Raw genomic sequence first — 70,109 nt, forward strand, 5'->3', positions numbered from 1 at the left:
CTGTCGCTCAGACTGGAGTGCAGTGGCCGCTCCTGGCCACCGCAGCCTCCACCTGCTGGGCTCTGGCGATCCTTCCACCTCAGCCTTCTGAGTACCAGAATTACAGGCGCGTGCTACCACGCCCGTCTAATTTTTTGATTTATTGTAGAGATGAGGTCTTACCAAGTTGCCTAGGCGGGTCTCGAACCTGCGGGCTCAGGCAATTCACTCACCTCAGCCTCCCAAAGCACGGGATTACAGGTTGAGCCGCTGAGCCTGGCTGAGAACCACTGCTTTAAATGCTAGTGTTTTCCAGGGTTCCTCTTACTCATGTGCTACTGTGACATCAACTTCATCGATGGCCTGATGCCTCCCTGTTGCCCAGAGCTGCTTCTCAGCTGCGGATCAGCACACCCAACTGCCCACTACAGTTCTCCACATGGGCATTCTGCTTTGGTTTGTATAAAAGCCCTTCAAATCCAGGTGTCGTCAACGTAAGGGTGCCAAAAAGTGGGGACTTTAAGAGGTAAGGAGGCCATGAGGGCTCCTCTCTATCATTAACAGAATTAACTCTTATAAAGAAGATTTCTGGCAGTGTTTGGCTGGTTTGCCCTTCCTCCTTCCTTCATGCAGGGACACAGTGTTCTTCTCCCCTCTGGACGATGTGGCCCTTTGCATGCAACTGACACACCAGCACCTTGATCTTGGACTTCCCAGTCTCTAGAATTGGATGATATAAATGTCTGTTAATTGTAAATTACCCAACCTGTGGTATTTGGTTAGAGCAGCCCAGGACTGAGACAATTGTAAACTCAGCATGTCTAACACTCAGCTGGTACACTCTCCCCATCCACAGATTGTCCTTTTCTGTGGCAGTCTGTGGCTCCACCATCCAGTGCTGTTGGCAGACCCAAGAACACTTCTTGGCCTCTTCCTCGTTAACAGCTCTGCTCAGCTGGTGACCACATCCTTCGGATTCTGCATTTTTATTTTCTTAAATCCCTCACCTGTCTTCATCACTCCTTCAGTCACCTTAGTTTAGGCATTCCTCCTCTCTTCCTTGGAAATTATTAAACAGCCTTAATCAATACAGCTGGTCTCCTTGCTGTTAATATAAAATCACCTATACAGCTGACAGTTATTTTTCTAAAATTCAAATCTGGTCTTCTTTTTTTTTTTTTTTTTTTTTGAGTTTGGGGCCTTACTCTGTTGCCCAGGCTGGCGTGCAGTGGCACAGTCATAACTCACTGTAGTCTCAACCTCCTAGCCTCAGGCAACCCTCCTGCCTCAGCCTCCCAAGTAGCTAGGAGTATAGGTGCATGCCACCACGTCCTGCTAACTTTTTTTATTTTTTGTGAAGACAAAATCTCACTATGCCTAGGCTTGTCTAGAACTCCTGGGCTTAAGCAATCCTCCTGCTTGAGCCAAAATGCTGGGATTACAGGTGTGAACCACCACACTCGACCTCAAATCTGATCTTATTTCATCCATCTGTGGCGCCCCCATTGCCTTCAAAATAGGATGTAAAATCCTCATTACACCATATGAGGACCTTCATGACATGGCCTCTGTCTACCTTCCCAGCTCTGATCACTGTCTCTTTACCACTTCAGTTTCCAGCTGGTGCAAACAGCATTATTTTTAGGATGCCCAAAGAACCCACCCCACCTCCCCCCTGCTGGTGCAGGTGCTGCCTGGAATGCACATTTCCCTGGCTAACTCAAAGTCACCTCTTCCAGGAAGCCTGCCCTACTGTTTCCCTAATGACTTGGGCTCCCGTTAATCACAGTATTAACTATTGCATTATAACATATTGCACACTTAAGTTATTAAGCATATGGGTTCCAAAGTCATACTGCATATATTTGAACCCTGGTATCACTGGTCACTAGCTGTGCGACAATAAGTGTGCTTCTTAATTTCTGTGCTTTGGTCCCCTTGTTTATAAAAATATTGTTTTAATAGTATCCACTTCTTATTTTGAAGATAAATGAAATAATACATGTAAGAGTCTTAGAACCACTGTGCACTGCCTTGCACAGAGTAAGTGCCTGGCAAATATTAGATATAATTATTATCTTTGCCCAAGGGCTGCATTTTTTTAGGAGCAGAATTTGTCAGCTTTATAGAAACTGTTTGTGTGCTTGGTTTTGTTTTTGCCTTGTTTTGCTTTTTAACCATTGTGTTCCTTTTTTGAGATGTGGTCTCACTATATTTCCCAGGCTGGCCTCAAGCTTCTTAGGCTCAAGGGATCCCTCTACCTCAGCCTCCCAAGTTAGCAGGGACTACAGGCCCATGCCACTGTGCCTGGATAACTTCATGCCTCTTATCCAGCCCTTGGCATATCATATATCCTCTTTAATGACTATAATTCATTTATTTATTTAGCCTTTTAACAAATGTTAGCTGAGCAGTGTTCTAGGCACCTGGGATACATCAGTGAAAAATTAAAATCCTGCCCTTATGCGTGCTCACCTGAGATGGAAGAGGAATAAGAAAATAGTAGGTTGTATGATAGTAAGTGCCATGGAAGGGAAAAAGGCAGGACTAGGAGGGAGTAGGAAGCACCTGGCAGGGTAGGGGATAGGACAGAAAGAAGACAGAAGCTGCTATTGTTAAATAGGTTGATCAAGAAGGGCTCACTGGGGTTGGGCGTGGTGGCTCACATCTGTGATCCCAGCACTTTTGGGGGGCAGAAGTGGGAGGACTGCTTGAGTCCAGGAGTTCTAGACCAGCTTGGGCAACATAGCAAGATCTCATCTCTAAAAAAAAAAAAAAATCACAAAAATTAGCCAGGTGTGGAGGTGCACACTTGTTGGCTCAGCTACTCAGGAGTCTGAGGTGGGAGGACTGCCTGAGTCCAGGAGATCAAGCCTGTGGTGAACCATGATCATGCCATTGCACTCCAGCCTGGTGACAGAGTGAGACCGTGACACAAACAGCAGCAAAAGAGTCAACTGAAGCAAGACTTGGAGGTGAGTTAGGGGACTTCAGCAGGAGTTTAGGCAGGAGATCACGATGGCAGGCGCAGGGCTGGTGGTGAGGGTCTGACAGGAGGGATCAGATCGCGGACATGCTGTGAAGACAGAGCCAGGCGGATCTTCCCAGAGAGATCATGCAGCGTGTGCGAGAGAGGAAAGTCAGGGCAGCCTCCACAGATTTTAACCCAATCATCTGGAAAGAGGAATCACCCTTAAACACAAGGAAGACTGAAGAGAGGTGCAGGGAGGCAGGCAGGTATCATGACAAGATTCTGTGGCTTCCAACAGTATCTGTTAATGGACTTTCAGGAAATATCACAACAAGCCAGGCATGGTGCATTTTGGGAAGCTGAGGCAAGAGGACTGCTTGAGCCCAGGAGCTCGAAACCAGCCTGGACAATATAGTGAGACCGCGTCTCTACAAAAAAAAAAAAAAAAAAAATCAAAAGATTAGCCAGGTGTGGTGGCACATGCTTGTTGTCCCAGTTGCTCAGAGGCAGAGGTGAGAGGATTGCCTGAAACCAAGAGACGGAGGCAGCAGTGAACCGTGATCGTGCCACTGTACTCCAGCCTGGAAGGCAGAGTGAGACCCTTACTCAAATAAATAAATAAATTAAGTTAAATTAATAAAAAAGAAAAATGGCAACACTTTCTCTATTACGTATGTGACTTTTCATTTAATTAAACATTTAAAAAAGAGCCTGGGGCTGGGCACAGTGGTTCACATGCCTGTAATCCCAGCACTTTCAGAGGCAGAGGCAAAAGGATTGCCTAAGCCCGTAGGTTTGAGACCAGCCTGGGCAACATGGCGAGACCTTGTCTCTACAATAAATCAAAAAATTAGCTAATGCCTGTAATCCCAGCACTTTGGAAGGCAGAGATGAGAGGATTGCCTGAACCCAGGGGTACAAGACCAGCCTGAGCAATTTGGCTAGAAGTCATCTCTAAAATAAATTAAAAAATTAGCCGGGCATGGTGGCGCACACCTGTGGTTCCAGCTACTTGGAAGCCTAAGGTGGGAGAATTGCTTGAGCCCAGCAGGTTGAGGCTGCGGTGGCCATGAGTGTGCCACTGCCCTCCAACCTGGGCGATGGAGTGAGACTCCAACTCAAAAAAATAAAATAAAATAAAATAAAAAAGAGTCTGATATGCATGATACTGTTGATATAAACATGGGGAGAAAAACCTGTATTATGGGAAAAATAGACAAACAAATAATTGTTACCTGAAAAGTTTTATAAAGGCATTTGAGAATGCTTAGGATCTAATCCTGAGAAAAACCGAATTTTCAGAGTGCATAAGCATGCTGCCAGCACTAATTTCCTATGGCTTCATATTCCGGATCTGTCCACTTTATAAATTCTATGATATAGCTTCATAAGAATGTGAAAATCCTCTTTTCCCTCAAAGACAACTAAAGAATGTACTTGTTTTTTAGTCAATTTGAGGCTGATGTTGAGAAACTGGTCTGAAGCTGTGGATATGTATTTGTGGCCTGCAGACTTTTTTTTTGTTTTTGAGTAGTAGTCTCACTTTGTCACCCAGGCTGGAGTGTAGTGGCACGCCCACGGCCACCACAGCCTCAACTTGCTGGGCTCAGACGATTATTCCACTTCAGCCTTCCAAGTAGCAGGAGCTAAAGGCATGCACTACTATGCCTGGCTAATTATTTGATTTATTGTAGAGACGAGGTCTTGCCATATTGCCCAAGCTGATCTCAAACCCCTGGGCTCAGGTAATACTTTTGCCTTGGCCTCCCAAGTGCTGGAATTATAGACATGAGCCACCATGGCTATGGCCTGCAGACTTCTAGCATCTCCATAACAGACACCAACTGGCTTCCATAGTAGAGAGAATTTGGCTCCAAAGAGTCAAAGTTAAAAAAATTATTTTTCAGCCAGGCTCAGTGTCTCAGCCTGTAATCCTGCGCTTTTGGGAGGCTGAGGTGAGTGGATTGCCTGAGCCTGCGGGTTCGAGACCCGCCTGGGCAACTTGGCGAGACCTCATCTCTATAATAAATCAAAAGTTAGCTGGGCGTGGTAGCGCGCGCCTGTAGTTCCAGCTACTTGGAAGGCTGAGGTGGCAGGATCGCCAGAGCCCAGCAGGTCGAGGCTGCGGTGGCCAGGAGCAGCCACTGCACTCCAGTCTGGGTGACAGAGTGAGACTCCAACTCAAAAAAATATATATATTATTTTTCAGCCGGACTCAGTGGCTCAGCCTGTAATCCCACGCCTTGGGAGACTGAGGTGAGTGGATTGTCTGAGCCCGCGGGTTCGAGACCCACCTAGTCAACTTGGTGAGACCCCCCCATCTCTACAATAAATCAAAAAATTAACCGGGCGTGGTAGCGCGTGCCTATAATTCCAGCTACTAGAAAGGCTGAGGCGGAAGGCTCCCGCAGGTCAAGGCTGCAGTGGCCAGGAGCGGCTACTGCACTCCAGTCTGGGCAACAAAGTGAGACTCCAACTCAAAAAAAAAAAAAAATTATTTTTTATGTAATGCTTTTTCTTAAGAGGAACTCATGAATAACTACATAAATATTTATATTTGGCTTAAATTTTAAGCATTTTTGGGGAGTTGTATAATCTAAATGTATATTTTAAAATTTCAGAAAATCATATGTTAAGACCCACACTCTTAGAAGTTATTGTTGTAAAGTGAATTATCCACTTTGGGGCTCTTATCTCATAAAGCACCATTTCAAGACTGAGATGGATGTGTGGGACCCAGCTGCAAAAATTCCAAGTCAGTGCCATGTAGTGGCATATTGTGTCCCCTAATTCATCCACCAACTCTTCACTGGTCCTATGAGCGACGCTAAAAAAGCCACAGCACATGTGCAGGATGGCTCTGAAGTGAGAGTGGGACAGATGGCCTCGGGTTGATTGACAGCATGAGGAGCCCGCACCAAGGGCCACCGCGGCTTCTGCCTGAAAATGAAACTGTCATACAGGACAGAAAGGCCAGGGCTGGCTGTCTAGAAGGCCTTTCTTCTTAAATATTCATAGCAGTGAAATGATTCTCTATGGTCGGTCGTCACTCAGGTGTGGAAAGAGAGTCTCCTCTTCTCCCTTTGGCTGAGAGTTGGCTTTCTGCGATATTTGTAACAAAATAGGCAGATCTGTGTGTGAACACAATACTCAGGGGACTCAAGATACAGCCAACATTAAGGGAAGAACAAAAAAGTAAAATAATCTATGAAACAGCTAGAACTAAAAGGTTTATCACCAGAAGCCCTACATTGCCCTGAAAAGTAAACTTCTTGCTTTAAATTTTAATTAGGAAGTTGGTCAAACTTTGTGATAGTTCACAAGAAGTAGTTCTAAATTAATAGTCTAGACCACACATCACTTGTACTATTCTCTCTCTCTCCCTCCCTCCCTCTCTCTCTCTTCTTTCTCCCTCCCTCTCTCCTCTCTCCCTCTCCCTCCCTCCCTCTTTCTCTCTCCTCTCCCTCTCTCTCCCTCTCTCCTTCTCTCTCTTTCCCCTCCCTCTCTCTCTCCTTTCTCTCCTCCCTCTCCCTCCCTCTCTTTCTCTGTCCCCTCCTCTCTCTCTCCTTTCTCTCTCCCCTCTCTCTCCCTCCCTCCCTCCCTCTCTCTCTCACCTTCAAATTCCTTTTCAGTACTTTAAGTCTTAAAGAAAAATAAAGCCCAGGTGCCATGGCTCAAGCCTGTAATCCCAGCACTTTGGGGGACCAAGGCCAGAGGATTGCCTGAGCCCAGGGGTTCGAGACCAACCTGGGCGACTTGGCGAGACCTTGTCTCTACAATATATCAAAAAACTAGCTGGGCATAGTCGTGCGTGCCCGTAGTTCCATTTACTTGAAAGGTTGAGGCAGAAGGATTTCCTGAGTCCAGGAGGTCGATGCTGGGGTCACAGTGAACATGCCACTGGATTCCAACCTGGGTGGTAGAAGTGAGACTCTGAAAAAAATAAAATAAAATAAACTCATGTTTACTGCATGCAAACTATATCCTGACCCTGTGTTGGACACTTTCCTATATAGTGTCACTGTGTTGGATATGTTCCTGGAATCCCAGAGATATTAATCAACTTCTTCTTAGGTTCATACTAATACGGATACATGGACAGTCTTCATCTCTTCTGCTGAAAAAAAGAGACCAAGCACTAAATACAGCCCAGAAGGACAGGCCCAGGTACCAGTTCAGACACCTTCTAGGATTCCGGGATTTCCTGCATCCCTTTACACCATCTCTAGAAGAAATTCCCACAGCGGGAGATGGAAGATCTCTCTGCAGGAAAGACTCAAGAATGACAATGTGCTAAGGTGCTGGGGGTCATTGTCTTAAAACTTCACTTGCATAAAACTGCTTATTTGGAGTGGCCTGCAAATCCTGCTGGGGTATTCCCTCTCCTCCAGCAGCCTGCTTCTCAGAAGGCCTGCAAGAGTGCTGCATTGTGAGAAGAGTCTGAGAATAGCAGCCTCAGCAATGGATGTGGACACATTTAGATGTGTTTTCAGAGACCCACAAGTGGCCCTGGGTCTGACTTCATGGACAGAGCAGTTCTACTTTTGCAATCACAGTCCCAGGCTAATGGCTATGAGGACATCAAGTTGGACCTCACCTGCTGCTCTCAAGACCCAGGGCCCAATGCTGCTATCTTTCCTTCACTTTCCATCCCCTCTTAGTTAATGACATGGCCTTTTGTGGCCAAGGTGTAAGTTCATTGAAAGTGAAACACTGTGCCCGGGAGCGATGGCTCAAGCCTGTAATCTCAGCACTCTGGGAGGCCGAGGCCAGAGGACTGCCTGAGTCCAGGTGTTCGAGACCAGCCTGGGCAACCTGGTGAAACCTCATCTCTACAATAATCAAAAAAATTAGCTGGGCATGGTGGCATGCACCTGTAGTTCCAGCTACTTGGAAGGCTGAGGAGGAAGGATTGCCTGAGTACAGCAGGTCAAGGCTGTGGTGGCCGTGAGCGTGCCACTGCACTCCAGCATGGGCAACAGAGTGAGACTCCAACTAAAAAAAAGAAAAGAAAATGAAACACTGACCTTCCATCTTCTAGTTGACATTAGACTCTCCCAGCTCTTGCACACAGATGACCCCACCTACCCTGTTCTGTTCTTTGACATCAGGGTGACTGCCAGGTCCTTGAAACCCTTAACTTGATCCCATCTGTCCCTAACATAACTCCAATTCCCTTGCCTACAATTTCAACCATTCTCTTGACAATATCCTCAGCTGCCTTGTCTTTATATCACACATTTATGAACTGGCTTGTGTTTTGTAATTTCATTTTTTTCTTTGAGTCAGGGTCTCACTCTATCACTCAGGCTGGAGTGCAGTGACATGATCACAGCTCACTGCAGCCTCAATCCCCTGAGCCTCAGGGGATCCACCTCAGCCTTCTGAGTAGCTGGGACTACAGGCATGAGCCACTATGCTCAGCTAATTTTTGGAGTTTTTTTTTTTTTCCCTGTAGAGACAAGGTCTCACTCTTTTGCCTAGGCTGGTCTCAAATTCCTGAGCTCAAGTGATTACCTTGGCCTCCCAAAGTGCTGGGATTATAGGCATGAGCCTCTGAACACAGCCTGAATTCTTAACAGTTTCCATCAATGAGAACTTTTGAATGCAAGAACCACTCAGTATTGACAATTGAAATCACATCAAAGAATCTAATAGTTTTTTCTTTTTCTTTTTCTTTTTTTTCTGAGTTGGAGTCTCACGCTGTCGCCCAGACTGGAGTGCAGTGGCCGCTCCCGGCCACCACAGCCTCAACCTGCTGGGCTCCAGTGATCCTTCTGCCTCAGCCTTCCAAGTAGCCAGAACTACAGGCATGCGCTACCACGCCCGGATCATTTTTGATTTATTGTAGAGATGAGGTCTTGCCAAGTTGCCCAGGCGGCTCTCAAACCCACGGGTTCAGGCAATTCACTCACCTCGGCCTCCCAAAGCACGGAATTACAGCCACTGAGCCCAGCTGGTTTTTTCTTTCATCAACAAATATAACAGAAATGTCATGACAATTCAGATGATCTTTGAATTCAGATGAACTTTCAAATTCAAGTCTGTCAAAATAATGTCAGAACTCTAATTTGCTGCTGCCCTGGACATGACAAAAAAGACACATCCACCACAAAAGACCAGGCACATGCACCTAACATGGAGACTGAGATCTTGGGGCTACCCCTTGTGGCTATTCCCTGGAGTGGCCCCTGCCTAGAGCCAGGTCCCTAACGTTAACCTTGTGCTCCAGATTGACCAGCTGCGCCTTAGGATGCTGGTCACAGGGACCGGGGCTTCTAGAACAGGAATGTTCTCAGCAGCCCATGGGTCCCTGACTTACAATGGGCAGCAGCGTGTCCATTGGCGGGATTTCCTGAGCTTGAGGGTGAAGGAGGAAGAGTTTGGCACCGCCCTCCTCCCCTGGGGAGTATACGGACTGCTCCCTTCCAGCTTGCTTCAGAGGGCCCTGCAGAAGTTTACTCAAGATGAAGGAGACCTGGCGGGGTGTGCTGGCTCACACCTGTAACCTCAGCACTTTAGGAGACAAGGTGGGAGGATTGCTTGAGCCCAGGAGTTCAAGATCAGCCTGGGCAATATAGTGAGACTTAGCCTCTACTGAAAAAAGAAAGTAAGAAAGAAAAAGTAGCCAGGTTGTGGTGGTTGCTACTTGAGATGCTGAGGCAGGAGGATCACTTGAGCCCAGGAGTTCAAGGCTGCAGTGAGCCATGATTGTGCCACTGCACTACAACCTGGGAAAAGAACTGACCCTGACTCAAAAAAACAAAACAAAACAAAAGATGTGGGAAACTGGCCCATGGTTCTGTCCACAGCCCACCCCAAAGGTTGAGTGAGTGGACTAGAAGCTTGAGGCATACCTAGAACACGTCCATGGGAACACTAGTCAAGACATCCGCCTCAGGCTCTTAATTATCCCTTCTCTTCCCCACGGATTTGCAACCCTTCTCTTTATTGGTTCTTTCCCTTTGCAATTACACAAGTCTCCATGGAATTAAAAGGCAAAAACATAAGACTGGGTGTGGCAGCTCATGCTTGAAATCCTGGCATTCTGGAAGTTCATAGTGGGAAGATCGCTTAAGCCCAGGAGTTTGATACCATCCTGGGCAACATAGTAAGACCCCATGTTTACAAAAAACATACAAACAATTAGTGGAGCCTGGTGATGGTGCCTATAGTCACATCTATTCAGGAGGCTAAGGTTGGAGAGTCACTGGAGCCCAGGAGTTCAAGGTTACAGTGATCAGTGATTGTGCCACTGTACTCCAGCTAGGGCAACAGAGCGAGATCCTATCTCAAAAAAACAATCAGATGACAAAAAAAGTGACGTGATGAATATGTTAATTATTCTGGTTTGATCACTACACATTGTATACATGTATCAAAATATCACTCTGTATGTCACACATATGAACTATTATTATGCCAATTAATAATAATTAAAGCAAAAAAAACCTAGACAAAAACCAGCCTTCATCCATTCCTTCCTTACTTTTCCCACCAGCGACCACTCTGTCCTGCTTTCTTCAAACAGCTAAACTTCTAAAAAGAGGTATCTACACTTTTCTCCACATCACCCTCCTTGATTTTTTCACAACCCATTGTAATCCAGGTTTTAAGGAGACGGCACTTATGAAAGTTGTGAGTGACCTTCTTATTGCCCTATTTAATAGCTGGCTCTCATTCCTTATCAGCATTTGATATGATTGACTATTTCTTCCTTCCTGGAATATTGTTTTCTCTTGGCTTCTGTGATACTACAATTGATATGTGTGAAACTGTATAGTCTATGAACTGATAAAACACAATCTCTGGCTTAGTGGAACATAAACAGAAATATGCTGAATAATAATTGTGTTATAGAAGTTCAAGTTCATTTGAAAAGGGAAAATTTTCTTGACACAAATCAAGTAGGAATTTATCAGAGAAATGCAAATCAAAACAACAATGAGATACCACCTCCCACCAGTCAGGGTGGCTATCATTAAAAAGTCAACAGCCTGGCTAGGTGGCACTTGCATATAATCCCAGCATTTGGGGAGGCAGAGGCGAGAGGATTACTTGAACTTCGGGGTTCAAGACAAGCCTGGACAACTTGGTGAGACCTCGTCTCTACAATAAATAAAAAAATCAGCTGGGCATGGTGGTGCATGCCTGTAGTTCTGGCTACTTGAAAGGCTGAGATGAAAGGATCGCCTGAACCCAGCAGGTGGAGACTGCAGTGACCACGAGTGTGCCACTGAACTCCAGCCTGGGTGACAGAGTGAGACTTCTACTTTAAAAAAAAGTCAAAGCCAGGCTCGGTGGCTCAGCCTGTAATCCCGCGCCTTTGGGAGGCTGAGGTGAGTGGACTGCCTGAGCCCGCGGGTTTGAGACCTGCCTGGGCAGGCAAGACCTCATCTCTACAATAAAATCAAAAAATTAGCCGGACGTGGTAGCACGTGCCTGTTATTCCGGCTACTCGGAAGGCTGAGGCGGAAGGATTGCTGGAGCCCAGTCGAGGCTGCAGTGGCCGGGAGCGGCCACTGCACTCCAGTGTGGACGACAGAGTGAGACTCCAACCAAAAAAAAAAAAAAAAAAGTCAAGAAGTCACAGGTGTTAGTACAGCTGCAGAGAAAAGGGAATGCTTCTACACTGTTGGTGGGAATGTAGGCTAATCCGACCCTTGTTGAAAGCAGTGTGGCATTTTCTCAAATAACCAAAAGTTGAGCTACCATACGATCCAGTCATCCCACTTTTGGGAATATACCCAGAGGAACATACTTGCTCTACCAAAAAGACACTTGCACGCTTATGTTCATTGCAGCCCTATTCACAATAGCAAAATCATGGAACCAACTTAGAGGCCCATCAAAAGGGGACTGGATAAAGACGTGGTATAAATATGCCATGAAATACTACACAGCCATAAAGAGCAAAATCATGTCCTTTGCAGCAACGTGGATGTCCTGGAGACCATCATTCTAAGTGAACTATCACAGAAACCAAGAACTGAATACTGCATGTTCTCACTCATAAGTGGACCCTCGACACTGGGCACTTGAGCACAGAGGAGGGAACAGCAGACAATGGGGACTAGTAGTGGGGAGGAAAAAGGGAGGTAAGGGGCACACAATCCCCACTGGGTACTGCATCCGCTATCGGGAAAGAGAGGTCTGGCTAGAAGCCCAAGCCTCACTGCACTATTGTAGCAAATTCTCACATGTGCCCCACTACTCTAAGATAAAAATAAATAAAATAAATATTTAAGAAAGTAGGAATGTATCACGTTGATTTAATTTATTTGAATTAATGAGTATCCTAAACTATTCCTTTATAATTAATTTTTACAAAGTAATGTCTGACAAGTAGAAATTTCTTATAGTGACATTTCATTAGATCTTGTTTTCCCCTTGAGTAGAAGTCTCACTCTGTCACCCAGGCTGCAGTGCATTGACACGCTCATGGCCACCGCAAACTCAATCTGCTGGGCTCAGGCGATCCTTCCGCCTCAGTTTTCCAAGCAGCTGGAACCACAGGCACACACCACCATGCCCGGCTAGTTTTTGTGATTTATTGTAGAGACAAGGTCTCATCAAGTTGCCCAGACTGGTCTTGAGCCCTTGGACTCAGGCAATCCTCTTGCCTCTGCCTCTGAAAGTGCTGGGATTACAGGCATGAACCACTGTGCCTAGCTTCATTAGATTTTGTTTGTTTGTTTGTTTGTTTGTTTTTTGAGTTGGAGTCTCACTCTGTAGCCCAGACTGGAGTGCAGTGGCCGCTCCCGGCCACCGCAGCCTCGCCTGCTGGGCTCTGGGGATCCTTCCGCCTCAGCCTTCCGTGTAGCCGGAATTACAGGCATGCGCTACCATGCCCAGCTAATTTTTGATTTATTGTAGAGATGAGGTCTCGCTGCCCAGGCGGGTCTTGAACCCGCGGGCTCAGGCAATCCACTCACCTCAGCCTCCCAAAGCGTGGGATTACAGGCTGAGCCACAGAGCCCGGCTATTAGATCTTAACTCATTGAAAATATTTTGAAAAGTATTGATTTAATTGAATCCAGGTAGATTGATTTCTGGTAATCTCATAGTTCAAGATTAGTGCACCAAGTGTTTGCATCAGCTAGTAAATTCTGCAGCCTATCTCTAGCAAATGTGAATCAACTTCCAGGAAGTCTTTGGATCTTACCCAATTTATGCTTGAATTCTTTGATTGTTGCACTACTCAAATTATCAAAGGACTCAATAACTTTTAAACATCAGCACAGATACAAAATGATAGTTCACCTTGTACATCTTAGAATTGTATTTGTTCCCACAGAAAGAGCTCCATGCCCTTTATCAACAGAAACTCAATTTCTTTTTCTTTCTTTTTTTTTTTTTTTTTTTTTAGTTGAAGTCTCACTCCATCGCCCAGGCTAGAGTACAGTGGCACACTCACAGCCATCCCAGCGTCGACCTGCTGGGCTCCTACGATCCTTCTGCCTCAGTCTTCCAAGTAGCTGGAACTAAGGGCTCGAACTACCAGGTCCAGCTAATTTTTTAATTTATTGTAGAGATGAGGTCTTGCCAAGTCTTGCCTCAGTCTCCCAAAATGCTGGGATTACAGGCTAAGCCACCAAGCCTGGCCAAAAACCAATTTCTTGATTGGCTAATTGATGAGAAATGGGGGGGGGGTTAGAAGCAAGCAGAAAATATACTCATCCATCTTCCATGTGCGATGTTAAGCCTGGCCTGGCTAAGTAGATAAAAAGAATATGATATATGGGAGGCCAAGGCAAGAGGAGTGCCTGAGTCCCGGGATTCAAGACCAACCTGAGCAACTTGGCGAGACCTTGTCTCTACAATAAATCACAAAAACTAGCCGGGCATGGTGTTGTGTGTATCTGTAGTTCCAGCTGCTTAGAAGGTTGAGGTGGGAGGACCACCAGCAGGACGAGGCTGCAGTGGCCATGAACGTGCCACTGCCCTCCAGCCTGGGTGACAAGAGTGAGACTCCAACTCACAAAAGAGTATGATAAAGCTAGGGTCTGAAATCTCTCTCTCCATCTCTCTCTCTAGTCTATCATCTATCTATTTATATTATCTATCATTTATTTATCTATCATCTATCATCTATCATCTGTTTATCCATCTATAATCATCTATCTATCATTGACTATTTTTTCTGTTGGTCACAATCTAGCCAGAAAGAAAAGAAAAGCAGATTTTCTTTAGCATAAAGCTTACTTGGAATTTCTTCTAATTTTCCTATTTTGTTTCTTCTTGTAAAAAAAAATTCAACAAAACCATTTAAAATGTATTTATTGGTTTCCCACGATGTGCTAATCACCTTAATGCTAAACAAATATGGCTTCTGCTTTCATGGATCTTTTATTTCAGTGAGAAGAGAGAGAAAGAGAGACAATACACAAATAATTGTTTTAGATCATGATAAATGCTATGAAAACAATAAACAAGGTATCACAGAGAGTGGCTGGGGACCACATTAATTGTGTGGTCAAGAAAGGCCTCTCTAATCTGACAGCAACTGAAGTGTGAGACAAGAAGCGTGAACACCTGGAAGAACAGTGTTCTAGAAGAGGGAACACAATTGCAAAGGCCCCAGGTCCAGAACAAACTCACCATGCCCCAGGGACAACGTGAATATTAATTACTAATATTGAAATATGTGCTTACATGAAGACTCACAAGGCAAGATCCCTGTCTTAATGGAGCTCTGTATTCAAGGGAGACATAAGTATAAAGATCAAAACATAGCACAGAGCTACACTGCAGTGACAGAGGCATGGACAAGCTGAGGAATAAAAAGAGTAATTATCTAGGGTTTCAGGGAAGGCTTCATGAAGGAGGTGACGTAAACGCAGGATTTTGAAATATCAATGAAATTGATTGTTGTGCTAGGAAACAGCATACAGGGAACACTGAGTACAAAGGCCACACTAAAATTCGGTAGAAGAAAGTGAGGGACATAGGCCAAGCCATGATGGCCCTTATAATCTATGCATGATGGGCACATCAAAAGGCTGTGAAGGAGCCATGGAGTTAAATTTGGGCTTTAGATGACTCTCTTCGGGATGTCTGTGGGTGAACACACTCGGAGGGCTCTAGAGCCAACAAGAAAGAGGAAATGAGGTTCCTCGCAAAGGGGTTCAGAGAGAGGTAAGAAAGCTGAGGTCGAAGGAACTGATAAAATGGGCAAGGATTGTTCACTGTTGAGTTGCCAGTCACCTTCAGCGCCTGGCTCATTGGGGGGCATCAATACACACTTGTGGAATGAATGAACGAATGAAAATGAGTCCATGGTGACTGACTGGGTGTGACAGCATGATGCATGATCAACAGGCGTCATAAGCCCTTCATTGATAGACATCAACAGACGGATTGAGCACTTATGTCCATTTTTCGATTTGTTGTCTTAATCCTAACAACCTTAGGAAGTAGGTATTATTTTTATTTTTGAGTTGGAGTCTCACTTCTGTCGCCCAGACTGGAGTGCAGTGGCACGTTCCCGGCCACCGCAGCCTCGATCTGCTGGGCTCCGGCGATCCTTCCGCCTCAGCCTTCCAAGTAGCTGGAACTACAGGCATGCAATACCACGCCCAGCTAATTTTTTTGATTTATTGTAGAGATGAGGTCACGCCTGCCCAGGTGGGTCTCGAACCGGCAGGCTCAGGTATTTTTATTTTCACATGAGAAAAACCTGAGGCTCAGAGAGTAAATGTCCCCAGCCTGAGTGTTGCTGGGGGAAGGAGAGGAGAGGTGGGTGGTGGAGAAAAGAGAGACAGAGAGAGAGAGAGAGAAGAGAGGCAGACAGACAGTCAGAAAGAAAGAGGCCTCAATACTTGTCCAGGTTCTTTTTTTTTTTTTTTTTTCCTTGAGTTGGAGACTCACTCTGTAGTGCAGTGGCCGCTCCCGGCCACCGCAGTCTCGACCTGCTGGGCTCAGGCGATCCTTCCGCCTCAGCCTTCTGAGGAGCCGGAATTACAGGTATGCGCTACCACGCCCGGCTGATTTTTTTGATTTATTGTAGAGATGAGGTCTCTTCAAGTTTCCCAGGCGGGTCCCGAACCCGTGGGCTCAGGCAATCCACTCACCTCAGCCTCCCAAAGGCGCGGGATTACAGGCTGAGCCACCGAGCCCGGCTTGTCCAGGTTCTTGACTTTGCTGCAAGAAAGAATTCTAGCTGGGTACTGTGGCTCACGCCTGTAATCCCAACATTGGGAGGCAGAGGTAAGAGGACTGCCTGAGCTCAGGGGTTCGAGACCAGCCTGGGAAACTTGGTGAAACTTCATCTCTACAATAAATCCAAAAATTTGATTGAACACCGGGTGTGGTGTACATGCTTGTAGTTCCAGTTACTTGGAAGGCTGAGGGGGAAGGATCGCCTGAGCCTAGCAGGTCGAGGCTGCCGTGGCCTTAAGCGTGCCACTGCACTCCAGGCTGGGGGTCGGAGTGAGACTCCTACTCAAAAAAACAACACACAACAACAAGAAATTCTAGAACAAGTCACCAGGCTGGCGAGCAGCATAGAGTTTATCAAGGAGAAAAGACACGTTTAGAAGGGGAGGAAAAGAAGCACCCTCTCTCTCCAAGGGAGGGGAGTGTGGACAGGCTCAGAAGGAGCCCTGCTTTCATCTCCTCAGCCTTCAGGGAGGAGGCTAGGAGGGGCAAGCGTCGCGAGGGCAGCCCAGGTGATCGAGAAGGCGAAGGGCCTGCTTTGCTCTGCTGACTCCAGCCTTCAATACCCTGGAGGCGTTTCCGTAATTCTCAGCGCCTGTCTGCCCGCTCTGTGCAAGACTAAGCAGAGGTGACACTCTCCTGCACGTCCCAGCCGGCCTTCCGGGCTGCAGCGCGGGTCGCAGACTCGACTCGAGCGGGCGCGACTTGTGGCCGAGTGCGCATGCTCAAAACCGACTTTTTAAGCTCTCGGTCCAGAGACACCGGGAACGAAATGATTGGGCTATTTCATAAGAGAAAGAAAAGTCGTTAACTCTCAACAATGGGAGAGTTAAGTGGGGCTCCAGAAAGTTCCTGGCTATGCGTTGTCCCGGGAGGATAAGAAACACGCGTAACAACGGCCCAAATTCGAGCCGCCCCTAGCGACACAGGGAGGGGGCGGGCTTTCAGCCCGCCGCGCCTGCGCAGCCGCAGTGCAGCACCGGAGCGCCGCGGCCTGCGGGCGGAAGACCGAGGGACGTACAGGGGAGGGCGGGGCCGACAGACGCCGGTGCGCGCGTCTATTCCGAGGTTGTTCGCTCTTAGACGCCGTGGGCAACGTCGTACGCTACTTCCTGGGGTCGGTAGACAGTGCTTCCGGGTCGCGGTCATTTTGCTCCCGTATCTGGGCGACTCCAGGACGGCGGGTCGCCGTCCGCCCCCTCCCTTAGACCGCGGCCCCGTGCGTTCTCCTCCCTCCCTGCCACCCCGCGTCCCCGTCTGGGCCTTCTGCCCTTGGTCGCCTGGGCTCGCCGCGCCGTCGCCTGCCGCTGTCGTCGGGAGGTGGGTGAGGTGACGCAGAAGGCCCGTGCTTTTCACCGCTCGCCCCTCGCCCTCGCCGCCTGCACCTTCCGCCATTTCCTGCCTGCGCGGGGCTTCGGGCTACTGCGTGCGGGCTGCGGCGAGGCGGGGGCTCGTGTCTAGGGTGTGATCCGGGCGGGTCGCGGTGGGGGAGGAAAAGGCGCGGGGCTGTCGCTTAGCGGGGCGGCCTCAGGCCGAGGGGCCAGACCCGTTCTGGATTGTGGCACGAAGAGGCTCGGCATCTTGTTTGGGCCTCGCCGGTCTCCGCGATCTATGGGCTTTTTAGGAAGGTGCCCTTGCGGGAGTTCCTAATGAGTTTTTTTTTTAAGGGAAAAGTGGTTCCCCGGGCAGCACAGTGCCCCGTGGGTGCGGCGCACCTGCTTTGTCCCTTTCCCTGCGCCCCAGTGACGGCGAAGGGCGCGTCCTCCCGTGCGTGCCATGGACCTCGTCTTTACAGTGGGGATGGTCCTGGTCCGGTGTAGACGTCCTGCAGTTAGCTAATCCGTTGGTCTGTAAGCCCCTAGAGACGGGTGAAAACAAAAACCAATTAAAAAAATAAAAGCGTATATTCTTGGGATGTTACGCATAATTTTTTCCTTGGGAGGAAGGAGATTTGGAGAGTTCCAAGCTTGTTGTTGTCTTTGCACCGCAGGGAGAAAGTCTGACCTCTTTGTTCCTCCAGTTTATCGTTTAATACTGCTTTGTGGGCGGGCGGTATGTTTCCTGATGATTATCTCAATTTTTTTTTTTTTTTTGAGTTGGAGTCTGTGTTGCCCAGGCTGGAGAGCAGTGGCATGCTCACGGCCACCGCAGCCTCGACCTGCTGGGCTCAGGAGATCCTTCCGCCTCAGCCTTCCAAGTAGCTGGAACCACAAGCTCATGGCACCACGCCCCAGTAATTTTTTTATTTATTGTAGTGACTAGGTCTCGCCAGGTTGCCCAGGATGGTCTCAAACCGCTGGACTCAGGCAATGCTCCCACCTTTAACTCCCAGCACTTTGGGAGGTCGAGATGAGAGGATTGTTGAGCCTGGGGGTTCTAGACCAGCCTGGGCAACTTGGTGAGACCTCATCTCTACAATAAATCACAAAAAAACTAGCCCGGCGTGGTGGCCTGTGTCTGTAGTTCCAGCTACTTTGAAGGCTGAGGCGAAGGATTGCCTAAGCCCAGCAGGTTGAGGCTGTGGTGGCTGTGAGTGTGCTACTGCACTCCAGCCCGGGTGACGAGTGAGAGTCCAACTCAAAAAAAAAAAAAAAAAAAAAAAGGAAACCTAGAAATGACTTGATTTTTTTTTTCCTCTTCTATTTTGGGGAAGTATCCTAATCAATGGGCATAGATTTCTGAAGGGACCAAAACGTAGAATAATGTGAGATAAACTAGCATGGGAGGAAATAAGTCTATTTAATTGATTTTTAAAAATAACTTGATATTGCCAGCTGATAAATGCTTATAAAAGACAGAGTGAGACTCCAACTCAAAAACAGAAACAAACCACGGAACTTCACAGGAATAACTCGTTTCAAATTAATTAGGTCTGTTATTTTTTTTCATTTAGCTAACTATTTTGTTATGCCAAGTACTTAAGATGTGGGTGTTTCGTAAGCATTTGTTGACTGATGGCCGTGTAGACTAGTAGTTTTATTATGTCACACATCTTGATTTACTTTGACGTATCTCATGAGTTTCTAATAATTCATATAAATGTTTTTGATACAGGAGAGATGAATGGGAGGGCTGACTTTCGAGAGCCGAATGCAGAAGTTCCAAGACCAATTCCCCGTAATTATCTATTAAGTATTTATAATTTGAAGCACTTTCTGTGTAAAGGAAATTTCTCTGCCTTGAGTAGCGGTCACAGCTAGGCTGACTTTGTGGGTGTGTCACTTGACCCGTGTAGTTGCACTGGGCCCCACACTTGTTTAAGACTCTGTTGTAACAGGGTGCCTGAATGAAACGTAATTGTACACCTAACCCTTAACTGTACCCCACAAAACCATAATAAAAAATACTGATTAAAAAAAAAAAAAAAGATTCTGTTGTGCTATGTTGAAATGGTTCGTAATTATTCCTGCATTTCCACTATGCTCGGGCCCTATGTAGTCCGTTCTGACTAGCAGTAACTTCTGTTTTAAGTTCAAGTTTGTTAAAAGTTTAAAAGCCACATTACTTGTTTCATTACATGATTTAAAAAAAAATTGTTAATATTTTGTCTAAACTAATTTCTCAGATTGAGTTTTATTATAGGTGTTTTACTATTGTCCTCTTTTCTTTGGAAAAAGACATAGGGGCTGATTACATTCCAACAGAGGAAGAGAGGAGAGTCTTCGCCGAATGCAATGATGAGAGCTTCTGGTTCAGATGTGAGTTCAGATTTCTGATCAATGTAATTTTTACCTATTTGAACCTTAAATTATAATGATTCCATATAGAACAAATTGGCATAGTGTGGTTGCTGGTAAAGGAGGTTGGTTAAGAAGATATAAGAATTATACACATTTTCAAGTAATTATTTCCAGAGTTTTTTCCAAAACCATGAGGTAGTTTTGTTGGTGATAGTAATAGCTAACATTCACTGCATATACTTAGTTTATAGAAAAACAACCCAATAAGCTTGATAACTATTATTACCCTCACTTTTCAGATGAAGAAATTGAGGTTTGGAGATGTTAAATGAGATATCTAGTGTTACACAGGGGTAAGTCATGATGTCTGTACTTGAAGCCAGGTCTCTCTGAAACAGAAACTTGTGATTTTAAAGCCTCGCTATTATGTTTTATGTATTTATTTTCTTTGAGTCAGGGTCTCACTCTGTTGCCCAGGCTGGAGTGCAGTGGCACAATCACAGATCACCCTAACCCTAACTTGAACCATTACATAGTAAGAACAGGTTAGTTCCTATTTTATCATTATGAAATGTTATCATACTGTCAGCTCCTGATTTCTGAAGATAGAATTTATTTATCAAGATTTTATTTTTTAAATAGAGATTTTTTTTTGAAGCAATACATATAATATAATCTTAATTTTGAATGAAACCTTGGTATTGCTTTACTTGGTAAGATAGTTCTAACAAAAAAGCAGGATGGCTTTTTTTTAAATGGAAAACTTAAGCAGTTAAGGAGGATGTACATTTTCGTCAGCTAGCCTGGTATGTATGCTTGCAACATACAAGATGCTGTGCTTGGCAGATAGGCTTTAAGAAGCACAGTCCGGGCTGGGCTCAGTGGCTCAGCCTGTAATCCCAGCACTTTGGGAGGCTGAGATGAGTGGATTGCCTGAGTCTGTGGGTTCAAGACCCGCCCTGGCAACTTGGCGAGACCTTGTCTCTACAATAAATCAAAAATTAGCTGGGCATGGTAGTGCACGCCTGTAGTTGTGGCTACTTGGAAGACTGAGGTGGAAGGATTGCTGGAGCCTAGCAGGGTGAGACTGCGGTGGCTGAGAGCATGCCACTGCACTCCAGTCTGGGTGACAGAGTGAGACTCCAACTTAAAAAAAAAAAAGCAGTCTGTTGTGAAGTAGTTTTATGATGTGGTTGAGATAGCTACTGCGTGAGACACTTAGAGAAAGATTAAACGTGTAACTGAAATAAGAATTTTTTTAAAAGATAAAATTAATTGGAATTAATTAGCTAAAAAAGGCTTTATTAAGTAAGTGATATTTCCAACAACTAATAGGACTCAAGGTGAATGAAGAGAAACGGTGGAGGAGCTTTTTATTTTAAGATGAAAGGTACAGTGAATAGAGGCAGTCTGTAATCCCTAGATCTCTGTTAGAGGCTGAACTGATTGGAGCCTAGGACTTTCATTGAGGGTGCAGTGTAAAACAGCCTTAGCAATACACCGAGACCTTGTCTCTACAAAAAGTCAAAGTTTAGGTGTGGTGACTTGCCCCTGTAATCCCAGCAGTTTGAGAGGCCACTGCAGGAGGATTGCTTGAGCCTAGGAGTTTGAGAGTAGCCTGGGCAACACAGCGAGATCTCGTCTCTACAAAAATTCAGAAAATTAGCTGAGCTAGGTGACTTGCGCCTATAGTCCCAGTTATTGAGAAGGCTGGCTTGGGCCTAGGAGTTTGAGGCTGATGGCCACTGCAGCCTCAACCTACTGGGCTCAGGAGATCCTTCCACCTCAGACTTCCAAGTAGCTGGAACTATAGGCATGCTGCGCCACCATGGCCGGCTAATTTTTTGATGTATTGTACAGATGAGGTCTCGCCAAGTTGCCCAGACTGGTCTCGAACCTGTGGGCTCAGGCAGTCATCTCACCTTGGTCTCCCAGAGTGCTACGGTTATTGGTATGAGCCACTGCGCCTGGCCTATTTATTTTTAAATAATTGAAATAGAGATGAGGTCTTGCTGTGTTGCCCAGGCTGGTCTCATATTCCTGGGCTCAAGCAGTTCTCCCATCTTGACCTCCCAAAGTGGTGGGGTTACAGGCATGAACTACCATACCCTGCTGGATTTTTAAAAATTGGACTAAAAAAATGAAGGAAAGTTAAGAGTCAAGTAATAGTTTCAAGGTATTCAGCTTAGGAGACTGTAATTATGACATTATTGATTAAAAGGTTCAGTTAGAATGAGTTATTGTTTGAAGGATGAAATAAGTTTAGTTTGGACATTTTGAGTTCATGGTGCAATATTCTGTTGTGGATGATGTGTGAGCAACCAGCGATAGGAACAAAGGTATACATAAGAGATCAGGGTTTGTTGTGTACTTAAGAATCAAGTGTAAAGATACAAGCACAAAACTGGTACTAGTATCTGTCACACTATTAGTTGGGAATGATGGAATAAGTGGTGCGGCTTGGGTAGTACCATGAATAAGCAAGCAAGTGGTGGTCAAAGGACCAACAAAGAGAGCAGATAAGAAGACAGCGGGATCTCTGACAGAATCTATGCTATTTTATCTCACTCCCATATTCAGAGACTTACAGACATTTCAGGCTCCGCTAGAAAGAACCTGAGTGAGAATTCGGTGGTAATGCTACCTCCAGGTGAGAAGGATTGTTTGGGATGCATATTCATCATGAATCAAGAACTTGTAAAGATTTTGCATGGCTCATAGAATGAGAATAATTTCTCAGATAACTCAGGTGTACTGTGACAGCAGGTGTTTTTAATCTTTGAGGGTTGCGCAGAGTAGATAAAATAATCTCTCTTCAAGTCTTGGTGACACGGATTAAGAAAAAGACAAGTCTGTTGGGGTTTGGGAATGTTGTAATGTTGGACTTTGGGCTAAATAGCAACTAAGGTTACAGATTTCCATCTGGCTGATACATGTATGATATTGTACATGTTTGACATTTGGAACAGTTGTAGCAGCAATATTGTTAAAAATACATTAATGAGCAGCCATTCATAGGTAGGACACCTAACTTGTTAGTGGGATAGTAATTTATATGTATTAAAACAGGTAAGTTGCAGGTTGAAAAGTCAAAAGGCATGTAATAAGGACAGGCTGAAAGACAGTCTGTTAGTTTTATACCATGTCTAGATTGCTGGGAAATTACAGCAGGCAAAAATTTACTGTATTAATAAGTAGTGCTTGTCTCTTAAAACAGACATAACCTAGGTGTGGTGCATATTACAGCATCAGATATTAAAAACGTAGAATCTTGTTGTAACCAGATGATAAGAAATTCTACATGCAATTATCAGGAAAAGCTAATAGTCAAACACTAGGGAACTTTGTACTTTAACATTTGTATCTTCAAATAAGGTCTTCTATGCAGTATATGATGTTTACATATTTATATAAGTGAATAACGAAAACCATGTTACTTTGGAGAGCATCAGCTTGTGACTTACTAGAAAAATGATGAAAGCACTTAGGAATATATATTTAAAAACTTACTAAGATAATTTTTACATATTTTTTAGATCTGTTAAATATATTCATCCTTATTTAAAATTAGACTTGTTGCTCTAGGAACCATTCTCTTTCTGTAAGATGACATTGTTTCTATACTATTAGTCTTAAAACATAATTATGAAAGCATTCTAGTTGCTTAAAATTGGGCCCTATCCACTAACCCAGAACCAGTATGTCTGCCCAGACACACGGGTCATGAAAGGGTCTGTACATGAGTCCGTTCATGGTGTATTACATGTTAGCAGTGGTTCTCAGCCTCTGGAGTGACTGAAAAGGTGAATGAATTCATATTTGCATCAGTGGTAGATTTTGTTAATAGCTTCTGCATGTTTACTACTGATTTTTGAATGAGAGTCTGAGAGTGATGAGAGCCTGGACTTCGAAGCCCCACTGTCTAAAATCCAATCCCAACTCCTCACGTCTTTTTTTTTTTTCCTTTGAGTTGTAGTCTCACTCTGTTGCCCAGACTGGAGTGCAGTGGCATGTTCCCGGCTACCGCAGCCTCAATCTGCTGGGCTCTGGCGATCCTTCCACCTCAGCCTTCCAAGTAGTTGGAGCTACAGGCGCGCGCTACCACGCCCGGCTAATTTTTTGATTTATTGTAGAGATGAGGTCTCGCCAAGTTGCCCAGGCGGGTCTCGAACCCGCAGGCTCAGGCAGTCCGCTCACCTCAACCTCCCAAAGTGCAGGAATACAGGCTGAGCCACCTAGCCTAGCACATCTTTTTTTTTTAATTGGAGTCTCACTTCATTGCCCAGGCTGGAGTGCAGTGGCACACTCATGGCCACCCCAGCGTCGACTTGCTAGGTTCTGGCAATCCTTCCGCTTCAGCCTTCCAAGTAGCTGGAACTACAGGTGTGTGCTACGGCACCTGGCTAATTTTTAAAATTTATTGTAGAGATAAGGTCTCACCAAGTTGCCCGGGCTGGTCTCAAACCTGTGGGCTCAGGCAGTCTACTCACCTTGGCCTCCCAACACGCTGGGATTACAGGCCCAGCCATTGAGCCTCGCCTTTTCACATCTTAGCTGTGAGATTTGGGGCATATTTCTGTTGTCTTTGTGTGTCAGTTTCTGTATCTGTAGAATACAGAACTACCTAGCTCCTGGAATTGTTATGGTGATTAATTCAGTTAACTAACATAATTATATACATGTTTGTTCTCTTTATTAAGTGGCTGTTAGTGTTATTGTGGTTAATGAAATAAAAAATCTATTGAAAACAATTATAAATTTACAGTAGTGTTTTGCTTTTGTGAGGAGAGAGGAATTCAAGAAATTGTAGAGGTCCTTGTACATGGTATAGTTTGGGATCATGCCAATAATTCAGAATAGCATTATTGATTTCCCTAAAGAAACAGGCTACTTATCAGATTTTGGACTAGGAGTCCCATAATGCAGTGGCAAAGGCCACTGGCCTGGGAGTCAGGAGACTTGGGGTCTGATCTTAGCATTACCACAAACTAAACAACTGTGTTGCTTTGAGCATATGACTTTGTCCTTTCTGGGTATTGGTTTACTCTGTTGAGGATGAAGACTGGATAATCTTGGAAGCCCCTTTCAATTTGACCTTTTTTTTAAAGGGATTGCTCTCTTGCCCAGGCTGGAGTGCGGTGGCACAATCATAACTCACTGCAGCTTTGAACTATGGGCTCATGCAATCCTTTCGCCTCAGCCTTCCTGGCAGCTGGGCTATAGGCAGGCTTCACTGTGCCTACCTAATTGCCTGGCCTCAAGTTTACCATTGTCTTTTTCTGTGACATAAAATAGAATACGTGTGTTCGAGACCTTAGCCATTACCCTTCCGTGGCATGAGAAGTTAAGAAATTCGTGCAAAGATACTGTTGTGGGATGGCAGAACTAGAGCTACAATCTTGTTAGATGGTCACTCTCAGTGTTTGACAGGGAAATCTGTGTCCATTGCAGAGATAGCCACGATCTCAGGGCCTTTATCCTTATGTGATTGTTCACTATTTCAAGATGCAGTCTTTGAGCCATGCTGATGGAGAGAAATGATTGCACACTGCACTGATGCTATAATTACAAGGGATTTGTCCTTTTCATAACCTTAAACGATAATACATGAAGGCATTCTAACCAGCCAACATTAAAGAAACCATTTTTCCAGCAAAGGTAAAATCTGCTAGTAAGTAGGATAGCACAGATTCAAACCTTAGGGTTTGTAAAGCAGGTCTGATGGCCAAGCTAATTCCCCATTCCAAAGTTAATGAATTTTCATCATGAAATCACTGTTAATTCAAATGTCTTAATTACTGTGGGTCTCAAATTACTTGTGTGTAGTTTAGACCATAACATACTACAGCCCCTGCACCAAATTGGTTTTTGTACGTATGAGCCAAGAATTGTTTTTATTTTTAAAATAGTTAAAAAAAAATCAAAGGAAGAATATTTTTCATACATGTGAAAATAACGTGAAATTCATACTTTTGCATCTATAAACAAACTTCTATTGGAACACAGTTATGTTCAACTGTTTTTGGATTGTCTTTGGGTGCTTTTGTTTTAAAATAGCAGTTGAGTATTTGGGACAGAAACTGAGTGGCTAACAAAACCTAAAATATTTGCCATCTGGCTCTTTTTAGAGTATTTGCCCACCCCTGGTCTAGAACAACACTGTCTTGTGTGGTGGACACCAGCCACATGTAGCTATTTAAATTTAAAATAATTTACAATGAAAAGATACAAATCAAAATCATCAAAAGGAAAGGGAGTATGGGTAAGATCCAGGGGAAATCAGGTCCAGGCTTCCAAGAGTCCTCTCCCAGTGGAGTCACAAAGGACATGTTACAAAGCTACTTGTAACAAGATCAGACAACTGGTGTGAAGTGTTCTTTACCAGGGAAGCTTGTTAGAGACTCAGTGTCTGTGGTTTTTACTGGGGGCTGGTCAAGTAGGAACCCTCAACCTCACAGATACCAAAATTCTGGACTCCCAGAAGGAATGCAGGTGTTTGGCTAACTGTGTTTGAACAGACAGTGTGGGCACAGTGAACCTCATGTGTGTCAGTGTAGGGAACTATTTACCAGTCAGGTTCCCAGACCAAGTTGCTTATAAGGTTTGTCAGCCAAAAATCTAACTCCATCATTAAAAAAAATTCCCGTTAGACTGCTGGTGTACAGAATAGTGATTCATCTTTTTTTTAAAGTTAGGATCACCTTTGTGATAATGATGAGCATTTTGGACTTTTTCACTCTGCATTATGACCCTATATATGGATATAATATTTTCATATTGTTTTAAAGAGTTCATTGGTTTAAAAGAACATTAGTAGCCGGGCTCGGTGGCTCAGCCTGTAATCCCGCACCTTTGGGAGGCTGAGGTGAGTGGATTGCCTGAGCCCGCAGGTTCGAGACCCGCCTGGGCAGCGAAACCTCATCTCTACAATAAATCAAAAAATCAGCCGGGCGTGGTAGCACGTGCCTGTAATTCTGGCTACTTGGAAGGCTGAGGCAGAAGGATCGCCAGAGCCCAGCAGGTCGAGGCTGCGGTGGCCGGGAACGGCCACTGCACTCCAGTCTGGGTGACAGAGTGAGACTCCAACTCAAAAAAAAAAAAAAGAACATTAGTATTTAAATTATGTGCTTTTGTGTTCTTGCCCCAGCCACTGTCAAATACATTTTGTCTTTTAGTTTATACAGTGTAATACAGAGCTTAAAACTTGAGATCTGATATCAGACAGATTTCATTAGAATTTGGGACCTGCTGTGGAACTGTCTATATAGCCTTGAGCAAAGTGCTCTAACATCTCTAGGCTTCAGTTTCCTTTAAAAGGATGGTAATGATACTATCTACCTTATAGAAATAATGAGGATTTCAACTTGCCTTTAAAAAAAGAAATGTGGCCAGGTGTGGTGGCTCACACCTATAATGTCAGGACTTTGGGAGGGTGAGGTGAGAGGATTGCGTGAGCCCATGGGTTTGAGACCAGCTTGGGCAATTTGGTGAGTCCTCATCTCTACAATAAAAATTTAAAAATTAGCCAGACGTGGTACCTTGTGCCTGTAGTTCCAACTGTATGGAAGACTGAGGTGGAAGGATCACCTGAGCCCAGCAGATCAAGGCTGCAGTGGCCGTGAGTGTACCACTACACTCCAGCCTGGGCGACAGAGTGAGACTCCGACTCAAAAAAAGAGAAAGGAAGGAAAGAAGGAAGGAAACCAGCCAGGAAGGAAGCCAGCCAGCCAGCCAGCTGGCCGGCCGGCCAGCTGGCCGACTTCGGTGGCTCAGCCCGTAATCCCAGCACTTTGGTAGGTAGGCTGAGGCAAGTGGATTGTCTGATCCTGTGGGTTCGAGACCAGCCAGGGCAACTTGGTGAGACCTCATCTCTACAATAAATCAAAGATTAGCTGGGTATGGTAGCGTGTGCCTGTAGTTCAGCTACTTGGAAGGATCGCCAGAGCCCAGCAGGTCGAGGCTGGGGTGGCCGTGAGAGTGCCACTGCACTCCAGCCCAGGCGACAAAGTGAGACTCCAACTCAAAAAAAAGAGAAAGAAATGTGGTAACTAAATGAGGAAATACACATGAGGCACTTGGCATGGCTTCTAGAATTCAGTCATTACTCATTGGCTCTTATCTGTAATTTGCATCTTGTCTCTCCCTCATTGACTTTTTTTTTCTCCTTTCTCTAACTTTCAGAAGTAGCTTCTAGTCTTAGTTGATGATGTGACTGGCTATTTTGTACCTAAATCTAAATGGTTCTTAAATAATATTTTGTGACATCTTCTTAAATTTAAAATGCTCCTTTCATTTTTCCACTGACTGTATTCATACAGTACAGCTTTTAAAAATGGAAGTCTCTTACAGATCTTAGTCATGCAGTATACTTCCTAGATGATTTCATTGATATTCATTTATCTCCTAATGAACTCAAGACAAAATCTCTTTTGATGTTGACAAGCTCTTTTTTCTCCTATAGCTGTTCCTTTGGCTGCAACAAGTATGCTGATTACTCAAGGATTAATTAGTAAAGGTAAGTATTTAAACTTTGAATTTATTTAGTATTTTATATACCATGTTTTTTTGTGGTCGTTTAGTTAGAGCAAAGATAACGTATTGTATTAAATATCATTGGTGAGTTTCTCCAGTGTTAGAACAGTTTTGTCTCTTGGACCCTCTCCCTCTCCTCTGACTCAGATATATGACTTGAGAATTTGATGCCGTCCTGTGCTAGAACATTCTGAGCAGTAGAATTGCTCATTGCATTGACTTCATGAACTGTCTACCTGGTAATGGGAAAGTGTCCCAGTGAAGGGTGGCATTCCAGGCCTGTTCTTTTAATTAACTAGCCCCTCCAAAATGTGACTGTGATAGCAAATTTTAGCCTTTTCACATTAGCTGGATGACATGCAGTACTTACAGATAGTCTTGACACAACCAGTTGATCAAAGGATTTTGGGGGTTAAAAGTTTGTTTAAGGAGTACCCAAAGGATCTCTTTACGGTATACTACTATGACAAAAATCTTAAATATGGAAATAAGCTATATATGCATTTATATGTTCTTTAAGACGAAGGTGTTTTATAGATGGAGATTGGTTTTTTATTGTGGGGAAAAAATCCGCTTTAGTCATATTGCTTTGAAGGAAAAACTGGCATGGGGAGTTAGGAATGGAGAGGTTAGAGTGTCGTTGTTCAGCCTGTTTTATCTGTCTTAATCCAGTGTGCAGTTTAACTAATAATGACTGGAGCTGGGCATCGGGGCAGGGAGTTACTCAGAAGAAATTTAAGAGCTGCTCGTAACTCATTTGAGGAAACAAATCGACTTAAACACATGTTGAAACAAATAGAAAATTTAATGAAATACTTAATAAGGTACTCGACTGTGCAGTGGAGACTCGAAGAATTGTAGGGCTCCTATAATCAAGAAAAGATTCTTGAAAGAAGTGTATTTTGAAGGATGGGCAGGATTTAAAGAGAAGGAAGAATCTCTCAGAGAGGAGGAACTTGGTGATGAGAACAATAAGCATGACTCCTGGGGGGAACAGGCAGGGGACTGTTGAGGCCAGTGGCAGAATCATGTGGGAAGCACGACAGCTCCATGAAATAGCTCACAGGGAGCCTGGAGAGGTTCCGCTTGGATTAGGTTATGGGAGGAATATTAGAGACTCAGGAACTGGAGATGTGGGACAACTTGAGGGTGAAGACTGAGAGAGACTCTAGGAACATAATTCGAAATCCACCAGGACATTTTGTATTTAACCAGAATTCCTGGTGCTCTGTTCAGTGGTCCCTCAGTGTCTGGGAGGGTTGGTTCCAGGATTTCCGCAAGGGTACCAAACTCCATGGAAGCTCAGGCTCCTGTGTGAAATGACACAGCAAAGCGTACGTGCACATCTACCTGGATACTTTTCATCTGTCAATTACTTACAGTACCTAATACAATGTAAAGGCTGTGTGAATCATTATTGTACTGTGTTATGTAGGGATAATGACTAGAAAAAAGTCTGTACCTGTTCAGCACAGATGCACTTTATCCCCTGAATGTTTCAATCCGTGGTTGTTTGAATCCATGAATGCAGAGCCCACAGATATAGAGGGTTGATTGTGTGTGCTTTCATCCACAGCATGTCATGCTCAGCATGGGCTTAGCTGCCCCCTCTCTCTTTGTTCCTGGTCTATAAAACCATGCAAACGTGCTCAGGTCTATTCTAACTTGAGAACATAAAAAGGAAAAATCCTCCCTTATTTGCCTTTCCAGCTGCTCCCAGCTGCCTTGTGTTGGAAGCCAGACTTCCTGGGTGGGCACTTCACTTTTTACTACTCTGATCTATTGCATTCAGTGTTGTACACTGTCTCCATATGTTCTCCTAATAGCTGAGCTTTGTGAAAGGTGACCAACACAGCCTCCTTGTTGCGTAAATATGGCGGACAGTTTCTGTTCTGACCAGCGTTACTCAGTCTGAGCCAGTTCTTCTTGGAATGTTCTTTTTCCTGGCTCCGTGAAGGCCCATCCTCAGTATTCTCCTGCTTGGGCAGCTCCTCAGTCGTTTTGAGTGTTTTCAAGTGTGTGCTATATACTGCATGTACTTTTTTTTTGATACATAGCGCTAAAAGACAAAAACTCATGACTCTTGGTGCTTGCATTCTTGTCTGGGTTTCCTTTGTCCACTTGTCCCAGAAATGCTGGTGTTGCCATATTCTGGATACTTCCACATGGATGGCCTTCTACAGGCTTCTTCAATGGAACTCATCATTTTCCACAAAGCCAGTTCCCCCTTTTCTTCCTGTGACTGGATGGCATCACTGCCATCTAGGAAACAGAGACACCATCCTTCACTTCTGTTTCTCGTTAGCTTTGTGCAGCCATTGTTTTCTGTCCCAGCACTTGAATGTCTCTCTGGACTGTCTGTCTCCTTCTCTACTGTCACTACCATTAGTGTGACCCTGTGTCGAGTGTTGTTGCTTTCAGCAAGTCTGTTTGCCTCCATTCTGGTTACTTAGGAAAACAGGCCACTTCTAGCACTGACAGAGGGGATGCATCATGCATGAAGTAGATGCTCAGATATCTGAGTGGATGTACAGCAGCCACACTATACTGTTTGTCAGCTGTAAACGCCTTGGCGGTAAAGAGAATGTCTTGTTTACTGTTACATCCCTGCTTCCATATGTATGTTGCCTTTGTATTGTAAGTGGTCAATAACTAATCGAGTGAATGACTTTTTTTTGAGTTTTTTTTTTTTTGAGTTGGATTCTCACTCTGTCGCCCAGACTGGAGTGCAGTGCACGTTCCTGGCCACCGCAGCCTTGACCTGCTAGGCTCCGGCGATCCTTCCGCCTTAGCCTTCCAAGTAACTGGAACTACAGGCGTGCGCTACCATGCCCTGCTAATTTTTTTGATTTATTGTAGAGATGAGGTCTCGCCAAGTTGCCCGGGTGGGTCTCGAACCCGTGGGCTTAGGCAATCCACTCACCTCAGCCTCCCAAAACGCAGGATTCCAGGCTGAGCCACCGAGCCCGACTGAACAGCTTTTTAATGTATGGATATAGGTATCTGAACATCCTTTTTCTTTTGCTTACTATCTGTGATATAAATGAGGGAACAGCACAGATGAGTTCTGTTGTACTTGACACTGAAGTATTCTTTTGTGTGGGTTACTTCAACATTGTTGGATACATCCAGTGGTATGGTGGAACTGGCTTGTCCTGGCTCCTGAGAACTGATTGGTACATTTTTAGGAATTTGGTGAGCTGGTTTTTAAACCATTTGCTTTACACCTTGGAAATGGACAGGCATTAAAATCAGAGGTTTGTACATGATAGCTGTTTTGCCAGCACACCTGGGTTCATCCACATTGCTGCAGGGAGTTGTGGGTTCTGTCTTACGGATATTCTCATTGCCATGTCATTTTCTTCTGAGTGAAGGCACCCCAGTTCATCTGTCCTTCTGTATGTTGGCAGGTGGTGGTTTCTAATTTTGACATTTACAGTTTAGTTCTGCGATGAACACAGTGTCTCTTGGTAGACATTTTACTGGGTCACCGATTGTTTATGTGTCTATTCAGCTTTAGTAGATACTGCCAAATATTTGTACCAGTTTATACGTCTGCATTCTTCCCAGTACTAGGTATTTTTGTGTCTTGTGTCTTAACCTTTGTGATGAGTGAACAGTTATGTGTTTTAATTGCATCTCCCTGAGATGATGGCGTTGAGGACCTTTTGTTGATGCCGCAAAATGCATCATTTTTTGTGACGTGCCATTCAGATTTGTTGTTCACTTCTCATTGGCTTGTTTCTCTCCTTTGGAATTTGTGAGAGTTCTCTATTTTGGAAGTGAGTCTTTGTCAGTTACGTCACTTGTGATTCTTTGTTCCCACTCTTTTTGTTTTGTTTCGTTTTGTTTTTGAGTTGGAGTCTGACTCTGTAGCCCAGACTGGAGTGCAGTGGCCGCTCCTGGCCACTGCAGCCTCGATCTGCTGGGCTCCGGCGATCCTTCTGCCTTAGCCTTCCAGGTAGCTGGAATTACAGGCGCGCACTACCGCGCCCAGCTGATTTTTGATTTATTGTAGAGGTGAGGTCTCGCCAAGTTGCCCAGGCGGGTCTCGAACCCGCGGGCTCGGGCAATCCACTCACCTCAGCCTCCCAAGGCGCGGGATTACAGGCTGAGCCACCGAGCCCGGCTTCCTTGTTCCCACTCTGTTCACTTGTAGTTCTTACTGTTGGTAGAGCCCAGCTTGTTAGATTTCTTCTTCCTGATGAGTGTTTTTTGTGGATCTTCTCAGGGCACAAAGATGGCCTCTGATGCTTTCTTCTATAAGCTCTTTAAATCTTCCTTATTTACATTTTGAAGCCATCTGGAATTGTTCTTGAGTGTTGTATGAGGTGGGATCAAGGAACATTCCCCCTTATGGATATGTACTGACTCGTCACTCTATTTTGAAAGGACTGTCATGAGTGTTACCTTTGTTGTAAATCAGATTTCTGGACTTTGCTAATTCTGGTCAGTTTGCCTGCTCCTAACACCAGCCTGCCTTAATTACTGTAGCTTTAGTACACAGGGCTTGCTCTCTAGAGGTTGTCAGTTCTCCAGAATTCTTAACTATTTTGGCCCTATGTGTTTCCATGTGATTTTTAGAATAAGTTTTTCAATTTTTGCAAAGACTTTGGTTTTAACTGAGATGGCATTGCATTTATAAGTGAATTTATGGAGCATTACCTTTGCTAACAGTATTTAGTCTTTTTAATTCATGTACATGGTATGTTTCTTCATTTCTTTGGCTTTTATTTCTCTCAGTAAGTTTTGTCGTTTTTCAGTGTAGAGATCTTTCATGAGATTTGTTCCTGGGTTTTGGATTTTTTTTTTTTTTGGTGCTATTAATTAATTGTATCTTTTAAAAAGTGGTATTTTGTTTGTTTATTGTTGGTATATAGAAACACTTTTTTTTTTTTTTGAATTGGAGTCTTAACTCTGTCGCCCAGACTGGAGTGCAGTGGCCGCTCCTGGCCACTGCAGCCTCGACCTGCTGGTCTCCGGCGATCCTTCCGCCTCAGCCTTCTGAGTAGCCAGAATTACAGGCGTGCGCTACCATGCCCGGCTAATTATTTGATTTATTGTAGAGATGAGGTCTCGCCAAGTTGCCCAGGCGGGTTTTGAACCCGTGGCCTCAGGCGACCCACTCACCTCAGCCTCCCAAAGCGTGGGATTACAGGCTGAGCCACCGAGCCCAGCCCACTTTTTCTTTTGTATATTAATCTTGTATCAAGTATATGTCTTCTCTTCCTCTTCTCTTCCTCTTCTCTTCTCTTTTCTTGTCGGAGTCTCACTCCGCTGCCCAGGCTGGAAGGCAGTGGCATGCTCATAGCCACCCGGGCATCAACCTGCTGAGCTCTGGCGATCTTTCTGCCTCAGCCTTCCAAGTAGCTGGAACTATAGGCATGCACTACCACACCTGGCTAATTTTTGATTTATTGTAGAGATGCGATCTTGCCAAGTTGCCTGGGCAGGTCTTGAGCCCACTGGCTCAGACAATCCACTTGCCTTGTCCTCCCAAAGTGCTGGAATTACAGGCTGAGCCACTAGGCCCTGCCCTACCTCGGCCTGTGAAGTACTGAGATTACAGGTGTGAGAGCCACTGCACCTGGCCTTCAAGTAATCTTTCTAAATTCACTTATTCTAAGTTTGTGGAGTCTTTTGGATTTTCTTTATTTCTCTTGCTATGGAATTTACTTGACTCTCCAGTTCTCTAGGGTCACAAAAAGAGTTTATGTCAGGCAACTTGGTGAGATCTCATCTCTACAATAAATAAAAAAAATCAACTGGGCGTGGTAGCACACGCCTGTAATTCCGGCTACTTGGAAGGCTGAGGCGAAAGGATCGCCGGAGCCCAGTAGGTCGAGGCTGCGGTGGCCGGGAGCGGCCACTGCACTTCAGTCTGGGTGACAGAGTGAGACTCCAACTCAGGGGTCCTCAAACTTTTAAAACAGGGGGCCAGTTCACTGTCCCTCAGATCGTTGGAGGGGAGGACTATAGTTTTTAAAAAAAAAAAAAAGGAATTTGTTCAAAGTTTTTTTTTTTTTAAACTATAGTCCTCCCCTCCAACGGTCTGAGGGACAGTGAACTGGCCCCCTGTTTTAAAAGTTTGAGGACCTCTGCTCCAACTCAAAAAAAAAAAAAAAAAGAGTTTATGTCAGATAATATTTAAAGATTGTCTGTACTGATTTTTTTTTTCTCTCTAGCAGTGTTGCTCAGAAATACCTTAACTCTTTTCTTTAGGAATACTTTCAAGTCATCCCAAATATGGTTCCATCCCTAAACTTATATGTAAGTATGAACAACACTATAATTTTTTAAACTATTTTCTACTTTAAAAAGATCATTAGTTTTTATCAAATGTTTTATCATGTCTCATTCATTAGTTAATGTTGTTCTATGCTCTGACAAATCTGTTTAAGCCTTTTATTAAATGGGCTACTTGGATACTGTTAGCATCAAAATCATTAGTTACTTGAAAGAGGCATTTTAAAAATTCCCCACAATGTAATGGAACTGTTAATTTGAAATTCATTTTATAAAGATACAGTATTAGAAATAAATTCTTGGTCTGACTATAGGGAAATAAAGTTGTGCAGATATTCTGATTAATCAAATATAATGTATATTTAAAATTAAGCTTCATTTTAGAAGGCTCTTTAATTTACATTTTAAAATGTAAACAGGCATAACCTTATTACATTTTGCAATACGGCTAATAAAAAGATGCTAAATTGTTCTTTAAAGAAGCACCTGAGACTTTCATAAGTCTTTGCAGGTTAGTCTCTCTCATATCGGAAACAGACACATGATGCAGTAATTGTCACATTTAGATTATGCTGTGTAATTTATTACTTTAACAGAGTTGTTGCTCTTAATTTTAGTTTTAAAACAATCTTGTGAAATTCGATGGGCAAATGATTCCCCGTTTTACTGAAAAATAAGTGGTCTGAATTTCTGCGGCCAGGCTGGAAGCAGAATTGAGGTTTAGACCCTTACCCATCCCTCCTTCCAGTATGCTGTAACCACGTCTTTCCTGTGCATGTTAATCATATAGTGACTAGAATTGATTCATAGCAGCTTTATTTTGGCTTGTTTTATTTTAGGAAAATGAATTATATCCATAGAATATGTCTATAAATGCTTATTCAAATTGTGGCACTTGGACCATTATTTTAGGAAATCTCAGTCTTTCTAAACCAAAGACATATTTAGGATCATGATTTTTAAGAGAAAGTTCTTTAGAAAAGATGTTTGTCTAAAAGGCATGTCCAGTCACACTTTTTGTTTGATTTTACAAATAAGTTGCTTGTATCATGGGATACTTTGCTGGAAAGCTTTCTTACGTGAAGACTTGCCAAGAGAAATTCAAGAATCTGGAAAACTCCCCCCTTGGAGAAGCCTTGCGGTCAGGACAGGCACGACGAACCTCGCCACCTGGGTAGGTAGGCCAGATTGTGGTATTTAAGTAAGATGTTTAATTTTTAACAAACAACTAGATACTCCTGTAGTTCAGAGCACGAAGCACTGCCTGATAGACTGCCATTTGCTGTAGGCTGAAGGTAGTTTGCTTTACAAAGTGAGCAGGACTTGGCTACCATTATTTTAATATAGAATCACATACTATTGGGAGTACATGTCTCAGAATAAAGGATTTCATCGTAATTCAATTAGGCAAACACTTTTGGTTACTGTATTTTACTGTTTTGAATTTTCAAATTGACATCAATTCCATCTCAACAGATTTCAGTTTTTCATTTTAATCCTTCAAATAAATAAAAGAGAATATGAATTGAAGTAGTATGGGAGTGAATTGAAGAAAACACTTACCTAATTTTTTTGAGATTGTTTGTTTTGATAACCTGGATTCATATTAGCAATAGTAGTTAATTCTTGATTAAATAATTTCTGGAGTGAACTGGCACCTGAATACATTTTCTTTTTTTTTTTTTTTTTTTTGAGGAGTTGGAGTCTCACTCTGTCGCCCAGAGTGCAGTGTCACGCTTATTGTCACCCCAGTGTCAACCTGCTGGGCTCCGGCGATCCTTTCGCCTCAGCTTTCCAAGTAGCCAGAACTACAAGCGCGTGCTATCATGCCTGGCTAAGTTTTTGATTTATTGTAGAGACAGAGTCTCACCATATTGCCCAGACTGGTCTCGAACCTGTGGGCTCAGGCAACCTCTCACCTCGGCCTCCCCAAGTGCTGTACTGAATACATTTCTAATATAAACTGGTGTGAATGTTTTGGATAGCATCTTGTCAGCATGTTGAGATTCATATCATTTGGAATCTTGGAGATGTTTTTACTAAATTCTGTAAATCTAGTCAAAGGAAGAGCAAAGCTATAGGCAGAGAGTTGTTGTTTACAACTTTATTTTTAATAGAGAAAAACTGAGATCAACATAATGTCTATTGAAGGGGAATGGTTAACTAAGATCTATTAGTGGGACATTGTGAGGTTGTTTTAAGATAGATTAAGATGTCTGAACATGAGGAAATGCTTCTGATAAACTGAAGATGGTAGAGTATCAAACTACATGTAAATTGACTGAAGAAAAGTATCTACTTCCAAAAATATGAGAAGTAGATAATGAAAATGGTTGTCGTTTACAGGGGTTTCTTCCCCCTTATTCCAAACTTCATGTAACGTGGTCATGTTACTTGCAATTAAAAGAAAAAAATAAAAAGCTTTAAAAAACTTCTTTTTTTTTGTTTTTTGAGTCTGGATCTCACTCTGTTGCCCAGGCTGGAGTGCAATGGCACAATCATGGCTCATCGCACCTTGACCTCCTGGTCTCACAGTAGCTGAGACTACAGGCCCATGCCACTATGTCTGGCTAATTTTTAATTTTTTTTTATAGAGACAAGGTTTTGCTATGTTGCCCAGACTGGTCTTGAACTGCTGGTCTTAAGTAGTCCTCCTGCCTTGACCTTTCAAAGTGCTGGGATTACAGGCGTGAACCGCCACACCTGGTCTTAAATTAATGTTTATATGGATTTCTAGTTATAAAACTAGAAGTAACTTCCCCACTGATGTGGGGAATGGGCATGCTGATTAAAATTGGTCCTGATGTGAAGTACCTTTTCCCCCCAAGAATCTTAAAACACATTAAAATAATATCTAAAGCCTAATATCTATAAAGTTGGACACAGTGTTTTTCATTTCTTTATATTAAGAGTGACTGTTAAGGTCACTATTAATACATTAAGGTGGCTCACTCGTGTAATCCCAGCACTCCGGGAGGCCGAGGGGGGAGCATTGCTTGAGCCCAGGAGTTTGGGACCATCTTAGGTAATAGCAAGTTTTTTGTCTCTACAAAAAGTAGAAAAAATTAGCTGGCTTGGTGCTTTCCTGTAGTCCCAGCTACTCGGGAGGCTGAGACAGAAGGATCACCTGAGCCCCTTCAGGCGACGTGAGCTGTGATTGTGCCGCTGGGTAATGGTGAGTGAGACCCTGTCTCAATAACAACAAAAGAGTGACAATTTCTAAGTGACAATTTCTGAGTGACAATTGTGTAGGTGGGTCAGGACTTCTTAAAATGTTTTTGTGGCAGAAAGATTACATTTTACTTCTTATAAATAATTATGTTGCAGTTATTATTTTGGAAATTAAATAACTTGTTTCTATACCTTAACACTTGTTTAAATAAGGTATAGGCAGTGACTCATTTTTTTAATATGATTTTCTTTTACAGGCACTATTCTCAGAAGTCAAGATATGACTCCACTGTGAGTGGTCAGTCATCTTTTGGGACATCCCCAGCAGCAGACAGCATGGAGAGAGAGCTACTCCCGCACTATGAGCCAATTCCATTCAGTGCTTCTGTGAATGAGTCTGCTCCCACGGGTATTAGTGATCATGTTGCCCAAGGTAGAAACTTCTCTTGAACTGAGTTTCAGCATTTTATGGTCCAACGTATGTATAAACTTTATTTGATGACCCTTTCTGCTGGATGTCACCTGTGTGTCCTGTCATCAGTGTCAACCTGAACTCATTCTTCAGCCTTTACCCAGCATGTTTGTTTGCTTTGTTCATTTGTTTCTTTCTTCATTTATTCAGCTTTTTTTGAGGACCAGTCAGTGTCCCTGCTAGGCAGGGAGCAAGTAGGATAAATAAGATTGAGTTCTTGGCCCTGAAAAACAGATGTGTCAGGATAAATGACTAATATATCCCCCAGTTTAAAATACTGAGGCCAGGTTAATGGAGCTGTGAGAAGTGATAGGTTGAAGCAGAGGTTTCCAGAAAGGCTTTAAAAGTTACACCAGAGAGGCCAAGGTTAAAGACTTTTGGCTCCTTGTCTGTAATGGAAGAACAATCATACTTCCCTGCCTTACAGAGCTCTTGTCAAGTGAGGAAATACATGTGAGATGATTTGTGCTGTTTGTGTAAATGCTAGCTATGAAGACCATGTGGAGGCACAGCTGGGTCAACTCTGGATTAAGGTCTGGGTTTGAACCCTGATTGGCGTTTGCTAGCTATGTGACCTTGGGCAAGTAAACAGTACTTTGTAACCCTTCAGTGTTTTGGTTGCCTGAATGGAGACCCCGTGACTTGGCTTAAGCGCCTTTGGGAATTAGATGATGAGATCCAAGGCAGTGCCTGGCAAGTGCTAGACTCTGAACTGACCTTAGTGCCTTTCCTTCCTTCAGGCTAGTCTGCAGCAAAAGGCAAGGGTTAGAAAAGTACTGGTCGGCCCGGGCTCGGTGGCTCAGCCTGTAATCCCAGCGCTTTGGGAGGCCGAGATGAGTGGATTGCCTGAGCCTGCAGGTTCAAGACCCACCCAGGCAACTTGGCAAGACCTCATCTCTACAATAAATCAAAAAAAATTAGCCAGGCGTGGTAGTCTGCACCTGTAGTTTCAGCTACTTGGAAGGCTGGGGCGGAAGGATCACTGGAGCCCAGCAGGTCAAGGCTGCGGTGGCCGGGAGCGTGCCACTGCACTCCAGTCTGGGCGATGGAGTGAAACTCCAACTCAAAAAAAAAAAAAAAGGTACAGGTCTATAGTTCCTTATCTAAAAACCCAGAAAGCTTTGAAAATCAAAAAGGGTTTTTTGTTGTTTTTTAATAATGAAACTGGTAATAAAATCTGAACTAAACTCATTTGGTGGCAGTCCCTGACCTCAGCTGACAGAAGTTGTATTTTTTTTTTCTTGATTTCATTGTGTACATGTGGCTGTGATTGTTAACTTGTTGCCACAGGCCTCTGAGTGAATGAACATTGAGTAATTTGGGGCATGTGTCCTGGAGTGTCCTGGACTGTTTTTATAAAACCCGAGAATGCTGAATTGTGAAATATGTAGTCCCAAGGGTTGGGATAAGGGATTATGGACCTTGGTGACGTTGACTGTCAATCTGAACCAGTGAGAGGGAAAGGGAGGATCGTCGCCAGGCATAAGGAGGGCGTGCAGTTGGAAGGGAGGAAGTGGAGGTGGGGCAGGGAGGGTGCAGAAGGCATCTACTTGGGTCAGAAGACACAGCAGCCACCAGCCATATGTGATGTTTCAAATTAAAGTTAAATGGAACTAAGAGTTCAGTCCTCACTTGCTGTGGTTGCATTTCAAAAATGGCTCAGCAGTCATATATGCTGGTGGCTGCAGTGTGTAAGACAGTGTCAATGTAGAATATGCTGTCATGGTGGAGGGTTGTGTTGACACAGCACTGCTGCAGAGTCAGGCCAGGATGAGTGTTAGCCTTGTAGAAGAGGTGGGAGGAGGGTGTTGTCAAGGGCTCTTAGCCCTCAGCTCCTTTTTTCTTTTCCTGAACGGTTGGAAGCAAAGACGTTGTCAAATTAGGCAGAAAGGGACGGGGAGGCCGCTGAGGACAGAGGGTGCAAGTCACTCTCCTGTCTCCACAGGCTGCCGGCCTTGCCCATCTGTGTCTCATTTGCCCTGTCTGAAGTTCAAATCCATTTTTCTCGCACAGTAGTCCTCACTTATCCACGGGAACACGTTCCAAGACCTCAGTGGATGCCCAGACCTGCAGGCAATCTAGACCCTGTATATGATGTGTTTTTTCAGTCTGCTAACCTAGGCAGCTGCTAAGCAACTCCTGTGTGGACAGTGTGGACTTGCTGGGCAAAGGGGTGACTTATGTCCTGGGTGGGGCGGGCCCTCATGGGATCTCAAGGCTACTCAGAACAGCTCGCAGTATAAACTCAGGCCTCGGTTCTGCAGTTTTCTGTTTAATATTTTCGGACCACTGTGGACCACTGATACTGAACTGTGGAAAGCAGACCCGCGGTTCAGGGGGACTGCTGTGCTACCACATGCACTGACTCTCCTCACGATGACTTGTAGCCCTCCTACTGTTTGTGTTAGAAAACTCCATGTCATATCATTTCTTCTCCACTCACAAACAAACACAGAGCCCTTGGTGTTACTCACAGCCTGCCGCATGGCCCTTGTTTAGGGTTTCTCCTCCGTCCTCCAAGCTGCTGTCTCCCTGTGCACGGCTCATGTGCTGGCCCCTGCTCTAAGTCACTCGCTGCTCTCAGCTCCCTGTGGGCTGCAGGGGCCTGCCTTGCCAGGGCACCCTCTCCTCTGAGTTAAGTCCCACTTGCCCTCTTCAGTACTGCTTTCTCCTACCAGGAATTCAAAGAGTTACTAATAATTCAAAGTAGAGGGCACTCCTTCAGAGCTGTTACTAGACTTAGGACTTATTATAGGTAGATTTCAGTCAATGCTGTTTTGCATTTTCTTATTCCTTCCAGCTCTTGATGGCCTTTACCAGGCAGTAAATTCTGTTGTCTGCACAGTGCAGGATACTGCCATTTGGCTTTTAGGAGTGGAAAAGATTCTCTCCAATCTTCTGATTTATGTTTTCATTATTTGTCACAGAATTTTAGAACAGTAAAATACTTTTCTTTTGCGTAAAAAGGTATTAGACCTGGAAGGAACTTTGAGATCATCTAGTCAAACTACTGTAGTTTGCAGTTGAGAAAACCAAGGTTTTCTTGGTTCAGAGAAGCTTAGTGATTTGCCCAAGGACATTCATTGATGGTTGGGTGGTTGAATGTTAGAACCCAGGGCTCCCGAAGTTTACACTGTCTACTTCAGAATTTCTAAAAACAGGATGTATGGTGAAGGAAAATGAGTTCCATAATTATTTATTGCTAATGAAATGCAACGTTTAACCCAATTTAAGGTCACAATACTTTTTCTTACATTGTCCTTTTGTTTAGCAAGAAAGATTTAGTTTTAAGCCCTGGAATAATATTAGAACTATTTAGGAGAAATGGAAATCCTCACTTTGTATGAATGTAGTAAACATTTAGCCAAATACAAGATTATGGTTGGAAACATTCTTTAATATATAGTTATGTTGGTGAAACATTCTGATTATTCACCATGACCTCACCTTTGAGTTCCAAATAAGTGCCACTTATGAAAACTGTCTTTTAAAAATTTTTAATTAATGGGATTATATTGTTAGGATATGTCCAATTTGTATGTCTCATTGGAAACTTCTTTGGCAATTAATATTTTTGGTGTGGTGTGTAAGACTTTGTAAGTTAAGTAGTTGTTACACTGAATGTTTTGTTAGCATTAGCTTATTCCTTTTAATGTTTATATGGTCTTTTTAAAACTGTTTACACATTTTATAAACCATGTTCACTATGATCCTGTCAACTAATACTAAGGGTAACCACTTGATTATTTTTACATCATTTGACTCTGATATAATATATAATATTCACACTTTGATCCCTTTGGGACAAATAAAGAGTAAATGCCATTTCCAGGCCAAAATTAGAGTGGACACTTTCTTCTGCCTCAGCATTGTATTTGTTAGACCAGATTGAAAACTATGCATATTCTGATTAAAGGCTATATTTTATATTTTTCAGTAGTTATTTTTAAGTATTTATGTTTAAATTCCAAAATGATGATAAATGACTTAAAAATGGCTGGAGTTGTTTACAGAGAGTCTGTGGTTATAGCAGAATTTTCCTATGGAAAAACTACTAAAAATCTATACTATGTCAAGCTTTACTCAGTTGTTATCAGTAAAGTATATTTCTCTTGAATTCCAAACAAAGTAGGAATAACTTTCCAGTTTAAAACACTAGCATTGCTATGAGTTTAAGTTGTAATGTTATATACTATGATATATACCCATCTTTCTGACCATGGTTTAATTTTTCTTAAAGTGTTTGATATTGATTTTAATTTTTAGAAATAAATACTTAAATGTGTAGGAGGCAGTCGATTTTGGTTTTATAGTTACCATAGGGAAGGTATAGTGCCTTTGGGATGGTGGCAATAATTTGATCCTTTGTTTCACTTTGTTTTATTCTGGTTGTAGGTAAGGAGCATTGGTAAAATTTAGTTGCTTTGGATTTATCCTTTGGATTTATCTAAATCCTTTTATCACCATTTATTAACTGTTTGTTGTTTTAGGACCTGATCCCAACCTTGAAGAAAGCCCTAAAAGAAAAAATATTACATATGAGGAATTAAGGAATAAGAACAGAGAGTCATATGAAGTAACTTTAACACAAAAGACTGACCCCTCAGTCAGGCCTATGCAGGAAAGAGTGCCCAAAAAAGAAGGTATGACAGTTCAGTCCGACACTTTACTCCTTAGGATCAAAGACTGAAACATTAGTTTAAAACATTAATTATAGCAGTATGTGATTTAATTCTTAAAGCAGTTAACTCAAATTATTTTGTAAAGAATAGTTATTTCAGTTACCAGTTTTTTTCATATTAAGGTGTTCCAAAGATCATTTTGTGTTAGAAAATAATGAAGTCCAAATAGGCTTAAGATGGTGGGCTAGTTTTGTAATACAACATAGAAATTCTATACCCACTTGGCTGTTTTTCCCTTGTACAAGTTGCCTTGGGAATTGATTGTCTTTTCCTAATGATGCATCTATTACAGAGCCAGATCTGGCAACCTGAGATTGGTATTGGGTGGTGATGCCACTGTTGGCAGGACCACAGAGCTGTGGTTGAGTAGTAAGAATGAGTCATATGCCTTACTGGCTCTTAGGGAATTTTCAGAAGAGGAATTTGGCTTTTCAGCAAAATCTTTTTAAAAATAATTACTTGTAAATTTGTAAATCATGGTTTCTTTTAGGTCCTTTTGAAACAGCTGTACATTACCCAAAGTACATTTTCTGACACAGAAGTTTACCTTTAAGGAAGATAGCATTTTGAATAGGGTTTTGTAACTATTTCAGTGTAAAATCTTAGGATTTCTCTCTTAAGAAATTATTACTTTAAAAATCAAAGGAAGGAATAAGTATCTTTTGTACCGTTTTGACAGTCTCATGCCACAAAGAATACAAAAATTGTCAGTATTTGTTAATGATTATTTTTTAGAGCTAACTTTATTTCTGATTGTTAGTGGTTGTTTCATTTAGAATTGTTTCTATAACAATTATAATTCTATGTCACTATTGATGTAAAAATCTGACTTTGAAATGGATTTGTGATCTACCACACTTGTTAATGTTTGTCATTAAAAAACTTAACATAAACTTTATGCATCCATTACTCTAAAATGTAAAGACTTAGGGTACCTTGTTCTACTAATGAATTTGAAGATTTAGACTGTAAGCTCCATGAGAGCAGAAAGTAGTATTTTTCTAATTTTTATAATCTTTTATATGTTTGCACACCATAGTACTTTGTACTCTGTCAGAAATGGAATATTTTCATTGCATCTTAGACAGTAATACATTAAGAAAAAGAAATGTGTTAGACCTTTAGCATTTGCTGGAATTCAGCATCTGTGGTTTTGACCGTGAACAGTTTTGAAGTTTTGTTGCGTGATACAGTACTGTGGAATGATGGAGGCTGTTTTTCTTGTAATGGAAAGCTCCTTTTTTCTTTTTTGCATTTTTTTTGCGTTTTATATAATTTAAAGCAAAGACCTGTTATGAAATAGCTTAGTGGTTATTTAGAATATTGAATCCAAACAGAAAATTTGACATTAGTACTGAATCAGAAAGTATCACTTAAGTTGTCAGCTTTTGTTTATTTATCTAATTAGAAATTAAGACTGAAGAATTTTTTTTTTTTTTTTTAATTTTTTAGTTGAAGTCTCACTCTGTGGCCCAGGCTGGAGTGTAGTGGCATGCTAATGGCCACTGCATCCTTGACTTGCTGGGCTCAGGTGATCCTTTCACCTCAGCTTTCCAAGTAGCTGGAATCACAGGTGTGTGCCACCATGCCCAGCCTATTCTTTGATTTATTGTATTGACGAGGTCTCGCCCAGTTGCCCAGGCTGGTCTCGAACTCCTGGGCTCAGGCAATCCTTATGCCTCTGCCTCCCATAGTGCTGGGATTACAGGCATGAGCCACCGTGCCTGGCCACTGCTGAGAAATTTTTAAAACCCAAGCATGTATTCCATTTGCTGTCAGAGCAATGTTACCACACATTATTTAGCATCTAGAAAGTTCTCTCATATACTCAGAATGAAAGCGAAGGGAAAAGACAAAATTCCCTTTGGAAAAGAGTCACTATAATAATGAAATAATTTTGACTTCATGTATTCCTTGACAAGCATCACGGCAATAAGCTTAACATTGTATGTTTACTTGGGTCTTCTGAAGACAGAGGTTAAGTGGAAGAGAAGCTAAAAAGGAAAAGTAGAAAAGAGAGTGACACATGTTTTAAGATCAAGTTTTATGTATGATATTGGAATATTGGAAGCTATTTGCTTCCCGTGGTGGTATCACAACTCATGGGAGAGAAGATTGAATTAGCCACCCTGAAGACTTGACCATTTTTATTACTGTATTTTCTGTGGAGAAAATCCAAGTGTCTTTTTACTTTTTCTTCTTTTTTCTTTTTGTATATGCTATAATATATACCACACTTACAGTAAAGATATAAAGATCCCCAGGCCTTGGACCTAAGAAGACCTGTTTTCAAATCTCACTTCTCCTTGTTAGGGCTTACACCTTGGGCAAGTTACTAATCTTTTTCACCCTTAAAATGAGAGTTGTATTTACTTGCTAAAAGGCTGTTAGAGGACCAAGTGTTTATGTAAGTTCACGATACAGTGCATTGTAGTTAGGCCCAGGCAGCCAGCCAGCCCCTTTTTATAATCACAGCTTGGCCCTTATGTGCTTTTCCTCAAATGAGAGGAACATAACACTTATAATAGTGCCTTTTACTTATTACTGTTTGGAATCATCAATTATTTGTGCTTTTTTCCCAGTCAAAGTAAACAAATACGGAGATACTTGGGATGAGTGAAACATTCCATCCTTGGACCTGCTGGAGGAGGGTTAGTGGCCAGCTCCATCCGGGTGGTCCTGAGTTCCTGCATGCCCTGAGCTCTGCAGTCTTCATAAACACATTTACAACAAGATCCTGGGCTTTTGTGGTTTGATTTACGATGCTGTAAAAAACAGAGGTTTTAGTGTTAATATTGTGTAAATGTCCTCACCTGGGGAGGAGTGATGTGAATGGTGGTTTTATACCACAATCATATAGTCTGTGAAATTGTTTAAAGTTACAGGGCAGAGATGCTCTTACACAACTGTCGAGAGATTGTAATGCTCCAGAATCAACATATGTGAACATTACTGCTATCTGCATGTTGAATTGGGGTGGGGGGGAGCAAGCATCATTATAAGTGTTACGCTTTACACCAAAAAATTATTAAAAGCCTTTATTCAGTATTTGCTGTATTACCTTAATATTTGTGGCAAATAAAATGTAAAGGAACATGGATGTTACTTTGACTTGGTGAGTGATCATTCGTGCTGTTGTAGTGAGTGTGTTCTGTGGGGCTGGCATGTCATCCGTGAGTGGGAATGATATGGTAGATGTTCATTAGGTAAATCCATGTACAGGAAAGATCTAAATGTCTTTGAAAACGCCAAGTGGTTGTGTTCAGGAACTCTACCAATTTCAAGGGCACAGTATTTGATAGGCAGTTGGCCCCGCATACCCATGGGTCTCACATTCACAGATTCAACCAAGGAACCTTATCAAAAACATTCAGGAACACAAAACAGGTGATTGTTTATGTACTGATGTGTACAGACCTCTTGTCATTATTCCTTGAACAAGACAGCATTGAACAATTGCATTAGGTATTGCAAGTGGTCCGGAGAAGACTTAAAGATTGGGAGGATGTGCGTAGGTGATACCCTCTTACAAGGGACTTGAGCATCTGTGGGTTTTGGTGTCCTGGGGTGCCTGGAACCAGCCCCTTGCAAATCTAAGGGACAACTGTATTTTCTTCATCACTTACCTTGTTTGTTTCTGGTTCCAGTGAATTGAACATAAAATTATGGTCTCATCTGAGTTATTCGTATGCTATGTTTCTTCCAGAAATACCTTTTCATTAACAGTTGCTGTAAATCATCCCAGAACTTAGTGGCTTAAAACAGCAGTCATTTATCACCTCTCAACTTTATGTGAGTAAGGAATTCAGGCTTCGGCTAGCGGGTCGGGCCCTGGGTCCCTTAGGCTGGCAGCCGGATGGGATGCGGGATGAGCAGAAATGGGTGTGGTGCATCAGGCCTGGCGGGACTTGCCTTCCAGGGCTTTCCTGTGTCTCAGTGCCTTGGGCTCCTCGTGGTGTGGTGTGCGTGCTCAGGGCAGTCACACCCTCCATGTCTGTAGGACTGTTCAGGGCTCCGGTGCAACACCCACAAACATGTTTAAGGCTGTATTCTACGTGTGACAGCCACCAGTCCCATGGTGTGACTTCCATGCAAGCCTGCACGTCAAATGGCAGCCACACAGGCTTCCCAACCAGGCATGCTCCAAATCACAGGTAGACAGTGTGGCCATGTGATAAACATCCCTCGAGTGCACGATGAATGTGTCCCCTTCTCAGAACTCCGCTTGTTGGCCCGTATGGCAGCTCCAAGCCAGAGCCCTCCCCCAGCTGGGGCAGGTAAGGACAAGGCTCCCCCGTGACTCCTCATCTAAGACCTGAACTTGGGCCAGGAGTGACCTGCACTGCTCACCCCAGTACAGTAACCTATTAGGCCTAACATCTCTACTCCAAGTGTTCCATTCAAAAGGAAAGGTGTTCCTTATCTAAAGCAGGGCCATGTCCAGCCACCTTGTGGCCTCTGGGGTTAGGACATGGCTCCCAGGCTCCGCCCAGCTGTTGAGCCCTGCCCTGGGACGTTCCTTGTCTATGGCATAGTTCGCATGTGCAGCCCAGTCGTGTTTTTTAGCCTGTTCTCGCAGAAGTGGATCCAAAGGCCCCTTGTCTATACATCCCTGTCCAAGCCGATGTGACTGTTTTAATCTGTGAATGTCTCATGTGTCAACTGATGATCCATCCTGGGCACAGCAGCCCACTGAAATCTTTAGAAACAGCCTTTTCTATGTCCTGGCTCCTTGTGAAACTGATGAATGGCATGCTTAAGACTCCAAGAAGCCTTGGGCAGGGTTTCCGAGGAGGCATACCTAAGAGGTGGAGGGCTGGTGCATGTCTGTGCAGGGCCTAAGCCACCTCATCTCTCGAGGCCTTGAATGGAAGCGTTTTTTTGTTTTGTTTTGCTTCGAATAGTAGTTTCACTTACCCAGGTTGAAGTTCAGTGGCTTGATCACCGTTACCACAGCCTCAACAAGCTGGGCTCAGGCGATCCTTCCACCTCAGCCTTCCAAGAAGCTGGAACCATAGGTGTACGTCACCATGCCTGGCTAATTTTTTGATTTATTGTAAAGACACCATCTCGCCAAGTTACCCAGGCAGGTCTCGAACCCCTGGGCTCAGGCAGTAATCTCTCCTCAGCCTCCCAAAGTGCTGGGATTATAGGCGTGTGCCACTGCGCCTGACTGAATGGAGGGTCTTGCTGGCCCCTTTGGATCTGGTCTTTGTCTAGAAGCCACTTCTAAACATGAGGGCACTTCCCGGTACGAAGGCCCGTTCTGAGACTTGGTGTTTCTTCCTCTGCCCATTGGGGAACTGAACAGTTTGTTCCTTAGACTGCCTCTCCCCTCGCTTACTCAGCTCAAGAAAGCCAGCGCCCAGGCTTTGCGTTACCTGAACGTCTTAGCTGTATCAGGTTCACCAGGTGCATTCTCCCTTTCGGTGATGTTTAGACTTGCTGCCTGCTTGGAGAGGGCCTTCCTTCCAGCCCCCAGGAGTGTGCGCCTCACTTTCCTCTGTCATCAGCGTCCCCCTTGCCAGCCCTCAGCCTTCTGCCGACCCTCCTCAAGGCCATTAGGTTGCTGTTGACAGCCTAAGGTCCCACCAGCATCCATCTGCCACTTGGTCCCAAATGAATGGCATGTTTGAGGTTTCTGTTATGGCAACGACTTGCTCCAGTTGCCAAGTCTTTGGGCCAGGATTTAATGGAACAGCAGAACTGCCCTGGTTGATGGGGGCAGGGGGTTTACCCCTGGGATTAGGTCTGGGGCAATGATGGGGCTGGGGTCCGTTTACAGGCCATGGCCTGGGCATCCAGTCTTGGGCATGTTCAGAAGGGAGATGGGGCGACCGAGGCCCACGTTTGGGACTGGGGCACACTCCGTCTCAGTCTCACCTTTTACCTAAGGAAGGTCACACAAGCCCATGGTCAAGAAGCCAGGTGAGTCTTCCCCCATTCCCAGCAGGAAGGACATGGAGATTATGGAGCAAGAGGTCTGGACGTGGCACAGAGGGGCCAGTGACAAGCTACTGTGTGATTCGATGACATGTTCTCAGGCTGCATCCATGCTGGTGGTGGTCGCTACCATCCTTTGAGTGGTGATTGTGAACCAAGTGCTGTTCTCAGTATTTTGTAAGTATCAGCCTATTTAATTCTCAGGAGCAACGAATCAGTTTGATGCTATTTCCATTTCACAGATGAGGAAACCAGAGCCCAGAGCAGATAAATAACCCTAAACCAGGTAGCCGGTAAGTGATGAGGGAGGCCTGGGTTTGTGGCACAGGGCCTGGTGGGAATTTACTCTTGCCAACCAACATTTCTAGTGCCTGAAACAAAAGGTATGATTGTCCTGTTCTTGTCCAAACAGGTTGATGCATTTTTGGAGTCAGTGTGAGGACGCCACAGACCAAAGTGTGTCCAAGACCAGGTTGTGATAGGATTGGTCCAGTGGTTGATAAAACTGGGGTCTTTAGGCAGAATTCCAAGAGACAGGCTTCCAGTATTGAGAAGCCATTCTGTGAAAGGAATGAGAATTGTGTTTGTAGCCCCAGGGAGGTCACAGGTTTAAGCTGACAGACATTCATGAAGTGCCTGGATTGGCCAGAGGCCTGCTGGGGATTCAGAGATGAGAGATAAGGGAAAGCCTCACTTCCTGTCCTGTGGGCATTTCTGGTCTGGAAACGGGGAGGCTGAGACCTTTGAAGAACAAGCCAGTCCAGCCGGGATGCTGCGCTGCACTGCGTGCCCTCTCCTTGGGAGGGTCCTTGGAAGTCCTGAAATCCCACCCCAGGAGTGCAGAGGGTACTTCCACAGTGGATGGTAGAGGGCTGGGAGGGCTGCCATGCCAGGAACTGGTGATGAGAAACTCCAGGAAGAGAGGGACCCTTAATGGTCACTGCTGTGTTCCTAGGGCTGAGGACACTTCCTGACCAGCACGGGACTCTGTATTTGAATATAGGCAGGGATGTGATAGTGGAAAGCCAGATTTCACAGAAAACCTGTACTTGTTTGCATTAAAAATTGGAAAGACTGGACAACAGTGGCCTGCACATTTGTGAAGATACCTGTGAGCTTGACGTGCCACTGGCCTGGTGTCACTCAGTCACCTTGTTGGCCTGGGCTTGGCAGGCTCTTCATCACTGAGATCTCGACCAACTTGAAATGTCCATAACATGGAATCTTATAGCTGAAATCTGGGAGTAGGGTTCCAAAATGGACAAGTTTTCTGTCAATTAACAGACTGCATCATCTGAATACCAAGAAGTCACCTCCGTGACATATGCCTCACATTCCATCATCTAATCAAATCATTCAAGACAAATGTTTATTTCATAATGTTAACAGAAAATAGATAAATCACCTGTTTTGATAGCAAGGGAAGAGAAGATATGTTTAAATGAGAATTTTTGGCCGGGCTCTGTGGCTCAGCCTGTAATTCCAGCACTTTAGGAGGCCGAGGCGAGTGGATTGCCTGAGTCTACAGGTTCGAGACCAACCAGGGCAACTTGGTGAGACCTTGTCTCTACAATAAATCAAAAATTAGCCGAGTGTGGTATGTATACCTGTAGTTCTGGCTACTTGGAAGACTGAGGTGGAAGGATTGCTGGAGCCCAGTGGGTCAACACTGGGGTGGCCATGAGTATGCCACTGCACTCCAGCCTGAGTGACAGAGTGAGACTCCACCTCAAAAAGAAAAAAAGGAGATGAGAATTTAAAAAATATAAGCATATACAGTTATCCCGTGCTGCATATTTATACTTGTATATGTAATATACAGTATAATATATATAACATATAAATCTTCCTGGAAGCCGGGCTCAGGGGCTCAACCTGTAATCCCGCGCCTTTGGGAAGCTGAGATGAGTGGATTGCCTGAGCCCGCGGGTCGAGACCCGCCTGGGCAGGCGAGACTTCATCTCTACAATAAATCAAAAAAATTAGCCAGACGTGGTAGCGCGGGCCTGTAATTCTGGCTACTCGCAAGGCCGAGGTGGAAAGATCGTCGGAGCCCAGAAGGTCGAAGGCTGAGGCGAAGGATCGCCGGAGCTCAGCAGGTCGAGGCTGCGGTGGCTGGGAGCGGCCACTGCACTCCAGTCTGGGCGACAGAATGAGATTCCAACTCAAAAAAAAAAAAAAAGAAAAAAAAATCTTCCTGGAAAATCTGATGTATTTTGATAAGAGAAGCATACAAAAGGATTATTTCACTATTCTATAAATTGTGAAATACATTTTTTTTTTTTTGAGTCGGAGTCTCACTCTGTCACCCAGACTGGAGTGCAGTGGCTGCTCCCGGCCACCGCAGCCTCGACCTGCTGGGCTCCGGCGATCCTTCCGCCTCAGCCTTCCGAGTAGCTGGAACTACAGGCGCGTGCTACCATGCCCGGCTGATTTTTTGATTTGTTGTAGAGATGAGGTCTCGCCAAGTTACCCAGGCAGGTCTCGAACCTGCGGGCTCAGGCAATCCACTCACCTCAGCCTCCCAAAGGCGCGGGATTACAGGCTGAGCCACCGAGCCCATTCGTGAAATACATTTTATGCAAAATACAGTTTATAGCAGCAAGTTATGAACTTCAGGATCAAACACAAACTAAGACAAGATCTAGGAACAAATGACCATCTTAGCTAATGGTGGGATGTTTGATTCATGCCTTAGCAAATAAAAGTATGCCTGGGCGCAGTGGCTCATGCCTGTAGTCCCAGCACTTTCGATCCCCAAGGAGGATCTCTTGGGGCCAGGAGTTCGAGACCAGCCTGGGCAATGTAGCAAGACCCTTATCTTTATTTTAAAAATTAAAATTCAAAAAAAGGAAGTTAAAGGTCTCTTGAAAGGATCGTTTCTCATCATTCACTCCTGTGTAAGCAAAGACAGGGACACATGACTGGACATCACGAGTGCCAGAAGGATCATGGACTTGAAGACATCATCATGATGTTTGCTAGATGGCTAAGATCACCCTCATTCTCAGTGTCTTCCCTGCTAGAAACCTCTCACTCCGCTGTCTAGAGAAACTGCGGATAGGTTAGGCCAGGTTTGTGGATTTCAGACACCAAGTCTGTCTCTTCTTATGGGTACATCCATGGATAAAGTACCAATGTTAAATTTCAGATTTCATTCATCAAATTCCAAATAACGGGATATATCCCATTTTCTTCACTCTAGAATATCAGTCCATATCATCGCAGGAAGAGTTTGCCCATGAGGTTGGCTCGATGTCCAACCTTCACCGCCATGAAATCCTGTGAGTCCTTTCTTTGTGCAAGTGTGTTTTCTTTTTGCATTATGAAGGCACAGCTTTCACAGTCTTCTGACCAGTTTTGAGATGAGTGCTGGTCACTGCAAAATGCTAAACACAGGGTCTGCTCCTTGAACAAGAGGTGCTCCCCAGCACCTGCTTCCTGTGGGTACCACTGGCAGGCGGCAGAGTCCTAACTCCCTGGACGGACTATTGATTTCCCTTCACACCAAGAGAGATCACCACGATAAACTGCGTCGGTGAGTGACTTCCCCATGCAGAAAGAGCAGAAGGCCTGAGCAGTAGACCTGATTTGACAGAACTACAGTGACAGCAGGAAAAACAAGCTCCTTTCAGCCATAATAAGCATGCCTTTCCCCAGGACCACACACCAAACCAACATCAGCTCGCTGTGCTCAGCAATGTGAAAATGTTCAGATCCCTGGGAAGTCATTTTCTGAGATGCAGGAGAGCAATGTGCCCTGTTCTGAATTTTTGCCAATAGCTGAGATACAAAGAATCACCAGTGGCTGGTTGTCAGAGCCAAGAGTTAACTGCTTCCCCGAGAAGCCAGGAAATTGACTTTGCATTCTGATTTACAGAAACAGAACTTAATTAACTGAAAACACAGAGTATGTAATATAAAAGGAAGTTTACACTTAATATTCATGTAAAAAATAAAACTTCCAAATGTTTTTAATGTTTAAAAAATAAATGATATCACTATTAGCTGGGCACAGTCACACCTGTAATCCCAGCGAGGCTGAAGCAAGAGGATCACTAAGCCAGGAGTTCAAGACCAGCCTGGCCAACGTAGTGAGACTGTTTCTACAAAAGATTTTTTAAAATTTATTTTTTATTTTATTTTAAAGATATGAGGTACAATTCAGGATAAGGTCCTCATCATACAGGTAAAGTTTGGGCCTCCCTTGGTCCCCACTTTGTCTGGTTTGAGATCAGTTCCCTTATTGATATTGTGTGCCCCCCTACAAAAGATTTTTTAAAATTAGCTGGGCATGGTGGTGCATGCTTGTAGTCTTGTCTACTTGGGAGGCTGAGCCAGGATCATCCCTGGAACCCAGGGGTTGGAGGTTGCAGTAAGCTATGATAATACCACCGTAAACCAGCCTGGGTGATAGAGTGAGACCCTATGTCTAAAAAAAAAAAAAGAATAAAATATTTCACTATTAACTTGTAACGAAGTTTCCCTTTTTGCCTCTGTGGTCCAGGCTTCAAGATGTATGAAGTAAACCCTACCATGAGCATGCACCCCTTGTATGTAAACAGGGACCATTTGGGAGTTATTCTCTTTGCAAAGGTATGAGGGAGGTTTCTGTGCAGACTCAGATAACCTACCCTCAAACTACATGTTCCCATATGGAAGGATTTTTTTTCTTGCAACAAACCTGACAGGAGAATGGGAGCATGACCCCTGGAGTTGCATCAGCTGTCTCTGAAATTCCACAAGTTCTGAGTTTATCATTCTATGAATTAATTCTTCAAGTGACTCTTCCCGGAAATAAACTGTTCCTTGGGAGAAGGAGGGATAACCTGGGAAGGTGTTTTCATTTTTATTTTTTTTGTTTTTGTTTTGAGTTGGGGTCTCACTCTGTTGCCCAGGTGGGAGTGCAGTGGCATGATCACAGCTCACCGCAGCCTCAACCTCCTGGGCTCAGGCAATCCTTCCGCCTCAGCCTCCCAAGTAGCTGGGACTTCAGGCGCATGCCACCACCCCTGGCTGATTTTTTTGATTTATAGAGAGACATGGTCTCGCTATGTTGCCCAAGCTGATCTCAAACCCCTGGGCTGAATAAATTCTCCTGCCTCGGCCTCCCAAAGTACTGGAATCACAGGCAAGAGCCACCACACCGGCCTATTCTCTCAGGCCACTAGCAGTACACACAAGAACCCCGTTGTTAAGTGCCAACTCGAGTGCATGCAGTTTTAGCCAAGTAGGTAACCAGAAGATGAGGGTGTTTCCAAGATACCCCATACTTGTGACCACGGAGCCCTAAGAAGACAGCTAGTTTCTCATGACCCTCTCCTGAAGTTAATCTCAGCCCTCCTTGGAGGAAGCCTTTCCTATGCTAAGAGGGAAGCACACTGGCCTCATGTTCCTGTCTCCATGCACATTCACCTTCAAGTAATGACTTTCCAGCTTCCTCGGCATTCATTCCTGCCCTCCATCAGAGAACTTAAAAGTCTAAGAAAAAGCGGAGTAAGAGAAAGGGTCGAATCAGCCACAGAAGACTCAGTTTCCGCCCTCAGATGGGAGCACCTCTTTTGTGTGTGGGGGACTCCTCCCAACATGTGTTTTTTGTTTGTTTGTTTTGGGGTTTTTTTGAGTCAGAGTCTCAAGCTCACAACCTCGACCTGCTGGGCTTAGGTGATCCACCTCAGCCTTCCAGGTAGCTGGAACCACAGGCACATGCCACCACACCCGGCTAATTTTTTTTTTAATTGTAGAGACAAGGTCTCACCAAGTTTCCCAGGCTGTCTCAGACCTCTGGGCTCAGGCAATCCTCTCGCCTCTGCCTCCCAAAGTGTTGGGATTATAGGCATGAGCCACCATGCCCATCCATTCTTTTTTTTTTTTTTAAAGACAGGGTCTCCCTCTGATGTCCAGGCTGGAGTGCAGTGGCATAATCATAATTCACTGCAGTCTTGATTTCCTGGACTCAGGCGATCCTCCCGCCTCAGCCTCCCTGGTAGCTAGGACCACAGAGATGTGCCACCATGCCTGGCTAAATTTTGTATTTTTTGTATCACTATAGCTTGAACTTCTGGCCTCAAGTGATCCTCCCACCTCGGCCTCCCAAAGTGAGCCACCGCCCCCAGCCCCAATATGTTCTTCAAGAGCAGAAAGCCATGGTGCGATGCCCCGTTCAACTGAGACCCTTCCCAGGGAGCATTTTTCTTTTTTTTAGAAAGTAGGATTTATTAAGACAGAAAAGTTCCACAGCAAGAGGGCACCTGAAAGAAGGTTGTCCCCAGGAAGAATTTCAATGAGTGAGTCACAAGGATTTTGTTCCACCAGAAGTATTTTAATTTAATGTACACTTGGATGTGTGGATGTGTGCACACTCAGAGGCTCAGACAGCTTTGCAAGCCTGGACATGGAGTCAGGAGGTGGAAGGCTGCGGCCCTGCCTTCTCGCCAAGGCCACGCTTGGTTTTGCATTCCTCACAGGTGAGCAGGCAGTGCCTGGAAGACAAGCAGAGTAGGTGGTGTTTGCACTTGGGCACTGGAGGTGCCAGGCTGAACTCCACAGTGTTCAGGGACAGCATCTAAGCTCATGTCCACCTGCTAATTCTGTCCAAAATAACAGTTTTTTTCTTGGTTTAAGACCCCCAGAATTTCATTAAAAAAAAAAAAAAGCCCATAATGATCTTTATGTCAAAACAGACGGTTGTATTTGCGGTCAAGGACACACAGGGGCTGAACGTCTTGATTATTTTTGAATGTAATTCCTGCCAATAGCAATTCACCCAGGATTTCCCTAGATGCCCCTGGAGTTAGTTGTGAACATGCACATATGCACACATGTAATTAAGTTAAAAAAGATAAGTGGCACTTCCAGGATTCCTGGCTTATAACTGCCTGACTCGTGCCGTTTCCGTAGGATCCAGCCTGATAGCAAAGGAGATGCGCAGCTTTGTTCCAGAGGATTCCCCACGCACATGAGAGGAATCCTTGGCTCCCCTGTATTCGAGCTGTAGAATCTTATAAATTCGATTCCACAGACATTTCCTGAGAATCTGAAGGGAGCATCTGTTGGGGGAGTTTGCAATGGGAGGATTTTTCTCTTAATTTATTGAGCCAAGTTCTTACTATGTTACCCAGGCTGGTTTTCAACTTCTGGGCTCAAGCTATCCTCCCACCTCAGCCTCCCAAAGTGCCAGGATTACAGGTGTGAGCCAGCATGCCAGTCCTCATTAGGGTATTCTTTAAAGATTTGCACAGTGCCTTGAATATAGTAGGTGCTCATTAAATATTTATTGGGCAAGCAAAACAGGTAACGAGAGCCAGATTGAAAGCGGGTAGCAACAGCTCTGAACTTGAGGGTTAAAAAGTTTGTTTTTTTGGTTTTTTTTGGTAACATACGAGTTTTTAAAATGTATTTAATATTATAAATGGTGAGTGATCTTTCATTTAATTTTTTATAATTTTCTTCATTACGATCCATCAGACAGATGACACACCTGTTGTGTTCTGGACCAAATCCAGCCCCACGGAGTTGATCTTCAAAACAATGGAATTTACTCTGGCATACTCCTATGTAGGAGATCTTCCCAAGGCCAAAGCCCAGGATCCCAGCAACTGTAAAAGTAGGTTAGGAAAGATAGATAACTTATAGGTTCCAGAAACTTCTCCATTAGTTATCTTCTAGAACTTTCTTTAAGTAGTAAAAATTATTTTTATTTTTTGAGTCTGGGTCTCGCTCTGCTCCCCAGGCTGGAGTGCTATGGCACGATCACAGCTCACTACAGCCTTGACCTCCTGGTTCAGGTGATCCTCTCACCTCAGCCTCCCAAGTAGCTGGGCTACAGGCATGCACCACCATACCTGGCTTATTTTTACTTTTTTTTTTGTAGAGACAGGGTCTCACTATGTTGCTTAGGCTGGTCTTGAGCTCCTGGGCTCACACAGTCCTCCTGCCTCGGTCTCCTAAAGTGCTGGAATTACAGGCATGAGCCACGGCATCCAGCCCAGATTTTTAACAAATTACCCATTTTTTAAAATGTCCATTGCAGAAAATATTTTTATAAGACTGGCCAGGCCAAGAGAAGAAAACAAAAATCCCTAACAGAGCTATTATTCAGAGACCCTGTAATTGAATCTTGTCATACATCCGGACAGTCCCCCGAGTCTATGCTTTAAAAAGGCTGTCTAAGGAGAAGTCCCACTTAGACACGGGCCACAGGACATCAGAAAGAGGATCCATCAAGAAATGCAGAGGCAGAAAACAGGGACCACTCCTTTGAGTCAGTGTGGACAGTTTTGTTAAGCTGGACACTCACATCTCCGGTTCTAGAAACATCTTTAAGAAAAAATGAATCTGCCTTTTTATGTCTGTGACTTACGTGCAACTTTAGGCAATGATCCAAATCTAGGATTGGCTGCTAGGTAACCTGCGAGTGATATGTAAAGGCATTATTATTGCATTTTATAACTCATTTAAATGTATAAAGCATAAAGAAGACTTTGACATTTAAGATTTAACATTTCTTACATGTTAACACGCATATTCTGAATGTTAAAAGAGGATCCTAAAAGGGTTATGATTCAGTTCTTGGTGTTAACTCCCAGACAGCATCTTAGCAAAAATAGCATGAATATATAGTGAAAGAATATGAAACAGATGGTCCAAGACTAACGTAAAGACATCGAGCAGGGGCAACTGACCCATGAGCTTGAAGTCAGCCATCACCTTCTTTCTCTCTCTCTCCTTTTTCTTTTTGAGTCAGGGTCTCACTTTGTCACCCCAGCTGGAGTTGGGGTCTTGCTCTGTCACCCAGGCTGGAGGGCAGTGGCACCGCCTTGGCTCCTTGCAGCCTTGATGAGCCTCATCATCCCAGGCTCACCACAGCCTCGACCTGCTGGGCTCTGGCAATCCTCCTGCCTCAGCCTCCTGAGTAGCTGGAGCATCGGCTTCCCAAGGTGCTGGAATTACAGGTGTGAGCCACTGTGCCCAGCCACTCTCTTATCTTTTTAAGCAACTCAACATAGGCAGTTTCAAGGTAGAGAGATTCCTGATGTCACCATTTTTATTTTTATTTTTTTTATTTTTTTAGTTGGAGTCTCACTCCGTCACCCAGACTGGAGTGCAGTGGCTGCTCCCGGCCACTGCAGCCTCGACCTGCTGGGCTCCAGCGATCCTTCTGCCTCAGCCTTCCGAGTAGCCGGAATTACAGGCATGCACTACCATGCCCGGCTAATTTTTTTGATTTATTGTAGAGATGAGGTCTCGCCTGCCCAGGCGGGTCTCGAACCCGCGGGCTCAGGCAATCCACTCACCTCAGCCTCCCAAAGGCGCGGGCTTTGCCACTGAGCCCGGCTGATGTCACCATTTTTAGATGAAAACATCGCAATGTGCTAAAGCCGTCCTCATCCCCATTCTTGGAAAATGTGACTCTATTAACACATAATGCGAATATATCAAATGTAAGTACAGTCCTCATGTAAAGGGGTTTCGAGGGAAAATAGAATTAAGGTTGCTCATAAGAGGCCTTTCCAATAGGGGTCCCAGCCAAGTCAGGTGGGCCCAGTGTGATCAGTGACCCTTGGATGCAGATGAGGGAACTGCAGACAGAACCCGAGAGATGGCCACATGGGAGGGACCATTTCAGTACTGCTGACCTTGAAGACATAGGAGAGGAGGGGCCATCACCCCGGGATGGGTGTGGCTCCACAGCTGGATGAGGAACAGGGAGGCTATGACAGAACGGAGGGCCTGCCCATGTGTGGTTTTAGTCCAGGGAGACCCTCTTCATGCCTCAGGACGGAAGATGGCAACTCTGTGTTGTTCTCAAGCCGCTGCATTTGTAGCAACTTATCACAGCAACATAGAAAATCAATACACAACCCGGAAGAATGCATTTGCGTAGATCAAGAGATGGCAGGTGCCTTCGTCTGCTTTTTGCTGCTACAACAGAATGCCATAGACTGGGTGATTGACTGATTTGAGTTGGGGTCTTTCTCTGTCACCTAGGCTGGTTCACTGCAGCCTTGATCAGGCTCATCATCCCGGGCTCAGGTGATCCTTCTGCATCAGCCTCCTGAGTAGATGAGACTACAGGCGTGTGCCACCACACCTGCTTTATTTTTAAATTTTTTTTATATTTTTATATTTTTTATTTTTTTGAGTTGGAGTCTCACTCTGTCTCCCAGACTGGAGTGCAGTGGCTGCTCCTGGCCACCACAGCCTCGCCTGCTGGGCTCTGGCGATCCTTCCGCCTCAGCCTTCCAAGTAGCTGGAACTACAGGTGTGCACTACCACACCCGGCTGATTTTTTGATTTATTGTAGAGATGAGGTCTCGCTGCCCAGGCGGGTCTCGAACCCGCGGGCTCAGGCAATCCACTCACTTCAGCCTCCCAAAGGTGTGGGATTACAGGCTGAGCCACTGAGCCTGGCTTATTTTTATTTTTAAAGATTTTCACGGAGACAAGGTCTTGCTATGTTGCTCAGGCTGGTCTCAAACTCCTGGGCTCAAGCAGTCCTCCTGCCTCAGCGTCCTGAAGTGCTGGGATTACAGGCATGAGCTACCATAACCAGGAAGGGTAATTTATAAATAACAGAAGGTTATTTGGCTCACGTTTCTGGAGCTGGGAAGTCCAAGAGTGTGATGCTAGCATCTGGGGAGGTTCAGCTCATGGCAAGGAAGAGCAGGAAACAGAGCTAGAGACAAGGAGGTTGAACTCATCCTCTTATCAGGAACCCACTTCCACAGTAATGCATTAATCCATTCATGAGTTCAGAGTCCTTGTGACCTAAGCAGGTCCACCTCTTACCACTGTTATAATGGTGATTACATTTCAACATGAGTTTTGGAGGGGGCACTCAAACCACAATAGTAGATTGAGTAGTTTACTATTTATAAAACACAATCCCCATAGTTGTCCCAGCCATATTTTTTCCATGTCAAAATGAGCAGTCTTGTTACCAATGGATAAATATATTTCTATGAAAAGGCTATCTTCAGGTTATAAAAATAAAACCAGCCAGGTGTAGTGGCTCACACCTGTAATCCTGGCACATTGAGAGACAGAGGCAAGAGGATTACCTGAGCCCATGGGTTTAAGACCAGCATGGGCAACACAGAGAGACCTCGTCTCTATAATAAATTAAAAAAAAAAAAAAGAGCTGGGTGTGGTGGCCCATGCCTGTAGTACCAGCTACTTGAGGTGGAAGGATCACCTGAGCCCAGCAGGTTGAGGCTGCAGTGGCCATGAGCAGTGTGCCACTGCACTCCAGCCTGGGTGACAGAGTGAGACTCCAACTCAAAAATCAAAAAAATATATATAATACGTGACCTTTATGGGCAAGAATATATTGATTGAGGTGGAATTCTCTTAGACATATGACACAGGTGGTCTCTGAGGCCCCAAAAAGAGCCAGGACGTTTCCCCCATGTTTGCAGGGTGCAAATGCTCCTTGTAGAATCCTGGTTATCAGCGGTGTTGAATAAAGTGGGTGGAGAGCAGACAAGGTGCCTTCCTATTCCCTGGTGGGAACAACGTCTGTGGGTCCTATGGTCAAGTGGAGAGAGGGGGAGAGAGGAGGATGAGGAAGGAGGAACAGAGAGGTGGGTAAGAGCACATGAAGAGGCAGGGAGGGTCTCCATGGAGGCTGCTGTCCTCACAGTCCCCTGTGTGAAGTTGACAGGGTGCCCATCCTAGGGCAGACAGAGCCTCTGAGAACCAGTGGCTTGGTGGACACCACTTGGGGTGGCATTTGGTCCCCATACCTACTCCCGGGAACTCCCTTGTGTAGGCAGCGATCTGTTCAGCCATAGGCAGAGGTCCTGGGCCACATGGGGACTCTCAGCTCTCCATGGCGGCTGTGACAAATGGCCCCAAACGTGACAGCTTAAGGCCACACCAATGTGACATCTCATAGTTTCTCAAGGGCAGTGGTCCACCATGGGCCTTGCTGGGTGAAAGCCAGGGTTCCAGTCATGCTCCCGAAGAAGGAAGCATTCTTTCTGGAAGTCCCGGGCTTCTTGCCTTCCCAGTCTCCAGAGGTCACCCACACTCCCTCGTGCCCAGCCCTCTCTCCTCCACCTCAAAGCCAGCAGTGCTGAGCCAAGTCCTCACACGGCCGTCTTTCTCACTCCATCTTCTGATCCCCTCTTTCACTTTGTTATTTCTTTTTTTAAATTATTATTTATTTATTTATTATTATTATTATTTTTTTTTTTGCGTTGAAGTCTCACTCTGTTGCCCAGACTGGAGTGCAGTGGCCGCTCCCGGCCACCGCAGCCTCGACCTGCTGGGCTCCGGCGATCCTTCTGCCTCAGCCTTCCGAGTAGCCGGAATTACAGGCATGCGCTACCACGCCCGGCTGATTTTTTGATTTATTGTAGAGGTGAGGTCTCGTTGCCCAGGTGGGTCTCGAACCCGCGGGCTCAGGCAATCCACTCACTTCAGCTTCCCAAAGGTGCGGGATTACAGGCTGAGCCACCAAGCCCAGCTCACTTTGTTATATCTAAGAGACAGGGTCTCTGTCGCCCAGGCTAGACTACAGTGACGTGATCATGGCTCACTACAGCCTCAGTCTCTAGGGTTCCAGTGGTCCTCCCTCCTCAGCCTCTCAAGTAGCTGGGACTACAGGTTCACACCACCATGTCAGGCTAATTTTTTGATTTTTTTTTTGTAGCGTCAAGGTCTTGCTGTGTTGCCCAGGCTGGTCTTGAACTCCTGGGCTCAAGCAATTCCCCCCACCTCGGCCTCTCAAAGTGCTGGGATCACAAGAGGGAGCCACTGTGCCCAGCCCTCTCTTTCACTTTTAAGGACCCTTTTCATGAGACTGGGCCCAGCTGTGTCATCCAGGATAGTCTCCCCATTTTAAGATTAGCTGTTTAGCAATCGTTATTACAGTAACTCATTCAGGGGAGGCAGGGACTAAAGCTGAAAATTGGCAGAAGCCTCTATACATAAATCCTTCATCAAAAAGTAGACACCAACTGGGGCATAGAAACCTGGGTTCCCTGAAGTTAAATTATTGAACAAATGCTGAACCTTACCTTGGTGGACTAGCCCCTGGGTGACAAGCATGCTTACTAGGGAAAAAGGCAGAGCTGGAAAACAAAAACATCCTTCAGTGTGGGTGTTTCAACACTTGGCACCTCACCTAGACGTCAGGGGAATGACTGAGTTTTTCTCTTAACTTCCTGGGCAGTTTTTATGCATCTGTTATTTTTCTTATTCAAGAATTATTTATGTATGTATTTATGTATTTATTTTGAATCCAGTTTTCACTCTATTGCCTAGGCCAGAGTGCAGTGGCTCAATCATGGTTCACCAAAGCCTCAACTTTCTGGGCTCAAGCGACCTCCCTCCTTAGCCTCCTGAATAGCTCAGACTACAGGTGTATATCACCACACCTGGCTGATTTTTTATTTTTAATTTTAGACATGAGGTCTGGTTTTGCTGTGTTGCCCAGGCTGGTCTTGAGCTCCTGGGCTCAAGCAGTCCTCTCGCTTCGGCCTCCCAAAATGCTAGGATTACAGGTGTGAGCCACTGCACCTGTACCTGGCCTAACTGTGCCATCTGCAAATAAAGAATCACAGTCGTTTTCAATTGGAAGAGATCTTCACACACAGCCTGAATTCACACCCCCGTCTTACACGAGGCAGGTTCTGACACAGGAAGTGACTCAGCAGAAAAGCTTATTTCAGAGACAGCATAAGAGTAGTTTTAATGGAATACTGCCATTTTTTTACTCAATCAACAAACATCTACTACACATTTCCTACGCATGTGGCACTGTGCTAGGCTCCCGGATGAAGTCCCAGATGAACCTACCACTATTTCTGAGCTCTGAGAAACATGAAGTCCAGTGGAACTTAGCAAAGTCCACACTTTGGGAGTCAAGACATTCCGGATTGTACTCTCAGCACAGATTCTTGGACACGTAAGGGAGCTTTGTGTGCTCCACTTTTGCTAAGTGAGGTAAAGTGCTCCTTAAGCAGATATTATCTCTGCCCTGAAAAAGGTCTCAACATGGACTTAAACTCTACAGCTCCCCAAACATCAAAGTTTTTCAGGTATTTATGCAAAGTTCCTGCTCAAAAATAAATCATGACCACAATTGTGATCTGATATTTTTGCAGCAAATGCAGTGTGAGCTAAGGCTAAGAGGGTGCAGTTACCTCTCTTCCAGAAGCTTTCTTCTTGACATTCCCGCATAATCTTTGCAATCTCTCCTCTGTGGATGTGTAGCTTTGACTTTGGACAGAACAGCAGGCTCTGTAAGGAAGGGGACAGGTGAGTCAGCCGAGGGCCATGTGTTGCAGGTTGGTAAGAAGACTTTATCAAAACAGCTGCAGATTTAGAAAGGTCAATTTATGAAGGGGAAGATCCCTCGCAAAGGGCAGAATGAGTAGAGGTAGCAGGAGCGTTGCTGTCTGCAGAGACGCAGAGGCCGGAGGGATACTTTTATAAGAGGGGAATCAGGGTCTAGTGACCCGGAGAGTTGCCTTTTGGGAAATCTGCAAAAGAAAATTTCCAGAGGTTTGTGAAGCGGCTGATTGATGGTGGTTTGCTGCTTTAAGATAAGGTTAGTTAACAGTAATTGTTAACTAGCCACAAATGGGTAACTGCTTTTGCTTATTGCAAATGTTTTTCAGCTGGCTGACCAGATTTTCCAGCTCTCGCTGACCTCAAGGTCCTCTTTTTAGATATAATTTACTCACTGTCATTGGCCTCACTGGGCCACATACACCGAAAGCATCAGAAAGTAACTGCTTTGTTTTCTTTTTTCTTTCTTTTTTTTTTTGAGTTGGAGTCTCATCTCACTCTGTCGTCCAGGCACACTCATGGTCACCACAGCCTTGACCTACTGGGCTCAGGGGATCCTTCTGCCTCAGTCTTCCAATTAGCTGGAACTACAGGCACGCACTATCACACTCAGCTAATTTTTTTTATTTATTGTAGAGACGAGGTCTCGCCAGGTTACTCAGGCTGGTCTCAAACCCTGGGCTCAGGCAATCCTCTCGCCTTGGCTTCCTAATGTGCTGGCATTATAGGGCTTGAGCCACAGCACCCAGTCAGCTGTTTCGTTTTCTCTGGAGGACAGGGTGTCTCTCCCTTGAACGAATGTGTGTTCTGTGCTGGGGTAGCCTGGAGCCATGACTGGCTTCCCAGAGAGCTGGGAAGGCCAAGGGACTTGGGCCAGGAAAGAATTCCAGCTGGGGAGTCAGAGTGAATTGTCGCCGAGTGTGCAAGGGGTAGGGGTCTAGTGAGGCTGACCGCTGTGGAGGCCACGTCTCCGTTCTCATCTCCATGCCTCAGACCATGCCATTCCCACACCTAGAATGGTGTTCAGTCCCTTCTCCCACCTGATCCTTAAGTATTGAGACTGAGTGAAGAGAGATTTCCCTTCCAGCACCATATTTAGACATCGAGCATCACTCAGAGACCAGGATACAAGTCATTGACTTATGTGCACCTGTCTAGGTGCATTTTTACACTGGGAACTCACCAATGGACTGCTTTTTATTTATTTATTTGAGTTGGGGTCTCACTCAGTCGCCCAGGGTGGAGTGCAGTGGCACGATCACAGCTCACCACAGCCTCAAACTGTCGGGCTCAGGTGATCCTCCCACTTCAGCCCCCTAAGTAGCTGGGACCATAGGTGCATACCATCACACCTGGCTAGTTTTTTGATGTTTTGTAGAGATGAGGTCTCACTGTGTTGCCCCAGCTGGTCTTGAACTCCTGGGTGCAAGCAATCCTTTTGCCTTGGTCTCCCAAAGTGCTAGGATGACAGATGTGAGCCACTGTGCCCAGCCCAGACGGCTTTTTATTTTTCTATATAGTTGATCTTCAGTTTTGAAAGTTTCTTTTTTTCTTTTTTGAGACTGGGTCTCACTCTGTCATCCAGGCTGGGAGTGCAGTGGTACAATCATAGCTCACCATGGCCTTGACCACCTGGGCTCAATCAATCCCACCTCAGCTTCCTGAATAGCTGGGACTACAGGTACATGCCACCATACCTGGCTAATTTTTGCATTTATTTTATTTTTTTTAGAGATAAGGTCTTGCTATGTTGCCCAGGCTGGTCACGAACTCCTGGGATCAAGAAATCCTCCTGCCTCGGCCTCCCAAAGTGCTGGGGTGACAAGTGTGAGCTACTGTGCCCGGCTTGTAAGCTTTTGTTATATACTGGCTCATTAAACTTTTTTGTGGTAAAATACACATAATATTTGCTATTTTGACTATTTAAAGGATGCAATTCAGTGCATTGAGTATATCTACAGTGTGGTGCAGCCATCACCACTGTCTAGTTCCAGAACTGTTTCCTTACCCCAAAAAGAAAGCCCACAACATGACCCATTTTCCTTCTTCTCTCTTCCCCCTGGCCCCCTGGAGATAGCTCACCTGCTTCCTGTCTCTATGGATTTGCCTATTCTGGATATATATATATATATATATATATATTTTTTTTTTTTTTTCTAAATTTTTTTTTTTGAGTCGGAGTCTCACTCTGCTGCCCAGGCTGAAGTGCAGTGGCATGCTCATGGCCACTGCAGCCATCACACCCACCTATTTATTTATTTATTTATTGTAGAGATAAGGTCTTGTCAAGTTGCCCAGGGTGGTCTTACAGGTGTGAGCCACCATGCCTGGATATTCTGGATATTTTATAGAATCAAGCATCATGTGACTTTTTGTGGCCAGCATCATTTCCTCTGCATGTTTTCAAGGCTCACTGTGTGGTGGCATGTATTAGCATTGCATTCTTTTGCATGGCTTAATGATATTCTATTGAATGGATATACCACATTCTGTTAACCCACTTGTCCACCAGTGGATATTTGGGTTGTTTCAACCTTTTGGGTACTGTGAATAGAGCTGCTGTGCATATCCCTGTACTGATTTTTGTTGGATAAACCGTTTTCAATTCTGTTGGGTCTCTTGTCAATTTCATGTTTAACTTATTCAGGAATTGCAATGGCTGCACCATTTTATAATCCCACTAAGGTTGGATGAGAGTTCCGGTTTCTCTACATCTTTGCCAACACTTGTTATTATTAGTAGTATTTTTTGAGTTGGAGTCTCACTCCATTGCCCAGGCTGTAGTGCAGTGGCATGCTCATAGCCTGACATAGTGCCCAACCTGCTGGGCTTAGGCAATTCTTCTGCCTCAGCCTTCCTAGTAGCTGGAACTACAGGTGTGTGCTACCACACCCAGCTAATTTTTTTGCTTTATTGTAGAGATGAGGTCACACCATGTTGCCCAAGCTGGTGTTGAACCCATGGGCTCAGTCAATCCTCTCACCTCGGCCTCCCAAATGCTGGGATTACAGGCTTGAGCCACTGTGCCCAGCCAACACTTGTTATTTTCTAATTTTTAAAAAAGTTACAGCCATCTTAATGGGTGGGAAGTGGTATCTCACTGTGGTTTTGATTTGCATGTCCCTCATGGTTACTGACATGAAACATGTTTTCATTTCCTTCTTGGCCAGTCTGTGTATCTTCTATGGAGAAGAAGACCTTTCCTCATTTTTAATAGGGTTGTTTGTCTCTTTGTTGCTGAGTTGCAAGAATTCTTTATATGTTCTGGATACAAGGTCATTATCCAATATGATTTGCAAACAATTTCTCCAGTCCTGTGGGTAGTTCATTCAATTTTTAAACAATAAATTTTATGTAATATGTTCCTTGCTATAAAAGTCACACTTGTATATCCTTGTTTGTGAATTACTTACATAAGTCCTTTGCCACATATTTCTAGTTTCTAGTTCTTGTTGAGATGTGCCTATTAGAGACAGGGTCTCACTCTGTTGCCCAGGCTGGAGTGCGGTGGTGTGGGTTTGGCTCACTGCAGCCTCAACCTTCTGGACTCAGGTGATCCTCCTGCCTCACCCTTCTTGGTAGCTGGGATTACAGGTGTACTCCACCATGCCTGGCTCTTTAAAAAAATTTTTTAGAGACAGGGTCTTGCTATGTTGCCCAAGCTGGTCTCGAACTCCTGTCCTCCAGCAATCCTCCCACCTCATCCTCCCAAAGTGCTGGGACTACAGGCGTGAGCTGCTGTGCCTGGCCCTGATTTTTCTTTGGCCTTGCTGGCTTGCCACTGTCCTTCATGGGACTCCTGGTCTGTAGCAGGTGTCAGTGTGGACAATAGTCACCATCTCTTGAGCACTTCACCCAGGCCGGGCACTGCTACGTGCTTCACACACATGATGTCAGCGTGGGGGTGGGGGGACCCTAGGGCGCTGGAGCCTGTGAGCTGTACAAGCAACACCAGCAGGCAGCCTCTCTGTCACTCTCTGCCACTCTCCAAGGCTCAGTACAGAGACACCGTGAGTCACAGGGCAAGTCACAGCAGGGGGACCGTTACCCCACTCACCTCTTCCTATGTCCTCAGCACCGGCACGCCCACACACCCAGTGTGCTATTTGCTCTGCTCCTAGCTGCGGTGGGAACAAGGACCACCTCCCCAAATATACACACATAGACATACCCTAGCCATCACAACCGGGAGTCCTGCAGGCGAGGCTGAACTTCCCGCAGGGCTTCAGGGAGGCACTCTGGGAACCCTGTGTCGAGCAGCCATGAATGTTTGATGGCTCTCCATTTCACAGGGCAACTCGGGTGGCCAGACGCTGCCCCTTGGTACTGGATATCATCTGTCTGTTTGCTTCTCCTGACTTTACTCCTTAAACATCATCTCCCCTGTAAATTATTTTTAGCCCGAGAAGTAGACCCGGGAGAACATGAACCCATCCACCCATCTAACACTGACTCTCTCTCTCATCTCGTGTCCCGGAAGCAATTCTCCCATTCCTAACAAGCAGGACCACTGCACCCATGTCGACACTGGGTTCTCATTGCTGGCTAGCTGGTAAGTAGGACTCCACTGCCCTGGAGGGAACCTATGGCCACAGCACAGGACCAGTGAGCCTCAGTCTTGGACACGTAAACAAGCAAAACATGTAGTACTGCTCCATGCAGGAAGGAGCTTCGCTCTGCCTCCTCCAACCCCACAGTTCACCTAAGAGTTAGTTAAGCTGGATTCATTCATTCATTTATTTAGTCACGAAGTCTCGCTATATTGCCCAGGCTGATCTTGAACTCCTGGCTTCAAGCAATCCTCTTGCCTCAGCTCCCCAAAGTGCGAGCCAACACACCCAGCCTAAGCTGGATTCTAAGCAAGGAAAAGAATGGATTTTTAAAATAAATGTTTAAAATATATGTTTTCATGATGGCTGGAGACACGCTCTCCTTCCCTGTGCCACCATCCTTGAGCCTGTCCACCAAGGGGTAAGGCGGAGAGTAACACATGAGGTGACTGGGCAGGGATGAGGTTTCATGGAAGTCCTGTGGGATATTATTTGTCTGATGGGAGATCCCCGCCACTCAGTAAGAAATATACCTGCTTGCTGGGTGGTGGCAAATGGGGACCCTTGTCTTGGCTTCCATGAGTGGTTGCCATGGCGACCTCACGCTGGATCTTCGAGTCGGGCGGCCCGGCGCACACCTTGAGCCGATGTCTGAGGAAAGCAGAAGGGATCGTGATGCCACAACAGAATGTTAACAGCAAGCTAAGAACACCCCGAGCACCAGCTGCACTTATTTGGAAAGCCTAATTTCATTTTGTCATTAGTCCATCTGCAAACTCAATTTCCAGTGCTCTTCCACCAGACATGCATAGCTACTCACTAATGGGGACAGATCAGCTGCAGAGGAGGCGGAAATGCCACACTGTGCACAGTGCGATGTCTTATTGCCACAAGGTCACTGACTACACAAATACTTACTGAGGGTCTGTGATGTAAGGGGGCACGAAGAAGGATAAGACCAAAGTCACTGCTGGAGGAATTCACAGCAGAAAGGGAAGGTGAGTGAGTTGACAGTCACACAACACAAAAGGCTTCCCTGAGAGGCATGTGCAGGCAGCAGAGGCGGGGAGGAAGAAAGGTCCCTCCAGCCTAGTCAGGTCACCAGAGAGACTAAGGCTCCCGAGTCTTCCGGAGGATCATGGAGGGTGGATGGGCTCGGACAGGAGCCCTGGGCTGGAAGGTAACACCAGAGTCAAGGCGAGGGGTGACAGAGACCTGACTACCACCCTGGTGGGAAGGACAGAGATGGTGAATTTGGGTTTGGAAATGTTGGATTTGGATGCCCAGGGGCGTTGTGGAATTAGCCAGTAGAGATGAGGGTATCTGAGGATATGAGTCTGAGTTCTGGATGAGGGTGGACTGGAGAGAGGAGTCTGGAGATGAGAATTAAAGCAAGGAAGCTGGACGCATCTGTCTCAAAAGAGTACTGGAGAGTGTGGGCACCGAGCCCAAGGAAACAGCAACAAGGGAAGGAAGCGTCCATCAAACAGAAACAGACCAAGGCTGAGTGGATGGCTGGTGCAGGGGAGAGGGCGCTTCGGAGGGAGAGGGGGAGGGAGGGAGCCATCAAGGTGCCACATGGCTCAGAAAAGTGGCCCTCGACTTGGCAATGATAGACATTCTCCAGGTGGACTCTGACCCCTTCCCCTCCCCACCTCATGCCCACTGCATTCTGTGACTCTGGACTTCATGACTTCCTCTGGTCCTCCAGTGAAATGGACCTCTTATCACACACAATTCTGCTTCCTATATCAGTGATTCCACTGCAAGACGCCTGGGCCAGGGGACGACCACTGCCACCACCTTTCGCCTTAGGTGCCTCATGTGGAGGCAGCACAAGGCCCTGCGGCAGGAGGTCCTGGAGTTGGAAAGACCCGAGTTCCAATCCTGATTCGACACCTTGCTTGACCTGTGCTTTACGGCAAGGGACTTCATGTGTTTGTGCCCCAACTTTCTCACTTGTTAAGGGGGCTACTTGGACACAGAAATCTTGAGGGGCTGTTGCAAGGAAGAGGGATGCGGATTGGGGATGAGGGGTGAGGATGAAGGATGAGGATGAGAAATGAGGGATGAGGACAAGGGAAAAGGGATGAGGATGAGGCATGAGCTCCAGAGTCCCAGCGCACAGTGAGTGTGAGCAGTTGGCAGCTGTCAGAAGACTATGGGCACCTCGATTTCCCACGCCCAGGGAGTCTCTGGTGGCTTAAGGCCGGGTTAGATGACCTCTGCTCCTCAGTGAGAGGCTGCCCCACTGGGTGCTCGGAGGTCCCCAGTGCCTCCCTTGGGATCAGGCCCCTCCAGCCAGTTATCCTCATCCACACCGAGGGCCTTACCTGGCAGGTGCAGCACTCCCCACTCCCACCCTCCGTGGTCTGGGACAGGAAGGGCGGGTGCTCTCGGGGCAGTGGGGGCGGGGGAGGGGGC

At 44.9% G+C, this 70,109-nt stretch overlaps 2 protein-coding genes across 7 annotated transcripts; one reads left to right on the forward strand and one right to left on the reverse strand.

The window, feature by feature from the left end:
* The first annotated feature begins 17,241 nt into the window (after nucleotides 1-17,241).
* OCIAD1 (OCIA domain containing 1) lies at nucleotides 17,242-45,996 on the forward strand. 6 transcript variants are annotated; one of them, XM_021711174.1, is made up of 9 exons: nucleotides 17,242-17,432; nucleotides 19,163-19,225; nucleotides 19,726-19,806; nucleotides 28,250-28,303; nucleotides 34,543-34,590; nucleotides 35,605-35,740; nucleotides 37,995-38,170; nucleotides 42,700-42,852; nucleotides 45,474-45,996. In XM_021711174.1, the coding sequence occupies exons 2-9, from the start codon at nucleotides 19,168-19,170 to the stop codon at nucleotides 45,509-45,511; spliced, it is 744 nt and encodes a 247-aa protein (XP_021566849.1). In that variant the 5' UTR covers nucleotides 17,242-17,432; nucleotides 19,163-19,167; the 3' UTR covers nucleotides 45,512-45,996. The 6 variants fall into 6 exon arrangements, with proteins under 6 accessions (XP_021566849.1, XP_008053808.1, XP_008053810.1 ...); XM_008055617.2 differs by having other exon boundaries at nucleotides 17,300-17,428; XM_008055619.2 differs by lacking the exon at nucleotides 42,700-42,852 and having other exon boundaries at nucleotides 17,300-17,428; nucleotides 37,995-38,215.
* A 9,139-nt stretch (nucleotides 45,997-55,135) lies between these two features.
* Nucleotides 55,136-68,333, reverse strand: OCIAD2 (OCIA domain containing 2). Its single transcript, XM_008055621.1, has 6 exons — nucleotides 68,219-68,333; nucleotides 62,988-63,084; nucleotides 61,860-61,913; nucleotides 57,197-57,244; nucleotides 56,315-56,432; nucleotides 55,136-55,316 (listed from the first exon to the last, which is right to left on the reverse strand). The coding sequence occupies exons 1-6, from the start codon at nucleotides 68,276-68,278 to the stop codon at nucleotides 55,235-55,237; spliced, it is 459 nt and encodes a 152-aa protein (XP_008053812.1). The 5' UTR covers nucleotides 68,279-68,333; the 3' UTR covers nucleotides 55,136-55,234.
* Nucleotides 68,334-70,109: the final 1,776 nt, after the last annotated feature.

Source organism: Carlito syrichta, unplaced genomic scaffold, assembly GCF_000164805.1.
Source record: "Carlito syrichta isolate Samal-C Ts95f unplaced genomic scaffold, Tarsius_syrichta-2.0.1 Scaffold301894, whole genome shotgun sequence".
NCBI lineage: Eukaryota > Metazoa > Chordata > Mammalia > Primates > Tarsiidae > Carlito > Carlito syrichta.

What these genes read in the sequence shown, in the direction of transcription:
- OCIAD2 (XM_008055621.1), bottom strand. Translation starts at nt 68,278, where the DNA reads ATGGCAACCACTCATGGAAGCCAAGACAAGGGTCCCCATTTGCCACCA. An exon ending in AGAAAGCTTCTGGAAGAGAG is followed by an intron (nt 61,914 to 62,987) that starts GTAACTGCACCC and finishes TTTGTTTTCCAG; the next exon opens with CTCTGCCTTTTTCCCTAGTA. An exon ending in ATCATTGCCTAAAGTTGCAC is followed by an intron (nt 56,433 to 57,196) that starts GTAAGTCACAGA and finishes CTACTTTTACAG; the next exon opens with TTGCTGGGATCCTGGGCTTT.
- OCIAD1 (XM_021711174.1), top strand. Translation starts at nt 19,168, where the DNA reads ATGAATGGGAGGGCTGACTTTCGAGAGCCGAATGCAGAAGTTCCAAGA. An exon ending in AGTTCCAAGACCAATTCCCC is followed by an intron (nt 19,226 to 19,725) that starts GTAATTATCTAT and finishes CTTTGGAAAAAG; the next exon opens with ACATAGGGGCTGATTACATT. An exon ending in TCAAGGATTAATTAGTAAAG is followed by an intron (nt 28,304 to 34,542) that starts GTAAGTATTTAA and finishes TCTTTTCTTTAG; the next exon opens with GAATACTTTCAAGTCATCCC.